Source organism: Xyrauchen texanus, chromosome 34 (assembly GCF_025860055.1).
Source record: "Xyrauchen texanus isolate HMW12.3.18 chromosome 34, RBS_HiC_50CHRs, whole genome shotgun sequence".
NCBI classification, from domain to species: domain Eukaryota; kingdom Metazoa; phylum Chordata; class Actinopteri; order Cypriniformes; family Catostomidae; genus Xyrauchen; species Xyrauchen texanus.
The window spans coordinates 15,326,600-15,398,688 of NC_068309.1; the positions used below are offsets into that span (position 1 = coordinate 15,326,600).

The 72,089-nt window shown below is 38.2% G+C and overlaps 2 protein-coding genes across 2 annotated transcripts; one reads left to right on the forward strand and one right to left on the reverse strand.

Moving 5' to 3' along the window:
- The first annotated feature begins 14,403 nt into the window (after positions 1-14,403).
- Positions 14,404-41,798, forward strand: smpd4 (sphingomyelin phosphodiesterase 4). The gene is given in 21 exon segments (XM_052105039.1): positions 14,404-14,493; positions 14,860-14,955; positions 16,102-16,188; positions 22,081-22,217; positions 23,413-23,488; positions 23,576-23,672; positions 23,802-23,854; positions 24,003-24,154; positions 24,279-24,411; positions 24,811-24,882; positions 30,067-30,102; positions 30,105-30,155; positions 32,924-33,072; positions 33,266-33,356; positions 33,511-33,611; positions 33,735-33,898; positions 35,029-35,234; positions 35,660-35,890; positions 38,038-38,169; positions 38,286-38,414; positions 38,676-41,798. Coding segments are annotated over 20 exon segments (2,487 nt in total). The 5' UTR covers positions 14,404-14,493; positions 14,860-14,889; the 3' UTR covers positions 39,000-41,798.
- A 1,071-nt stretch (positions 41,799-42,869) lies between these two features.
- LOC127627704 (mediator of RNA polymerase II transcription subunit 15-like) lies at positions 42,870-57,063 on the reverse strand. Its single transcript, XM_052104207.1, has 18 exons — positions 56,829-57,063; positions 56,163-56,250; positions 55,972-56,023; positions 55,846-55,869; positions 55,173-55,340; positions 54,866-55,080; positions 53,815-53,994; positions 52,411-52,497; positions 47,815-47,922; positions 47,052-47,170; positions 46,707-46,840; positions 45,585-45,719; positions 45,430-45,493; positions 44,778-44,844; positions 44,527-44,687; positions 43,644-43,810; positions 43,345-43,443; positions 42,870-43,209 (listed from the first exon to the last, which is right to left on the reverse strand). The coding sequence occupies exons 1-18, from the start codon at positions 56,894-56,896 to the stop codon at positions 43,073-43,075; spliced, it is 2,073 nt and encodes a 690-aa protein (XP_051960167.1). The 5' UTR covers positions 56,897-57,063; the 3' UTR covers positions 42,870-43,072.
- Between the last annotated feature and the right edge of the window lie 15,026 nt (positions 57,064-72,089).

The window sequence follows — 72,089 nt, forward strand, 5'->3', positions numbered from 1 at the left end:
TTTAAAATAAATTAAAGACCCACTTATTTTTAAATGCTTTTTCTTAAAACATATCCTGTTTTGTTGTCACCAATTGTTCTTAATTTTGTTATTAAGTGTTTTAATCTATTTTTATTGTTTGTTTTTTACCTGTGCACCTGTAGCACTTTGAGATATGTTCCTTCATGTGTAAAGTGCATTACAAATAAAATGTATTATTATTATTATTAAGGGCCTTGCTCAAGGCCCCAACAGTGGCATCTTGGTGGTGCTAGGGCTTGAACCCCCGACCTTCTGGTCAGTAACCCTGAGCCTCAACCACTGAGCCACCACTGCCCACGAGAGTGACCTAGAATCAGCCAGTCATCGAGGTAGTTGAGTATGCAGACGCCCACTTCCCTTAACAGGGAAAAAGCTGCCTCTGCGACTTTCGTGAAGACGCGAAGGGACAGGGAGAGGCCGAAGGGGAGGCCGTCGAAAGCAACCCGTAGGAAGGGTCTGTGTCGAGGTAAAACAGAGACGTGAAAGTACGCATCCTTCAGGTCTACCGCCGTGAACCAATCTTGACGCCGGACACACGTCAAATGGAACGGTTGTCTGTGTAAGGCCCGGTTCAGAATATGCAGGTTCAAGATTGGCCGCAACCAACCGCCTTTCTTTGGTTCAATGAAGTAAGGGCTGTAGAACCCTTCCTCCATCTCAGCTGGAGGGACAGGCTCTATCTCACCCTTGTGAGGAAGTGAAGTGGACGCCGCTGAACCGGGGTGGGCACCTGGCGAACTGAATCATGTAGATGAGTCGGATGGTCCTGGCCAGCCACCGCGACGGGTTGAAAAGCATTAGCTACGCGTCCAAGCTCCGGGTTAGGGGCACTAAAGGGATGATCGTGTCTGACATACCTTGAGGTGGGGTCTCGTGGCGGGGAGAAGCAGGTGGCGCCACGTCGAGGAGCGTTGCTTTGTCCCGAGGTGGGTGCGCTGAGGGGAACTCCGAAGCACTTACATTGCTCTGCGTATCAGGCATAGGGCAGGTTAGCGACTGAGAAGGAAGACCTCTCAGGTCGTCCTCAAGACTCGTCACAACCGGTTAGCTGTAGGCATTGCGCAGCCGGGCACGTGAATGCAGGCTGCGAGTGCTCTGTGTCTGGTCACCGTGACAACGGCGGCTGTGAACACCAATTATGTGATCCAAGGAGTGAGGAAAACGTGCCGGGGCAAGATATGCTGGACGGCCTCCATCTGCTTCTTCACCGCCGAGAACTGCCTGGCCGATGTCCTCAACAGTGTCGCCGAAAAGTCCAATCTGGGAGATGGGCGCATTGAGAAAGCGTGCTTTGTCAGCATCCCTCATCTCGACAAGATTCAGCCACAGGTGGCACTCCTGGACCACCAAGGTGGACATTGCCTGCCAGAGTCCTCCAGCCATGGCATTCGTCGCCTGGAGGGCGAGGTTGGTCGCCAAGTGCAGCTCCAGCAGCACATCAGGATCAGGACTACACCCGTGCAGTTCTTTTAGTGCTTTGGCCTGGTGTACCTGCAGGAAGGCCATGGCATGCAGGGAATAGGCGGCCTGTCCAGTGGCACTGTAGGATTTGGTCTCCAGAGATGAAGTAGTCCTACAGGCTCTGGAGGGGAGCGCCGGACGATCCCGCCAGGTGGTGGCATTTTCAGCGCGACAACCTTATCCACCTGAGGGACCTCTGTGTACCCATGGACCGTCCCGCCATCGAGGGTAGCGGACTAACCGCAAAGTCTGTTTTGGGCAGCCAATGGTTCTCTCCACGACCTCGTCAGTTCGTCGTGCACCTCCAGTAAGACAGGAACCGGGGTGGGGGGGGCGGTGCCCCAAACCCAGGAACCAATCATCAAGCCACAAGTCATATCAATGTCATCCTTTACTTTTAAATTCTTTAATTCAGTTAATTAAAAAATAAATCTCAAACCGAATAATTAGACCATTATCTAAATATTTAAATCAACATCAGCTTATATTTTATGTCATAACATGTATAACTAGGAATAGAACCTAACAAAATGTCATGACATTTTGCCCAAAGCCCTCAAATTATGACCATGTGATACACCACGAGAAAAGAAAAATAGTTTTTCTTGAAAATGCTTCGGGAGAACTCAGGGTCATTTTTTAGGCCCTGTCCACATTATTTCACCAGAATCCCATTTGCTCTGATAAGAGATAAAAAGATATATATTTTGGTCCATGTTTTCATTTATAAGCTGTCCTTCAGATTCCAATTCTTAACAGGCAATCAATGCCAGTCAAAATCTGCCTCGTGCTTTTATGCTAGCTGCATTTAGACTGAACAGAGGAAAGGTAATTTTCCACTCCTAATTGGACTGATAACACAACACACAGAGTGAAGGCAATGGCACCAGCTGCACAGAATTGCTATTTTGTATTTATTTGGTCATTTTAGAGCTCTTTTTGCTTGATGTGTGAGCCATAAACTTGCTGTGCTCTGCCACTTTATACAAATTGCTGTTTGAATAGAGCCAGAATTCTGAAAATAGGGGTCTGAACAGTTTTTAAGCACACACTTTACAATACATTTTTACAGAACTACATGCCATAATGTCTTTAGTGATTAGCTTAATTTAAATCACACCTTAAAGGTGCACTCAGTAATTTATTCTTCATTAAATAAGTTTAACTCCTAAAGACATGAATTGTAATTTTGCAATATATGTAGGACATCATGAGCACTCACATTAAAATGAAGACTCCTGTAATATCTGTCACCTAATAAAAGCAGTTTTATGGAGGTCCCACGTGACGCAATGCGAAGGGCATGTGTGAGAGATTATTTAATTATTTTAATTGTTTTCATAATATAATCTGGTGAAATTTGATACACCCAGTTTCACATTTCCTGTTTGAGGTAATTCCTAATTTGAGGGACCTGTGTTATGATCGGTTACTTTGAGGGGTTGGAGGTCAGCTGGTGCGTCCCATATCACGGAGTGGTGCACAGAGATGGGGAGGGTAGTGGCTTATGAGGAGGTGTCATTGGGAAGACGGGGTGATTTAGATTTGTTTGTCCGGAAATGGGGCAGTTATTTGGAATTTTTGGGGGGCTCTCGGGTGGGGTGTTGAGAGAGTACTGTAGTATAGTTTTAAGTGAGTATGATTATTATGTGTGTATATGTATGTATGTATGTGTGTGTGTGTGTGTGTGTGTGTGTATATATATATATATATATATATATATATATATATACATACATATGTACAGTATATATATGTGTATACATATGTACAGTATATATATATATGTGTGTGTATGTATATTTTTACTTATGTGTGACCACATATATATATGTGTGTGTGTATTTTGCTTTTTTTTTTTTTGTTATTATATGATTTCATAAAAAAAATTTATTACAAAAAATAAAAGCTGATTTATTCTACATGGAGAGGGTCCACACATGGTGGCTACCATGTTAGATTCACATGACCAGCTGAATACTACTCGCTTAATACCAGTAACCATCCAGTTATTTGATACTTTCACTCATTTATTAAAATTATCATGGCAAACTAAATTTGCACAATCATGATTTGTTTGTCTTCTTTTCAGACTAAAATGAACACCGCAATATTTATGGAAAAGGCAAGAAGAGTTCACTGTACTCACAATAGTGAGCTGTAGGCTTTAGTGACAATGAAAACAATCAACAATATTGAAGAATGTATGATAATGATTAACTTAATTTCCATTTGTAAGAGCTTAAGAGTGTAAACACATCAATTAATTACAAATTATTTAATTAAAAAAGATATGGATACATGGATTTTTAACATTTGGTACAGAGTTGCCATATGGCTATGCTTCCTAAATTTTGAAACAAACATTTGAAACAAACAATCAAAACATTTTGCTCCACAATGTAGTTTTTAGATTTTGTTATAAGAGCCATTTTATGTCAGGAAATCAAATGGTAAAAATATTCTATTGTTAGAACATAATTTGTACCATACAGGGATATATTATTTTCTTTACTTAAATCATACAGGTTAAAGTTCAGTATAAATAAGGTTGTCTGAGGTGATAAAATGAGAAATATAAAACAAATCACAAGTGACAAATTCACAGAAATGTAATCTTATAAAGTTTTGAAAAACATTTAAAGCATTTTCTACAAAAGCATGGATTTACTGACATTAAAAATGTCATGTGGTGTAACCAAACATAAAAGTTATTTAATACTTTCCTTTCACCTTGAAGACATTACACAACTTAATCATTAATTAATTAATTTCAAGAAGTAAAAAAACACATTTTTCGAGTGAAGAATACCTAGAATTTTTTCAGGGTTACACCACATGACCTAAACAAAATGTGCCATTTTTAAAAATGTCAAAACATCTAATATATTTTTTAAACTTAACACTGTCTTGAGTGTCTAAAGGTGTACTCTCTGTTTTTTGGCTTTTGTCAACATAAAAACAAAAAGGCTACCTTTATGTTGGTTACTCTACATGACTTTGATTTGTAGGACAAAAGATAATTAATTATTAATCATATTTTAAAACAGTTTTTATTCACTACTTATTTTTTAAGAAATGTTAATAAAAGATCATTCTGTTATATGCCAAGAATTTCAGCTGTTTATTAGTTGTTTTTTCTGTATCTGGATGGTTACACCACATTACATTTTTTACTTTAAGCCCTAAAAAATATAAAAATGTCTTTGAGCTCAAAACTTTTAAACATCTGCAAAAAATTAAAGATCTGGTCAATCAAAGATGTTTTATTTATATCCTTTTTTAGATCATGGTGTCAAATCTCCATCAGAAGAAATAATTTTGGTAGTATTTAATCTGATTAAAACAGTAGTTCTCACTTTCCTGCATTGATTTTATCTGACTATTTTCTGCTCTCCATTCTGGATGGCTTTCTTGATCTTTTTGCATTGACCTGCAGAAGACAAATTTGAAGGCGAACAACCCTGATTACTAGTTCTTGATGTGACTTCACACCAGGTGATCTGGCCATTCAAGGGTCAAGAGGGGTCACATCCATCAGCCCAGCTATGAAAAAGGTCCTCATGCCAGGTTCTTCATCTCTTTCCAGCTGGAGAGTGATGACGGCCTTGTTCCAGATAAGGGGCCTGATCCATTGGCCTGATTTGTGGCAAGCAGAGCAATTTCAATGCCCATCTTTGCACTGATAGATGAGGCCTGCCTTTGATAAAGGGCCAATTTAGCTTAGGGGCAATGGGGATGAAACTGCAGCAGTTGCCTTTATTTGACTCCTCCACAATTCAGAGTGAGTAAAAAAGAGGGAAAAGAGAGAACAGTTAAATGGCAGGGGTTTTATTGCTATCCAAGACAAAGATGTCAAGGGTTTTCTTGGATGAGAATTTTTCACATACATTTTTTACACAAAGAAAAAGTTTAAATAGATAAAAGTTACTGTAAATAATTTTTCTATCCAATTAAATCCAATTAAGTTTTTCACTGGTAAATTAATTTACTTTCAACCAATTAACAGGGTTTTACTGTAGCATTTGTACATTTTTAAATGTTAAAATTATGAAGTGTTTTTCAGAAAGTGAAGTCTAAAACAGAGTAAAGGAAGTCTAAAGTAATTTCTTGCTAATGACACCTTGAGGGAAAAGAAGATGATCATTATATCTATCCGTCATACAATTCAGGGTTTGAATCCTCATAAAAATGCTGAGAGAAGTGAGATCAAAAAAACGTTTCTCTTATTTTTTAATACACAACAGTTTGAATAGTTTTTTCTTTTGCTACTCCAAAGGCAATCCTCACTTGAAATGATTAACGGATTCAGCTCAAACAATAATAGATGAAAAAAGAGGGAGATACAGCTAACATATTCCTCCCATTAGTGACATTGTTTCAATATAGACCTCATTACTTTGTTTTATTTAAAATGTGAGAAGAGCCTTATATAAAGCAATTACTAACCACACTTGGTAAGTACAGACATCGCTGTTTTCTATATTAGAGATGAGAGGAGGGTCATGGCTCTTTGTTATGTTTTGAGTTTTTCAGTCCAAATCTGGAATATATTTGGGAGCTCATACAATACAATATTTGCAGATCAAAGAAAATGACTGTTTACTGCTTTTTGTATATCGCTCTAACTTGCAGATTGCCATTATATGTTACCTTTTAAGCGACCAAATTCTTATCCAAACTGAATAAATGCAGTCATTTAGCCGAGAGGTGCTTAGGAAATATCTTTTTGAAGTCTATCCATGGTGACAAATGTTTTCCATAGATATACCTTTATTTCTCCCTGAATTTCATATCATCCCTTAGGCTAATATAGCGGACTCATGCTCCCACCCTGGGCTTGTTGTCCCTTATTCACCACATTTTACACAGATAAACCTAATAATAGGTTTTACAAATTCAGTTATGCCAAATGTATAATTCAAATTCCAAACTTGTATCTTCACTAGCAGGGAGTTTTCTAAAGTGTGGAAACAGTTCTAGGGGCCCACAGAACCAGTTTATCGAAAAAATACAGATATAACAGACAATATATTTTCACTCTACTGAATATGAATGCAAATATATTATTTTATATTGTTACATTATAGTATGCTGTATATGGTTGATACAGTGTATACACTGCAGTTAATTACAAAAGTACTTTTAATTAAATTTACATGTTTTTCAATGGCTTGGCTACCGTTATGATTGGTGTCTTCAAGATTACAGTAGTAGCCAAAAAGACATTATAAATAATGTAATATGCAGCCATCTAGCATCACAAAATAATTTATACGATGAAAGTTTTATAGTATAGTTTCAGTCGTGTAGTCTAGGGCATACGCAGGCATACACCGTATGCCCACCTATCTTTCAAAGGATTTTGCGTATACCCTCCTAAAATAAGTTATGATATGTATGGCTGCCAGAAGAGCAAGGAGGCTTTTGACCAGTGGCATAGCCAAGGGTGGGCATGGGCTCACCCAAATTAGACCCAGTCCCACCCAGAGTATTAGAGGTTATACTTTTTGCCCATCCATTTTTATTGAGGCCCACCCAAAAGTAATTTCTTGGCTACGCCCTTTGACCTGTAACTTTTAATTATACTAAGGTGATGCAGCAGCACCGTTGAGTGAATTGTGATTATTATCATTATTACTATGATTTTTTTATTTTATTTTTATTAGTGAAAAGAGATTTTCTCTAACTGCGCACATAGCAGCGGGACGCGGGAGCGCTGAATTTAATCCACGGGCAGAATTGACATGATATTTATTCATCTTAATTTATATTTCTTAATAGGAAAGCTATTTCACAATAAATGATTATGCCTCTTCAGTCACTATTATACCACTGGATAGGTTTTATAAACTAGTGTGGCCAGCGATGTAAACAGACCTTAGCAGGGACTGGGTCGAAAGGATAAAAGAATGCACTAATTTTACATTTTGGGGAACAAGTAGAAATAGTTTTTCTAATTTCATTTGCTTTTTTAGTATTTAACCATTTTCTTGTATGTGTCTATACAGGGTTGGGAGGGTAACTTTTGAAATGTATTCCACTACAGATTACGGAATAAATGCTGTAAGATTTAATTTGTAACATATTCCGTAAGATTACTCAAGGTCAGTAACGTAATCTAAAAACTTTGGATTACTTCTTCAGCACTGGTAAATTTTTTCACTTGTTTTGACTATAAAAACTCTTATAACAAAGAATACACAAAAAAAGAAAAATACATTCTCTGAAAAACCTAAATATTTTATGCAGTGTTGCTTCCAAAACTAGATAAAGCAAATTGATCATGTTTTAAGGATTCTCATCAAGAATAAGATTTCTGTCCTAATGTGAAAGGTCTTACTACAGAGAACAAAATATAATCTAACATTTATTTTCTTGATAAAAATCACATGACCGTGCTTGGTAACAAGTGCATGTAGATTGGCTAGAAAGAGCATTTAGCATGTTCACATGACAATTTACATAAGGTTTATTTCTATTTCTACTGCTCCAAACTTACTTCTCTGTCACACATCATAAGAAAGTGTTTCACCACTGTTCAAATGCACTTTGGATCACATAATTTATATGGATAAAATGTTTCCAATTGAATAGACTAAATATTAAATTAAACAAATGACAATAAAATGCTAAGTAATCTATTCAGTAATTAAAACACTTTTTGAATGTAACTGTAGTCTGATTACCAACAATTTAAATTGTAACTGTTATGGAATACAGTTACTAATATTTTTCATTTTAAATACGTAATCCTAATTCCGTTACTCCCCAACCATACATATACTGTGTATATATATATATATATATATATATATATATATATATATATATATATATATATATATATATGACAGTATCATGAAATATGAACATGATCAGTCATTCAGTTCCATGGCATTACCCTGGTAACATGGTTCACGGTGCGAAGGCACGATGAGGAAGTGTGAGCGCAAGGTGATTGACTGTGTTCCGCAAATGAGACAGGGTCCTTGAATAAATTATAACAGGCAAGTAAGCCTTACTTTTAAATCCACTTATGTAAGGGCAGCCGGTGGAGTTTCTGGTACACCCCTAGGGTATGAGGGTGCCCCTAGGGAGTTGGTGCCCTACGCATACTGCCTAATATACGTATAGGGAGCTGCGATAATGGGGAAGCATAATGTTATTTTTCTGAAAGTTATTAGTTTAATGGCTTATTAGTTTCACAAATCCAAACTGGCTTTGGCTGAACCTGACAGCTCCTTCAGTTTAAGTCAATATTCTATAAAAGACTCACTTAATTTATATCACTGAAAATGACGTGATACTCCCTTTATAATTAATAAATCTGTCTATACTAGTGGTACGCAATGTTGGAAATGTGGTAGCAATTGAGTAGTATTCTTTTGATGAACTTACAACACAATACATGGTGTGGACCTTTAATCTGACCTGTTACTCATCTGAGGTAACAACACTTTGATGTTCCGGGGCAAATTCAAAACTGCATTTTTTGCTTCCTTGAACGGCACTCCTGTGGGAGGGGATGCTAATGAAAGCTTGTTCAAAACTAAAGTGAGAAAAATTAATCTTTTCTCGGAGGGTCCTTCAACAAGACTGTTAGTGCTAGGTACATTCATACAGTAAAACCATGTTGAAGTATAGGGCATAGGGAGCATCACTTGCGATTGGAATCCGACCCTGATCTGCTGTAGCACACTCTTAAAGGCACCTCTGCTTAATTTTCTTTGACACGCCCGCGTTTTACAAAGAAATCTCATACAAACACATTATTACTGTTATTGTGAGATTATGACGAGATTTCGCCTGGAGTCCACTATCATCTTCACTGTTTTGAGCATGTTTAGCTCAAGATTGTTGTGACCACACCAGAATAATGGTGGAGCGTTTGAAGCAACAGGGAACTTCACACTGCTCCAATGATCTATTGAAGGTCTGTGTGAAGATGGGGGGGCCAGTTGGTCAGCACAGACTTTCAGAAAGGCAGGTGAAACACCATCTGGGCCTGATGCTTTCCTAGTCTTTTGTTTCCGAAACACCTGGCACACATCCTCCTCAAAGATCATAAGTGCAGATTGAGTAGCAGGAGGGGGGAGGAGAGGAGTTCCAGGAGGTATTGGTGTGTGTGTAAAGTCAAGATCAGAGTGGGGGAGGGGTTGTGAGACTGGGCTTTTCAAACCTGAAGACACATTCAGTTCATCATTAGTTGACTCTCTACAGAGTGAGGGGGAGGTGTACTGTACAGTACTTGGTGATGCTTTTTAGACCTTTCCACACATATGCAGGATAGTTGGCTGACCTTTTTCAGCTTTTCAGAGTAGCTTCTTTTAGCAACTCTGATTTCCTCAGTAAGTGTGTTCCTGGCCTGATTGTACAATGTAAGTAAGCTTCTGTAAATATCGTCTTTGGCATGACAAAGCTGTCTGAGTTTTCCTGTAAACCATGGTTTATCATTATTGAATGATAAATATTTCCTAGTAGGGATGCATATACAGTGTATCCGGAAAGTTTTCACAGCGCTTCACTTTTTCCACATTTTGTTATGTTACAGCCTTATTACAAAATGGATTAAATTCATTCTTTTCCTCAAAATTCTACAAACAATACCCAGTAATGACAACGTGAAAGAAGTTTGTTTGAAATTTTTCCAAATGTAATAAAAATAATGTACATAAGTATTCACGGCCTTTGCCATGGCACTCAAAATTGAGCTCAGGTGCATCCTGTTTCCACTGATCATCTTTGAGATGGTTCTACAACTTGATTGGAGTCCACCTGGGGTAAATTCAGTTGATTGGACATGATGTGAAAGGCACACACCTGTCTATATAAGGTCCCACAGTTAACAGTGCATGTCAGAGCACAAACCAAGCCATGAAGTCCAAGGAATTGTCTGTAGACCTCCGAGACAGGATTGTATCGAGGCACAGATTTGGGGAAGGGTACAGAAATATTTCTGCAGCATTGAAGGTTCAAATGAGCACAGTGGCCTCCATCATCCGTAAATGGAAGAAGTTTGGAACCACCAGGACTCTTGCTAGAGCTGGCCGCCTGGCTAAACTGAGCAATCGGGTGAGAAGGGCCTTAGTCAGGGAGGTAACCATGAACCCGATGGTCACTCTGACAGAGGTCCAGCATTTCTGTGAGAGGAGAACCTTCCAGAAGAACTCTGCAGCACTCCACCAATCAGGCCTGTATGGTAGAGTGGCCAGACAGAAGATACTACTCATGAAAAGGCACATGACAGCCCATCTGGAGTTTGTCAAAAGGCATCTGAAGGACTCCAAACTATGAGAAACAAAAATCTCTGGTCTGATGAAACAAAAATTGAACTCTTGCCCTGAATGGCAAGCGTCATGTCTGGAGGAATCCAGGCACCGCTCATCACCTGGCCAATACCATCACTACAGTGAAGCATGGTGGTGGCAGCATCATGCTGTGGGGAGGTTTTTCAGCGGCAGGAACTGGAAGACAAGTCAGGATCAAGGGAAAGATGAATTCAGCAATGTACGGAGACATCCTTGATAAAAACCTGCTCCAGAGCACTCTGGACCTCAGACTGGGGCAAAGGTTCATCTTCCAACAGGACAACGACCTGAAGCACACAGCCAAGATAACAAAGGGGTGGCTATGGGACAACTCTGTGAATGTCCTTGAGTGGCCCAGTCAGAGCCCAGACTTGAACCCTATCGAACATCTCTGGAGAGATCTGAAAATGGCTGTGCACCGACACTCCCGATCCAACCTGATGAAGCTTGAGAGCTTGTAGCATCATACTCAAAAAGTCTTGAGGCTGTAATTGGTGCCAAAGGTGCTTCAACAAAGTATTGAGCAAAGGCTGTGAATACATTTGCAAAGATTTCAAACAAACTTCTTTCACATTGTCATTATGGGGTATTGTTCGTAGAATTTTGAGGAAAATAATGAATTTAATCCATTTTGGAATAAGGCTGTAACATAATAAAATGTGGAAAAAGGGAAGCGCTGTGAATACTTTCCGGATACACTGTATCCTCAAAGAAACTAATCTATGATGTCACAGTATCTATGAGCTCGTCCAGGTCTGTGGCTGCAGCCTCAAAATCAGTCCAATCAGTGCAGTCAAAGCAGGCTTGTAAATCAGTCTCTGCTTCACTGGTCCATCTCTTTACAGTCCTTTCTACAGGCTTTTAGTTTTTGCTTGTAGGTCGGGAGAAGATGAACCAGACAGTGATTAGAGAGTCCTAAAGATGCACGTGGGACAGAGCGATATTAATCCTTAACAGTGGTGGAATATAAACACTCACCAGAATAATATCTCCAACTAAGATGTCTAATAAAATGGCCAAATAATCAAGCACTGGTAAAAAAGTATCAGGTATGCTCGCAGGACTGTAGCAAGTTATTCTGGCCCCGCTGACTTATTGCTCTGGGCCCCAAAAAAATACAGTTTAGGCCCTTCAGAACCTGTGGGCCCCTATAATCATTACCACACTTTCACCTTTTACCATCATCAGGAAAGAGAGATAAAAAAAACCTGACAAACAAACAAAAGTAACGAAAAATGTTTACACCGAAGCAGCCATCTGTGGTGCCATCTTTTATTTTTCTTATTTGTTATGTGTAGCTCAATTTGTGTTTGAAAATCAGTTGAGTCTCATGAAATTTCAGTGTGAATGTAATGAATTCTGTTCTAGATTTTTCCTGATTTGTTGCATTGTCTCTATGATATATGAAAATAAAACATCAAAATATATAAAAATATATTTATTTTAAAAACCGTACACTACCTGGGCATTTTGTAGATACATTCTGGATATATACGCGTGCCGGGTCTCTATAGACCTGAATATGTAAGTGTATTTGGTGAAATTCCCATACATTTAAGGATTAAAAAATATAATTTTGTGTAAAAAGTCTCTTCATGATGTCATCCTGGGCTCTCAGCCTTTAGACAGCGCTGTTACATTGGTGAGTGGAAATTAGATCGTAACAATAGGTGTTTTTGACTCTTGTTGGGAACTCCTCAAGGTAATGTTTGCAGTCCCATTTCTTTTCAACATAATGATCAATTATATATTTGCCAATGTTGATATAGTAATAGGAAAATCATTATATGCTGATGATAGTGCCTTATGGAAAAGTGGATGAAATACTGTATAACATGTGGTGAAAAGGATGCAGACAGCAATTAAAGAAGTAGAGGACTGGGCAAATAATTGGAGTTTTAAGCTGTCAGAGGAAAACACCAAAGTAGTGTGTTTCTCAAAAAAGAAAACTCCCTCTGTTAAATTTAAACTGTATGATCAAGAGTTAGAGCAAACATCAGTTATCAGATTTCTAGGGATTTGGATGGATTCCAAATTAACATTTGCCACACACATCCAAAGAATAATAAACAAAAGCAAGAAAGGTATAAGTGTGTTAAGATGTTTGGCAGGGATAGACTGGAGTGCACATCGAAGGTCTCTAAAAAGAGTGCATTACGTAAGGTCTACAATGCATAATGGAAGTATGGTGTATGGCTCAGCATGCAAATCATTGATTAATAAGGTAAATGTTATACAATCCCAAGCATTGAGAATTTGCTGTGGTGTATTTAAAACATCCCCAATATCAGCAATACAAGTGGAAATGGGTGAGATGCCATTGAAAATTTGAAGAATCAAGCTGGAAATGACATATAGAATTTCTAAAAAAGGACAGTTAGAATCACATCCAGTCAAAAGAGTTCTTGAGAACAGTTGGGAATATGAGTATATGAACCTGAATAGCTTTGGATGGAATGCAAATAAGGAGGCAGAACAAACAGGAATAAGTGATATCAAAGTTAGCCCAACTGTTGTCATGTCAGTAATGGCATGTACCATTGAGTGTACCTCAATGGCTTTTCCTAATGCCAACAATTGACTTTCAGGTGCTAGACAGAATAAATGACAAAAATAGAAGAGTTTCAAAAGATACAATAGTGTGTCAGTATTTGGACCATACATTTTTCTCAACAATTCAAATATACACAGATGGATCTAAAGATCTTGATTATGGCAATACAGCTGCAGAAGTGTAAATACCATATTTCAAGTACAAAATAGCTAAAAGGACATCAAATCATCTATCAATTTACACTACGGAAATGCTTGCTATCATAATGGCTCTTCATTGAGTTGAAGAGGTCCATCCAGCTGAAGTGGTGGTATGTTCTAACTTCTCAGCTCTATCAAGTTTAAAAAGTGAAAAATCATCTTCAAGGCAGGATAGTTTATTAGATATACTTCAAAGTCTGTGTAGGATACATCAGTTAAGAACAGTCATTTCCTTTTTATGGGTACCTGCTCACATGGTGTTAGAAGGAAATTAGGAAGTTGATCAGATAGCTAAACAAGCTGTAAGACATCATGATATAGGCTTTAGTGTATCATTGAGTAAAATCAAAACAGCTGCAATAAGGATGTGGCAAGGTTAATGGGATCGAGAGATAAAGGGGCATCATTTATATCCTGTGATATCCAAAGAGCTGAGAGGAATGGTTATGGAAACAGAAGAGAAGATACCATAATATCTTGACTTGGGCATTCCTCATTAAATCAATCACTTTTCAGTATTGGCAAACATGAATGCGGTCGTTGTGTAAAATTTTGTCTTCCTGAAACAGTTGAACATCTCCTAATAAAATGTTTGTCATATAAGAATGAAAGATCACAGCTTATAAGCAATGAAATCTATAAATATTACTCCGTTTTCACTGAAAAATAAGGATGAAGAGTATATATATTTTACTAATATATTTGAAGGACACAAATTTGAAAAAAGGTATTTAAGAATAGTTTTATTATTATTATTTATTTTATTTTATTTTATAATTTTTTTGTTTTCCATAACGTCAATGTTCCACACTCCATTCCTGTAGGTGGCGGAAAATGCTCCAATTGCTGGTTTGCCAACCGCCATAAAACAGTAAAGAAGAAGACTCTTGTTGGATGTGAGCGCGGAATTTATTCTATGAACAAATATATACATATCACGTGTGAGGTATTGTTGTCTAAAACTTACTTTTATTTGGTCTTATGTAAACAATATGCCAACTCGGCCGTTAAATCTATTGCAGAGCAAACGTAATGTACTGTTCTGGCTAAACAGTTAGCTGACAGTAGAGCTAGTTGGGTAACCTCAAACCTGTGTTTAAACAGCAATTTTAGAGAGAGAGAGAGAGAGAGAGAGAGAGAGAGAGAGAGAATATTTTAGATCAATTAAAATATTGTGTTTACGGATAGACGAACAGTGATTTGTAAAGTGGGCGTAAAATACACTTCTTTCATTGGTTTCATTAGCACTTTTTTTAATGCAATAAAATGTGATTTGAATTATTTTTTCTGACATTTATCTAAACATTTTTAGGTTTGCTGTTGATCTGTGGACCGATAAGATATGCATTTTGAGAGCAGAGGAGTTTTCATGGCTGCGCCTGCTCTACAACAGCCCAGTTTCCTTCTGGTAAGAGCAATAATGATAAATCGCTGATTCTTGAGATAAGGGACAAAACATGTCTTGCATACAAAATTCATCTTTATTTAAAAAATCAAGAAATTCATAACAATAAAAATACTGCAAAAGTTACATCTAAAGGAAATGTGTATACTCGGGGCATTTTATTTTATAATCATTTCATGAGAATTTTTAAAAATGCATGCTCTATACTTGGAAGCACATGTAACTTATCCTCTCCTCAGCAAGAGGTCACAATGTTAAACTGCTAAACAAAGTGTTTAAAAATGCAACAAATTCAAATGAAAGGTAGGGATCTGTAAGATATCAAACAATACATTAAGAAAAAAAAATGTGCCTATCAAAGTTGTGTCCTCACTTTACATCAAAGCCATCAGGTTTTTTTAAATCCTGAATAAATCAGAAATGTCTTGGTCAGTTTTAATTCCGAGTACCCCTTTCCCCTCTTCCTGCTCATGGTGGATGCAACAGTAGGACACGTGGTCTGGTACGTTTGACTTTTTGCATATTTTAAACGAACAATGTATAAGTCTCTGCAGTCACAGCTTCAACTTGTCAACTCCATCATTCTCATTATTATAATTTCTGGTAAAATTGTGGGATACATTTTGACATTTTTGTTTAGATTATAGAGCCATCTTCAACTTGGGGGGAAAAAATGGCTCCAGTGTACAACACATGGTTAAGATGGAAAAATATTATAATTTGTCAGCTCAGAATAATATGAAAACAGAAGAAAAAAAAATATTGAATGTATTTTATCACTTAACTCCTTTACTGAACAATATTATTCGATAATTTAAAGACTTTTCACATGTTGGATGAATCAAATTAAATTAGCATGCTTTTTGGTGTGTCTGATGGAGTTGACACAAATGACAGTAAGATGCAGGTTATGAAGTGAATTAATGTACATTTTCAGAAAAAAATACCTGTTCCCTTACATTGTTCACTAGCTGAGACCTTTGTCTACAAATATATCCATTTCAATTTAATTTAGTATTAAAAAATAAAAAACTCTGTTCTGTTTTAAACCTGTTTTGTCCTTTATCTCAAGAATCAGTTAAATGTTTACATATTATATCTGCTAATGCTTATGGGCTTTTGCTAATCTGTATGTCTTGATGGCTGCAGGCCAATTTAAAAGCAGACTGGACCAATAAACCTCTTCTTCAAAGGTGTCACGAGTTGGTCAAAATAATAGATGATTACCCTGCTAAGGTACAGTTTTCTTATTTCATACATGTGAAAATACTGAAATGCTACTTCAACCTTCTATAATCATGTTGGAGAAAGAATCACCATTGGCTAGTAAATTTTTGTTTTTACTTGCCAGACCTTTTGCGACATGTAAGTATAATGTAACTAAAAATATATTAAGCAAACTGAGAGATGGGGCCTCTTCCTACAGTGCATCTGGAAAGTATTCACAGCGCTTCACTTTTTCCACATTTTGTTATGTTACAGCCTTATTCCAAAATGGATTAAATTCATCATTTTCCTCAAAATTCTACAAACAATACCCAGTAATGACAACGTGAAAGAAGTTTGTTTGAAACTTTTGCAACTTTATTTAAAAACAAAATCACATTCTCAGCCTTTGCTCAATACTTTGTTGAAGCACTTTGGCACCTATTACAGCCTCAAGTCTTTTTGTGTATGATGCTACAAGCTTGGCACACCTATTTTTGGGCAGTTTCTCCCATTCTTCTTTGCAGGACCTCTCAAGCTCCATCAGGTTGGATTGGGACAGCCAGTGTGTCGGTGCACAGCCATTTTCAGATCTCTCCAGAGATGTTCAGTCAGGTTCAAGTCTGGGCTCTGGCTGGGCCACTCAAGGACATTCACAGAGTTGTCCCGTAGCCACTCCTTTGTTATCTTGGCTGTGTGCTTTGGGTCGTTGTCCTGTTGGAAGATGAAACTTCACCCCAGTCTGAGGTCCAGAGCGCTCTGGAGCAGGTTTTCATCAAGGATGTCTCTGTACATTGCTGCATTCATCTTTCCCTTGATCCTGACTAGTCTCCCAGCTCCTGCCCTGGAAAAACCTCCCCACAGCATGATGCTGCCACCACCATGCTTCACTGTAGTGATGGTTTTGGCCAGGTGATGAGGGGTGCCTGGATTCCTCCAGACATGACGCTTGCCATTCAGGCCAAGCATTCAATCTTTGTTTCATCAGACCAGAGAATTTTGTTTCTCATGGTTTTGGAGTCCTTCAGATGCCTTTTAGCAAACTCCAGATGGGCTGTCATGTGCCTTTTCATGAGTAGTATCTTCCGTCTGGCCACTCTACCTTACAGGCCTGATTGGTGGAGTGCTGCAGAGTTCTTTTGGAAGGTGGTTCTCTCTCCACAGAGAAATGCTGGACCTCTGTCAGAGTGACCATCAGGTTCTTGGTCACCTCCCTGACTAAGGCCCTTCTCCCCCGATCGCTCAGTTTGGCCGGGCAGCCAGCTCTAGGAAGAGTCTGTTGGTTCCAAACTTCCATTTACTGATGATGGAGGCGACTGGGCTCATTGGGACCTTCAATGCTGCAGAAATGTTTCTGTATCCTTCCCCAGATCTGTGCCTCGATACAATCCTGTCTCGGAGGTGTATAGACAATTCCTTGGACTTCATGGCTTGGTTTGTGCTCTGACATGCACTGTTAACTGTGGGACCTTATATAGACAGGTGTGTGCCCCACCTGAATTTACCCCAGGTGGACTCCAATCAAGTTGTAGAAACATCTCATGGATGATCAGTGGAAACAGGATGCACCTGAGCTCAATTTTGAGTGTCATGGCAAAGGCTGTGAGTACATGTGATATTTATTTTTTATTTTTTTTAATAATACTTTGCAAAGATTTCAAACAAACTTCTTTCACGTTGTCATTATGGGGTATTGTTTGTAGAATTTTGAGGAAAATAATGAATTTAATTTAAAGAAAAAAATTGAAGCACTGTGAATACTTTCCGGATGCACTGTATATATTAATGCAATATAGTATATTGTAATAATTTTGATATATATTTTGCTTTAAAATCATAATCACATTTTAGCTTTTTAAAAATGTACAAAGTTCACATTCTATCAATTTATATGATGTCATGAAGTTGCATTTTTAATAATGAGACAAGCTGTTGTCACTGTTTGAAATTTCATACACATTTTTAACAAAACGATTCGCAAGGTAGGAACCTAATCGTGACCCCAAATTTTCATTATTGTGAAATGTGCGATTTATGACAATTTTTGCCTGTTTTAGGGCTATGATGAATAATTGTCTGTTTTAGGTGTTTCACAAATATGATGATTAATTACCATATAAACCCACGGAGTGCTTCATGCACACAAAAAAGTCATTTATACAAATTTAGTTTGGGTCATATAATAAAATAGGGTATATGATTTCCTTTTCAGGCTTCGAAAACGTATGAATGACAGTCAAATATAAAAGTATCAAATTTAAAATAATTCAAATAACATTTTGTCTAAACTAAAATATATCTCTCTTATTTGTCCGATTTACTTTTGATCCTTTGGACTTTTTCAATGTTTTGGTTTCTTTTGCTTCTTTTGTAACCCAGCCAACCTGTATAGCTATTATATTATATTATACAATAGTAAAATATTTCTGCATTGAAGTCTTCACTTTCACTACACTTCACTTTAAATGTTATTATTTACTTGCCATTGACTAATAACAGATGCTTTTAGTTTGCATAGTGCGAAATTTACTCGCAAATGCGAGTGATTTACTCGCAATGTAGATGGCTTTACTTATGCGCTTAACTAACACAATTATTATTGATATATAGAGTATCATGTTAGACTGTTTTAGAGCCGTAAAAGGAAGCACACGTATTCCCATGGTCACGGAAAATCTGGAAATATGTGTGAATTTTGTGTGTGTGTGTGTATATATATATATATATATATATATATATATATATATATATATATATATATATGTGTAATATATATATATATATATATATATATATATATATATATATTACACATATATTACACATATATATATATATATATATATATACAGTGAGGAAAATAAGTATTTGAACACCCTGCTCTTTTGCAAGTTCTCCCACTTGGAAATCATGGAGGGTCTGAAATTGTCATCAGTAGGTGCATGTCCACTGTGAGAGACATAATCTAAAAAAAAATCCAGAAATCACAATGTATGATTTTTTAACTATTTATTTGTATGATACAGCTGCAAATAAGTATTTGAACACCTGAGAAAATCAATGTTAATATTTGGTACAGTAGCCTTTGTTTGCAATTACAGAGGTCAAGCGTTTCCTGTAGTTTTTCACCAGGTTTGCACACACTGCAGGAGGGATTTTGGCCCACTCCTCCACACAGATCTTCTCTAGATCAGTCAGGTTTCTGGGCTGTCAGCTGACAAACACGGAGTTTGAGCTCCCTCAAAGATTCTCTATTGGGTTTAGGTCTGGAGACTGGCTAGGCCATGCCAGAACCTTGATATGCTTCTTACAGAGCCACTCCTTGGTTATCCTGGCTGTGTGCTTGGTCATTGTCATGTTGGAAGACCCAGCCTCGACCCATCTTCAATGCTCTAACTGAGGGAAGGAGGTTGTTCCCCAAAATCTGCATAATACATGGCCCGGTCATCCTCTCCTTAATACAGTGCAGTAAGCCCTGTCCCATGTGCAGAAAAACACCCCCAAAGCATGATGCTACCACCCCCATGCTTCACAGTAGGGATGGTGTTCTTGGGATGGTACTCATCATTCTTCTTCCTTCAAACACGGTTAGTGGAATTATGACCAAAAAGTTCTATTTTGGTCTCATCTGACCACATGACTTTCTCCCATGACTCCTCTGGATCATCCAAATGGTCATTGGCAAACTTAAGGCGGGCCTTGACATGTGCTGGTTTAAGCAGGGGAACCTTCCGTGCCATGCATGATTTCAAACCATGGCGTCTTAGTGTATTACCAACAGTAACCTTGAAGCGGTGGTCCCAGCTCTTTTCAGGTCATTGACCAGCTCCTCCCGTGTAGTTCTGGGCTGATTTCTCACCTTTCTTAGGATCATTGAGACCCCACGAGGTGAGATCTTGCATGGAGCCCCAGTCCGAGGGAGATTGACAGTCATGTTTAGCTTCTTCCATTTTCTAATGATTGCTCCAACAGTGGACCTTTTTTCACCAAGCTGCTTGGCAATTTCCCGTAGCCCTTTCCAGCCTTGTGGAGGTGTACAATTTTGTCTCTAGTGTCTTTGGACAGCTCTTTGGTCTTGGCCATGTTAGTAGTTGGATTCTTACTGATTGTATGGGGTGGACAGGTGTCTTTATGCAGCTAACGACCTCAAACAGGTGCATCTAATTTAGGATAATAAATGGAGTGGAGGTGGACATTTTAAAGGCAGACTAACAGGTCTTTGAGGGTCAGAATTCTAGCTGATAGACAGGTGTTCAAATACTTATTTGCAGCTGTATCATACAAATAAATAGTTAAAAAATCATACATTGTGATTTCTGGATTTTTTTTTAGATTATGTCTCTCACAGTGGACATGCACCTCTGATGACAATTTCAGACCCCTCCATGATTTCCAAGTGGGAGAACTTGCAAAATAGCAGGGTGTTCAAATACTTATTTTCCTCACTGTATATATATATATATATACACGTTAGTATGTATTAATCAAATATGTTCAGAACAATTCAGAAAAATTTGGAAATATAATTTAAGTTTGTGTGTACGTGTGTGTGTGTGTGTATATATTACGTACGTATCTATTAATGAAATATGTTCAGCCCATAAAAATTTTATTTTCTTGAAATGGCTCTTTGTGAGTGCTATCGAAGACAAAATGATTAAAAATCCTATTCATTAATCACAAGTGACTGGAAAAGTCATGAATCAGTTGCAAATCTCTCAAACCTTTACTTTTACACCCAGAACAGTGCAGGAGTTTTTTTTTTTGCTAGGTTGGTCAGAGAGTTGAAGCGTAATCAATTGAGGTAGCTGCAATGTTTTCAATGAATTTAAAGATTTAAGGTAGTGTCATCCACTTGGCACTTAGACCAGCTGCTGTCCTGCTGGCACCGCTTTACCCTCTTCCTGACTGAACTCTGTCTGAATGGATGATGTTTATTCTGTCCTGAACTTGGCTGTGACCTGGTTTGTTTGTGCTTCATTTGTCCAATAAGTTGCTTATCTAAGTTTGTCTGCTAAGTTACTTCTTCCCCCAAGCAATCAGAATTTTGAAATCTTGATCTCTCACGATACTTACACTCCCGGTCAAAAGTTTTGAATCACTTGACTGAAATGATTCTCATGATCTTAAAATCTTTTGATCTGAAGGCATATGCTTAAATGTTTGAAATTAGTTTTTTAGACAAAAATATAATTGTGCCACCATATTAATTTATTTTATTATAAAACTAAAATTTAATAAAAAAATACGTTTTTGAAATCGATGACCAAATAATAAAGAAAAACAGCCAATAAGTGCCCAACATAGATGGGAACTCCTTCAATACTGTTTAAAAAGCAAGGGTGACTACTTTGAAGAAGCTAAAATATAACAGTTTTAATTTGGATTTTGTTTAGTCACAACATAATTCCCATAGTTCCATTTATGTTATTCCATAGTTTTGATGACTTTACTAATATTCTAAAATGTGAAGAAAAAAATATATAATAAAGTATATCAGGTAGTGTATATCAGTATACAAGAACCTTTTGACCGGTAGTGTATATCAGCACCACACTTTATTAGCCTCAGACTGGACCCACATTTTATACTTTAATTAATATACATGTTTATTTTTATTGTATCAGTCTTCTTATTTTGTGTATATTGTATACTATTGGGTGTATATTGTGTTGTGTAAATCAGATGCTTATTATAATTGTCATACTGCTAAGTTGCTTGGAACTGCACCCAAGATTTTCACCCACTGTTGCACTTGTGTATATGGTTGAGTGACAATAAAGGGATTTGATTTGAACTCCATAGTTTACTTGGATTAGTTGGTTTGAGGCTGACATATGTGCCCCAGCTTTTTGTATCAAAAAAAGTTATGAAGGAACTACATTGTTTTTGGTGTTTATGTTCATTCAAATGTTTGATTAGGAGCTGCATGGAATTTTTCCCTGGTTGGTGGAGAGTGTGTTTGGAAGTCTGGATGGAATCCTTACTGGCTGGAATCTTAGATTTTTGCATGCCCGCTCAACTGAGTACAACATCGTCATGGACTTCCTGGATCCAAGGTTGACAGTCCTTTTGTTTATAAATGTGATATCCTTTGTGCGTTTTTACATGTCATTTGACCATAGAGTCAGGTTTGCGAATCAGTGTGTTTCAGAATCCGCTTCATTCATTAAAATGTGGGGAAATAAATGCATGAAGGCGTGCAAAAAACAAATGTGGAGATCCACAGTTTCATGTAAAATTTTAGGGAAAATAAAATGTTGTATTGATTGTATTGGCACAGCCCAATCATTTGTAGGGCTGGGTATTGATATAGATTTTTCGATTCTGATTGTATATCGATTCATATGGGTTAATTTCAGTTATAATGTCCCTTTTGCTTACATATGAAAGAAATTCGCTCCCAGCTAATGCTGTTAATTATACAGGGGACCTTCTAACTAGGTAAATTTTTAAGAAAATTTAAATTTTTACTAATTGTTGTTTATCATTTTGTTCACATTTTGGCTTTTTAAAAATAAACAAATCCATGTATTCAATCAATAAATAAGATTTGTATTATATTTATAATATAAACAAGGTGTTATTTTTTTGTTACATGTTTATTGTTTAATTGCATAATTGATACTATTTACAAGTATTTACATCGATTTGTTGAGCGTGCTAAAACCGCTACTGTCTCTTTAAGAAAACCGGCATATCTGTTAAGAGCAGGACCCGAATGGCTTTATTTAATTGGTGCCATGGATGATTAGAATTATTAGTTTTTTGTTTTTGATTAACAACTGAACTATAAAGAACAGAAAGGGTATTAAAAGAGACATTATTCAATGACAAATGGGTTCATGTGGATCTCGTCTTTGGACACATTACACCGAACAACTTTTACTCTTAACACACAGTGAAAGGATCTCACGGCTGAATACTCCACCACTATACTACACAATAACTGATGAGTGAAATGTAAACATTTACCAGCCAGTTGCCAAATATATACATTTTAGTCATATAGTGCAAAATTTGGTTGCAAATGAGAGCGATTTCCTCTTATTTTAGTGGAGGGTTGCACACTGAGTAAAAGATAAATTTTGGGATTGAAGAAACGATATTGAGATTGTTCAAATGAAGATTGTGATGCATCGGAAAATTTATATTTTTACCCACCCCTAGTCATTTTTACCATGACCACAGTTCATCAGAGAAGAGCTACATCTGATAAAAATAAGAAAAGTTTCATTGCAACTTATTCAACAGTGGCCTGATGATGAAATTAGTGTACAAACTACAAGCTGAGGAGTACAAATATGAGTTTCCAGTCAGTTATCTGCCGGTAAGAACTTTATAATAGGCAATCAACTGTGAAACTACAAAGTTATTTCACTGAAATGTATCTTTAAATGTATTCTATCCTTCACAGGGTCCTATTAAGTCATCCATTCAGGCCGGAGTTCTTCCAGATTGCCCTCTGTTTCATAATAAAATTCAGTTCCCAATGTCAGGCCTTCTATTACTCAGTATGTCTTAGCTCCTCCATTCACCCTCAAAATAAGTGACTATTATATAACTTATTATTACTGTTACAAGACTATTTCATCACTTTGTATCTTTCTTTCACATAATTATCTGTTCTTAATCTTCCACAGATCCTTTTGAATATTATATGTTCAACTTTGCCTCCAGTCTCAATGCACCAAAGGTAAGAGCTCATCTGATATCAGAGGGGAATGTGTTTTTCAAGAACAAATATATCATGGGTGTTATTGGATATTTCAAACCCTGACGGTTATTTCAACATTACAGAACTTTATTGGTTCTTATTTGAAAATGTTTAATCATCTTTTCAGAACTACCCCCCAGGGCCACATAGCAGTTGCTCAGACAGTGCATACTTTGTGCTTGTTGACAACTACCTCAAGTACTTCCTCCCTACAGAGGGCAATGTGCCTCCATCGCCTTTCTCAGACACAAGGGGCACTGTAGCCTCTCCTGCTCCAAGGTATCAAACTGTAATGAAAGTACTTGAATAATTGAAAATACTTTTTTCTGTAATGATCAATTAATCTTAAAAACATGGTCATTCTCACTAGTATTCAAAGCAATTTCATATGCTGTTTTCCCAGGTCTTCCAATGTGCCTTATGTTGGATATGGTGGTCACAGCAGCAGTCTATTGAAGCGTCATATAACCCATCAGCCCTCAGTCAATGCAGACCCTGCCGCTCATGAGATCTGGAGGTCAGAGACACTTCTGCAGGTAGGAACTCATACAACTTGTTCATCGTTTGAGGTTCACTCCGTAATGCATTTGCTGATATGGTAGTTGTCTTGGACTTATACTGTGTATACAGCATCATGCAAAAGCAATAATTTTCGTTTACTGATATCGTTGTGGAAATGGGCTTCTCGCAGTAAGATATTCCATGATTAGAAGTTTCAGATTATATGAGACATACTGAGATAAAGATAAAGTTGTATTCGGCTGATCGTGTGATCTCAACATGGTGGCTTATTATTTATTAATTATTCATTTATTTAGGGGGAATACTTTAATTGAGGAACAAATTACTGAGTGTATCTTTAAAAGTAAAATGCATAAGACCAGCTTAGTTATTTGCTTTTTGTGTTAATACCCTACTTGTGTGTGCCTTTAAAGGTGTTTGTGGAAATGTGGCTCCATCACTATTCTCTGGAGATGTACCAGAAGCTGCAGTCTCCTCAGGTGAAGGTAAGAACCTGGCACTGGCCTTTAGAGCTTCACACTCCCTCCACCGCACGGCTGGCTGGCAGAAAACCAGCACTGCATAGGGACTGCTGCACGGCACCCAAGCTGACTCATGCACTCCCCATCCCTCTGTGAATGGCACACTCTCTGTTTACAAAGTTCCTCTTTGTGTTTCATATTTGCAGTGTCATTTATACAAAATGATGTGATTAAATATTTTCTTGTTTATTTCAACTGACCCAATATCGAGCTTTGAAACAAAAGGACGTTCACATTCAGACTTCTGGGTTAAATAAATTTTGCACTTCACCTCTGTCTTTCGGATCATGCACACAATGCCATGGGCGATTGTGTTATAATTGATGCTGGACAAAGCTGGGCTTCAAGATCGATATCTTGGTTTGTTAAGTCCAAAGTATACTTCAGTCAGATGTGAACTCTAGGAGTCTGCGTGACTCAAACTTTGACACCAGCAGAACGCTCGAGCACTGAACGCGTGCGGCCCGATTTTTCTAACCACACGTACTCTGAATGTGCTGTATGTGTATGCGCCTGGAATTATTTGCACTAATTAGTGGGTCCACAAGGTGGCAATACTCACAGTTCAGTCATTACTGTCATGAAGAAGTGCTTGAAGAAGATATAATCCCACTAAACAACTGGAGACGAATGTGGAAATGACAACAGTGGATGTGCACATCAAGATCATGTCTGTAAGAGGTCAGGAGATACTTGCATTTGTATAACTCAAGTCTGAAGGAATATAATATATTTTTGTATGATGAACTACTTTTAAATGACCAACTCAATAAGATCTACCAACTAAAAAAACACAGTTTCATTTAAAATAAAAAATGCTTGTTGGGACTTCTGCATGTATCCCTACATGGAATTCATCTTTTAATTAATAAAAAAAATATATAATTGTGGCAGCGGGGGCGTGGTCAAGCGCCCGTCCGGGAGAGAAAAGCGGTAAGGGCGCTCACACCTGAGCTAAAATGATGACTAACACCTGTCTCTAATTTCAGTAACATGAGGAGAGCGGCATAAAAGGGCAGCAGTGACGGAGCATGGGAGTGACAACCCGTCCAAGGAAAAAACCCAGAACCAGAGAGTGTGAGAGAAAAATAAAAGCTTACCCCTTAAGCAGAGACTTGTTTCCGTCCCTTCCTTTGTTTGAGCGTCCTGCGTCACTCTATATAACCTATCTTTAATAAGCGAAAAATACGGATATGAAATGGCGACACCCGGCCGGAGTTGTTGACCATCGATTACTCTCACTTGGTCAAAGGCGTGCTTAAGGGTTTCATCCCGCTGACTGCTCCAAGGGGAAGTCCCCTCAGGGAACTCCCTGAGAGGAGGGGTGACCCCTCAGCCTCTTCCTCGTCACTGGAGCAGCCGAGGACGGCCCCGCCCGCTTCCCTGCCAAAGCATCGCACATCACACACCTCTTCACTTTCATGCAGGACCCATCCGCGACAAACTCCCTCTAATACATTTCTAAAATTCGCCAATCAGTACCCAAGATTAGCGGATGGGTGAGGCGGAACTAACCGCTGCCTCCACACTATGTTTTTCTCCCCGAATTTGATTGCTAAAGTCACCATGGGGTACTTGTGAATATCCCCATGCACACACCTCACCCTCACCCGCTTAGCTGTGCCCAAAGCCTCGGTTGAACCAAGCGCTGATGGATGGTGGTCTGATTACAGCCTGTATCCATCAATGCTTGGTATGTACCCCCTGGATCCTTACCGGGACCCGCACGCACCAGCCCGACCGGGGCAGCCTGCGGGACATCGGAGACCAGCACCACCGCCCCCACCTCCATCAGCGGACACTGATCCCGAAGTGGTCCGGTCTCCGCGACTTCCAGCAGACCGCCCAGGCGCCACGGCCGCACCCGTGCTGGCGGGCGCTACCACCTGAGGAGGAGAGCGGCTGAAGGACGGAGAAGGGTTAGGTGGGTTCTCCCACGGCCGGGAAGCTGGCCTGGTGTATCCTCCACGCCTGCGGGGGCAGGAACGGGCCCTGGGGAGAGAGCAGAGCGAGAGGGAGCGGGGAGAGGCAGGGGAAGACACAGGGAAGGGAGAGAGAGAGAGAGGGGAGGGCTCATCCGCCTCGGCATCGCCGCCAAGTGGTCCTCCGCGAAGCTGGACAGCTGCCTCCAGCGACGCCGGGCGGTGGCACTGGACCCATTCCGCCGTTCTCCTGGGCAGTCGCTACGCAAATTGCTCCAGTACCACCTGATCGATGACTCCTCGACGTCGCGGTCCCCCGCGAAGCAGCCACCGCCGACAGGCGCCCCGAGCCGTTGAGCAAACGCAAACGGGCGGTCGGACTTCTCCAGCTTCATGCTCGGAAGAGCTGGCGATTCTCCTCCGGCTCCGACCAACCCGTTGCAGAATGGCCCTCTTTAGGTCAGAGTAAGCCAGGAGGTTAGTCGCCGGCAGTTGTTGTGCCGCGAGTTGTGCTTCCCGGACAGGAGAGGAATTAGACGGGCTGCCCACTGTTCGGGCGGCCAGCCCCAGATGTCAGCCGCCTTCTCAAACAGGTCGAGGAAGGCCTCAGGATCATCTGCTACCCCCATCTTCTGTAACGTGGGCGGGGCAGCGTGAGCGCGAATGTCCGGGTCGCGGCTGGGGCCGACGCAGCCTCCTGGCTGAGGAGGCTCCGGATAGCAAGTCGGTCCTCTGCCTGAGCCCGCGATGATCTCGAAGAACCGCCGATCTTGATCCTGGCGGAGCTCAAGCAGGGATTGTTGGTGGCCTTGATGGAGAGTGGCGAGGGACTGGAGGATTTCCGCTAGCTGGGAGGACTCTATGGGGCGACCTTGTTCCATAACCAAAAAAAAAAATGTCCCGGGTTTTCGGCACCAATGTGACACGCGCCCAAAGGAAGGGACGGAAACAAGTCTCTGCTTAAGGGGTAAGCTTTTATTTTTCTCTCACACTCTCTGGTTCTGGGTTTTTTTCTTGGACGGGTTGTCACTCCCATGCTCAGTCACTGCTGCCCTTTTATGCCGCTCTCCTCATGTTACTGAAATTAGAGACAGGTGTTAGTCATCATTTTAGCTCAGGTGTGAGCGCCCTTACCGCTTTTCTCTCCCGGACGGGCGCTTGACCACGCCCCCGCTGCCACAGTAATAATGTCCAATGTTGATATCATTCAGTTTTTAAACTAAACCCAAAACACCTACAGCACAATAGATTACAACAGCCAGGGCATTTACCTTATTCTGATGACTTGCACTGAATGGAACAGTTTTGCCTAATCCGGGCAGTAGCATCGCAATTTCTCGCTCTGTTCTCAGAAGTCCTTGGAAGGCGCGTATGCGCAAACCTGGTTGTCATGGCAACTGAATAAACAAAACCTTGCCTGGTCAATATTTACTCGTCAAGTGCAAGTCAGACAGAAACTAAAAGAAGGAAAGACATTATATTTATTTTTATTAAAAATTTACGAAATTACATTTAAATTTTGTGCGATCTACCAGCATTGCCTTTGCGATCGACTGGTAGATTGCGATCGATGTATTGGGCACCCCTGGTATAGCATATGCAAGCAGATGTGTAATTTTTTGATTGTCTCATTGGTTTTATACGCTATTATACCTATATTTGTCTTTACTTCTAAAAAATTGATTTCACAAGTTTTTTTTTAATCATGATTAGTCTTGTTCTTCAATTTATTTATTGAGTTTATAAAAATCGATCTAGTTACCATCTTCATTTCAGATATTGCAACACTTCTGTAATTCTGATTAACAATGCGATGATGCGTTTTAAGCATATTGTTTATTGTAGTTCACATTCTTTCCATCATCTTGTGCAACCCTCTGGAAGATTTCTTTGGCCCTCTAGTGGTCTGTGGCTCCATTGTTTGAGATCTACTGGCTTACCTGTTCAGTGAGACTAAATCAAGCCAAAGTCATACGATTGCTGGAAATAGCCTATATTGGGGAAAATACACCTTTTAATTTTTGTGTTGTTGTCAGTTTTTTGGTCGTGTTGGCAAAAGCAGAATAAGCACACTGCACCAATTTGACATGTGATTCAAGTAGTAGTGCTTTTGCTTCCTTCATATTTGTGTCTGCATGATGCAGCCTGCTGGCTCTTTGATTTGTCTTTTGTATTTGTTCTTCAGCTTTGGGGTGTATGTATCTTTTGGCGTCTCTGGCTTACAAGTCTACTTTGTCCGTTTAACACATCTCTGTCCATGTTACTGTTATATTGTAACAGTCAGTATATCAGTGCAAGTCTCCCTCCAGTCAGCCCTGAGCACCTGTGTGGCACCATTTAATATGCATCTTTTTATTGTGGGGGATTGTGATGTGGAAGTCACCAGTTTACTGAGAATTACTCTGTATTGTAGTAATGAAAATCCACCTTGTAAATATAGAATTGCACATGTATAGACTGAATTTATTTTGCAAAAAGGATCAATACTTGAATAATAATAGTAAATTGTTGACTCCATTAAGTATATTTCATAGTGAAGACTTTGATGTGTCTTTTCTTTCATAAGCTCTTGGATCATTTTGGTTTCATTTAAAATGCATAGATTTGATAGCATGCCAAAGGTAGTTTACCTACTTTCTTAAAGACCTTTCTTTGAAAATCAAGTCCAACAGTATAAATAATATTGCTCAGTAGGCTTGACTCAATTCCCCAGACAATTCCACTAATTACCATACTTATAGTAGTTAGCATCGTCAGTCCCAAAGTTCACTGGAAGTAGGCAGTTAGTAATCCAAAACACTTAGATACCCTTTTCTCTGTAACTTTATTTAGAGTGAACCTTAATAGTGGAGACATTTAGGCATGAATATAATTAGATAATCAAAGTCATACACTGTTTTAAATGTCACTCTTAGTGGCATTACTAGAGATTTGCCTTTGGTGGTGAAAAGGACTACTGCATCATCTCCATGTTCATTGCATTTATGTCTTTTGTGGTCAATATCGATTTTTCTCTTTCTTTCCCTTTGTACACCCCCATTTTGGTCCTATCTATTTCCAACAATTTTTCTTGGATTGCACTCTGTCCTTTTTCCTTTCTATTCTCATGTTCACTGCCCTGCTCCTCTCCCCTTTTTTCTTCCTTTCCTCCCCCCACCCCACTGTGCCCTTCTCCTCCCTCTCTTCCCCACCCTCCCCCTCCACCTGTTTGTGATGGGTCCTTCAGCTGGCGTTGTTGCAGTACCACCTCAGTATGTCCAGCATGCTGTGCCAACCCCCACCCCACCAGGCTCTGGGACCCTCCACACATACCAAGTACTTTTACCTTTTCATTCAGTTCCAAGGGCTTCCTGGAGGTAACGTTAGATTAGGGGTTAGACTAGAGGTTGGTTTTAACAGTAATCTTTTAAGTAGGCCTATAGGTCATTGTCTGTCATTCATGGTTGGGATATTTGGCCTGATTATAATATGTGATTTTAATTCATATGACTTATAATTTGTCTTTGGGATCACCATAATTTGTCTTTTGATCAAGTATTGTGATGCCAAGAACTTGTAAATGTGAGAAGCTTTTTTTTGTTGTTATGGTTGTTGTTTTAAAAAGCATGTATATTAATCAAATGGTGATTTTAACACAGTTTTGTGTTGATTTAAAAAAAAAAAATAAGAATAATAATAATAATTTTCTGTTTTTGGAGTGTGGTTGTTCTTGTGCCTTCAACAATGCAAACACTAAAACACTACGCAGAATATCCAGACCAAATTGCCCATAAATCTTTTTGTGGTGTTGTATGGGAAAAGACCAAAGTTTTCAATGCCACATGTATGATTGCTTTATTTAAAAGCTTTACACTGTTGGTGCTGTATAAGGAGTTGTTTGCATCATATCTGATAGGATTGGGGCTGGGGGGGGGTAGATTTTCCAGTTAATCAGGATTTTCATTTAAATGTTTGCCAATATCGAATTTTTAAATAACAAGATTGATCTTTTACTTGTGCTAATGTGGATTTGTGCCTAAGCGGTAAAGGTGAGGTAGAAATGTAAACACAGTCATTTATGTCTAAAGTTACGTAAACAGAAACATAAAGCGGATATTGATCAAAATATCCACATCGAAGTGTAATAGACCTGTAATAGAGAAGAGTGTTATATCGTTAATATTAAATAAACAATAATAACAAGAAAACTACTTGCTGCTCTTGACTGGATAACTTCAGTAGCTTTAAAAAGTATTAATGTATTATAATCATACAATGAAGACCAGTAATTTAAGTTAGCAATGCACCGAAATAAATTCCAGGCTGAAACCAAAAATACTAAATACTGGGCTGAAAACCGAAAATTATTACACTTTGTTTGAAAAAAAAAAAAAAAAGATTTAAAATGTTATTGTGCATCGAAAACCACTTTTTCTATAGCTAGACATTTTATTATATAATAGAGTTGACCGAAAAGAATGTGTAGCCTATTAAAAAAACCTTTATTGTTAACTGCTCATACTAAAAACATTCCAGGAAGAACTTTGAGCTCTGCTAAATATAGTAATGCTTCACCAGCCGTGCATGAACGCGCTATATGTGTGTGTCAACAACAGATCAGCGCTCGTTCACTGAAGCATGCTGTGCATGCAGAGGATAAATTTACTTATTAAACGCATCCTTTGCGATTCACAAAACTATTGTATGTCTTCCACAGACTTTGAATATAATGCACAAGTCATATGGACTACTTTAATGGTACTTTTATGTGTCTTTTAAAGTCATACTGGATCTTGACAGTAATGACCATGACACAATACCGGAGTACTGGAAAACGCTCATCATTATTACATTAATAACTAAGAGGTCTTCACTTCTGGGAATCTGGTCTTTAATGTGCAACATAAACAATGCTTTTTCTCCATGTGAGTGTTTCTGTTACCGGATTTTGAAGTAAAAATTTCTGTTAAATATTCGCCGTTGTTGTCTCTTTCTAATGAAAACCAAAAATATAATTTTTCGTCTTTTTCTGTGGCCAAAATTTCGGTGCATCCCTAATTTAATTAGTTTGTTACATTTTTATTACTTTTTTAGTCTCTGAATGTTTACTTCAATACCTGATACTGCTTTTAAAATCTTAAGGCACTGTTTGTATTTGTATATTTGTATTTTTGTTCTATTGCATGTCATTTGTTATTACTGTTTACTTGTCTTGAATATTTATGTGAGAAATTGAAATGATGGTCACTCGAATTAGTGTTTTGTTGTATTGAAATTGGTATTGAGAATCGTCATTAGGGCTGGGTATTGTTCAAAAAACAAGAAGGCTAAACTGTTAATTCAGCCAACCCTAAGCATAAGTACGGTTTAACAAGATAACTAATTTAATGTGAGTTAAACTTGATAAGTTACTGTACAGAACAGAAACGTTAAGTACACAAGCATGTACCACTATAAGTTAGCCGATTTTGTTTGTTGGTTTGTTTGGACTGCTTCTTGCAGTCGAAGATGGAGCAACTTTCGGCTTTTATGTTTATTCCGTGCACTGTCAGGTTTGTCATGTTGCCGGTCTTGGCAGCAATTATCTTGTCGCAAATATTGCATTACGCTCTGTTGGCATAGAGCCTGGTGAAATGTAGATGTCACACTTTTGATCTTTTACATATCTTTTACATCTATGGGTGTTGATGCACACACTACAGCCTCACGTGTGAGCCGCGTCTCTGGGCGTAACCAACATAAACTAGTGTTTTTCCTTGATGCCTAAACACAGCCAATCACTGGCACTTTTAGATTTGGGCACATCTAGCATGCTACATGCTTATCACCGACGTTGACGAGATTAACCCCTTAGGTATCAAAATTTGGTACCAAACGACAAGAGGCAATTCGGTCGGTGCCTAAAATGTATCAAACTCGATACCCAGCCCTAATCGTCATATTGCTTTCATATGTAGGCTAAACAAAATGGACATTATAATGGAAATATACCCAAATTAATTGGAATCGAATTAAGTAATCTGTATTGGCACCCAGGCCTAACAGCATTAAATAATCAGAGCACTGTCTGACTTTGTTTTTGTGGTGTTGGGACAATGTCTCAGGAGCCCTTCATTCCTTCGGAAGAGCACGTCCTTGTTGTACGTCTCCTGATTAAGCATCTACATGCCTTCTCCAGCAGCCTGAAGCAGGAGCCAATCTCCACCTCACCCTCCGCCCACTCCCATGGCAGTCCCCTGGAGGAGCTCAAACGGTGGGTTTTAACAGCCTGAAAGCATCTGTCAACTTATCCAGCAGATCATCCTATATTGCAAAAAGACGTCTGTAAATCTAAGGTTGCAAGTCATAAAGAGAAGCATTTCACTCGTTCAGGCCCTGGTGGCTTGATTGAGCTGTCTTCTGTTTTACTACTCTGTCAATATGCCTCCACACTCTGTCTCCCACAGTGTGGTGGTGCAGAGGTTTGTTCAGCAGAAGCTGTATGTCTTCCTACAACACTGCTTCGGACACTGGCCTTTGGATGCCTCTTTCAGAGCGGTAAATGTCTTTTAATGTTAGTAAAGAACGTTAGCGCACTAACTATTGCATCCTACATCACACAAAGTTCTTGTAGAACAATTAAATATAAAATCTCTCAATTGAAAATGTCTAATTCATTCATTCTAACCTTTTGATTATTTTGTCTTTTTAGGTATTAGAGACATGGCTTAGTTACATTCAACCCTGGAGATACACTGGAGAAAAAAACAATCAACATGCAGATGGGCAGAACAAAACTGTTCCTGACAAATGGTATTTCACATTTTGGTTGTTTGCTTCAGTGTTAAAGAGTCAGTTGTGATTTCATGGAGATCATTTAATATACATTTTGACCATCATATCAAGATATACCAACAGGGTTTTTGTCATTCACAGGGCATCATTTGTCCAGGAGAATCTGCTTATGTACACAAAGCTTTTCCAGGGTTTTTTGAATCGAGCCATGCGGACAGACTTGGTCAATGCCAAAAATGCCCTGATGGTCTTTAGGGTAGCCAAAGTCTTTGTTCAACCAAACCTAGCAGAGATGATCCAGAAAGGTATGTGAGAAAAGCTTCTTGAGATACTTGACTATAACATGCCCAAAGGAACATACATCAGGTTTTTCTAAATGGTTTTCTTTTAAGGACTTCTGGAAGAATAAATCTTGAAAATCGCAATAACCTCGTTAAGACCCAGTTTTGGTTCATTGGGCCTCATTCAGGAAACACGAGTAGAATGCATTTTTGTGTAAATCGTTGATAGTTGTTCAAATGTACATTTTTGAAAAAAGAACAAATTAGTTAAAAAGAGGTTTGTTCTTTTATAGCCATGAGAGAGATATAAGAGAAAAGCCACGAAAGCACAGGACTGTCTAGCGTGTTTGAACTGAATAATTAAGCATCCCTATTCGAATCCCTACCAAAAATTCACAGAATAATTAGATATATTGATTTTCATTTATATTTAATGAGTTGTAAGATGTTAGCTCAGTAAAAGACTAAACGTTTTTTCATTTAAATAGTGGTCACCGTGGCCAAGATGCATAGTGTATGGTAGAGATGTAAATAAGACTTACGTTTTCAGGTTATGTGTCTTAATTGTTTTCTCTGTAATCACCATCGTTTATAAACATAGCTTGCTTATTTTAAAGATAGTGTGCCGCTCACGGGCACAGCATAATAAATGGACAAAGATATATCTCCAGATAGCATACATGTAATAACTTTACATCTGTTTTTATAGTTAGCTATAGTATGTAGTGTAAGATAAAGACCGGCAAAAATATGTGCATATTAACTGTGTTCATATTACTGTGGTTAATGGTTTAGTACCAAGATAAAAGATTATTTCATGTTTGTAATTTAGGTGTATGAACATTCAAAAACCAAAAACGTATTATATCTTACCCTATTTGTGAGGAGAGAAAAAAAGAGGTGTGATCACATCTTACAGTGTCACTCAGTAGCTGTCTGTAAGTTCCGTCAGAAATAGCGCATGGCGCACTTGGGTTTGTTAAGATTTTTCCAACGTAAAAACATTAATATGTCCATTGTCTGTCCCAGTTTTCATAAATAATCCAATGTCAATTTGTCACCACAATCATTTGGAAAAAAGTTTCTATTATTCTAGTTTTGATGAAACACCAGGAGACCCCCCCCAAGTTCCTTTTTTTTTTTTTTTGTTCTAGGAGAGCAGCTGTTCTTGGAGCCAGAGCATGCTATCCTGCAACGACAAAACCGTGTCTTTCTAACACCTTCACATGGTGGCAGCTTCCTTTCTTCCCGCCAGCCGATGGGAACAGACACCGTCTTCAAGGTCAAAAGTCATGTGTACAGCCTGGAGGGGCAGGACTGCCAATACAAGCTGATGTTTGGCCCTGATCTACGAAATACCGTAAACTATGATGACAACTTATGCCACATACGCCTTGAATTTAGACTGATTTTGCTATAAATACTATCTCTTGGGCTTTTGAATGTCGGAAGCATTGTTCACCCAAAAATGTCATAATTTACTCACCCTCATGTTATTCCAAACCTGTATGACTTATATCATGAACATGTCTTTCATGGAACACAAAATGAGATGAATTGTTAGCCTTAGTCACCATCCGCTTAGAATGTTTAAATCTTTTTCCATATAATAAAAGTGAATAATGACTGAGGATCTCACTCTGTGTAACATCTAATTTTTTGTTCCCGTCATGTGAGTTTGGAACAAAATGAGTAAATAATGACAGAATTTTCATTTTTGCGCGAACTGTCCCTTTAAAAAAGAGATTGTAAACGTATTACCATAATTCCTTTGATCAATTTCAGGTATTAAAACTGATCCAGATTATCGCCCAAGCCAGACAGACAGCTAAACGGATATCGGATCACTCCACAGAGATGGCTGCAAACAATTCTTTTCTCTCGTGGTTTGGAGGTGGCTCCACAGATCATAACAACACATTTACTGGAGGAGAGATGGATGATATGGGAGAGGTTGTAAAAAAAACTCACGAGTTCCTAGATAAAGCCCTGGACTACCTCTGTCAAATATTCCGGGTCAGTCTAGATCATTTCAGTTATATAAAGAATGCACAATGATATTCGTTTTTTGCATTTAAATGTACAGCCGTGGCCAAAAGTATTGGCAGTGACATACATTTTGTGTTTCGCAAAGTTTTCTGCTTCAGTTGTTGTGGTGTTGATTCACATTGTTTCTAGATTATTATGCAGAGTGATCAGATGCATTTTAAATAATTGCAAAAAACTTAATTGGCCATAAAAATGAACTTTATCACAAAAACCCAAATTTCAATGTTTTTTGGCCCTGGCACAAAATGACCAGCCAACATAATTTCACTAATCGTATCAGCAGCACCTGGGAAAGTGTGAACGAATACCAGTCAGGTGAAATCACTCTAACATTCTGATTGGATTATAAGAGCAGACTGAATGCTATAAAATGAGGGAAGAATTGCTTCCAATCATTGTGTTCTTGTTAGCAATGGTTACCTCAAAAGAAAGACGTGCAGCCATCATTGCTTTGCATCAAAATGGTCTCGCATGCAAGGAAATTGCTGCAAAGAATATTGCATCTGAAAGAGCCATTTACCGGATCATCACGAATTTCAAGGAGAGAGGTTCAACTGCAGTGAAAAAGGCTTCAGGACGTCCCAGAGTGTCCAGCAAGCGCCAGGACCATCTCCTCCTGAGGAGTCCGCTACGGAATCGTGTCATCACCAGTTCAGAGGTTGCTCAATGTTGGCAGCAGGTTGGGGTGAGTGCATCTGCATGCACAGTGAGGTGAAGACTTTTGGACAATGACCTGTTGTCAAGAAGGGCAGCAAAGAAGCCACTTTTCTCCAAGAAAAACATTAAGGACAGACTGAAATTCTGCTGGACGTACAAGGATTGGACAGTAGAAGACTGGTGCTAAGTTATTTTCTCTAATAAAGCCCCCTTCCGACTGTTTGGGACATCTGGAAAATCGATAGTCCGGAGAAGAAAAGGTGAACGCTACCATGAGTCCAGTGTAGTGCCAACAGTGAAGCATCCTGAGACCATCCATGTGTGGGGTTGCTTTTCATCCAAGGGAGTGGTTACTCTCACAATTCTGCCCAAAAACACTGCCATGAATAAATATTGGTATCAAAATGTCCTGCAAGAGCAACTTCTCCCAACGATCCAGGAGCAATTTGGTGATGATCCGTGCATTTTCCAGCATGATGGAGCACCATGTCACAAGGCAAGAGTGATAATGAAGTGGCTCGGAGATCATTACATTAAAATGTTGGATCCGTGGCCAGGCAACTCCCTGGATCTTAATCCCATAGAGAACCTGTGGTCAATCCTCAAAAGGTGAGTGGACGAGCAGAAGCCCACAAATTGTGATAAACTCCAAGCACTATTAAGGCAAGAATGGATCACCATCTGTCAGGATTTGGCCCAGAATCTGATATCCAGCATGCCAGAGCGAATTGCAGAGGTTATAAAGAACAAGGGTCAACACTGTAAATATTGACTCTGCATATATTGAATGTTTTTGCCAATAAAAGCCTTTAACATGTATGAAATGCTTATCATTAGTTTCCAGTGTACCATACAAACATGTGAAAAAATAATCTACAAATGCTGAATCAGCAAATTTGCAAACAAAAATTGTATGTCACTGCCAATACTATTGACCACGGCTGTATTGTCCTGGGAAATCCCATATACAGTACTGTGCAATTGTTTTAGGCACTTTCAAAAATAATGCCATTTTTGGCCATGTTTTTGTTTATCAATTAACGTCATAGAAAGTCCAGTAAACATAAAAAAACAAAAACTTGGACTCTGTTTTTCTTGGTTGGCAGATTGGATGTTCCAAGCTTCTTGGAGAATTCGCCACAGTTCTTCTATCTATTTAGGCTGTCTCAGTTGCTTCTCCATGTAATCTCAGACTGACACGATGTTCAGTGGGGGGCTCTGTGGGGGCCATGTCATGTGTTGCAGGACTCCCTGTACTTTTATTCTATTTGTAATGTTTGGGAGTCTAAAATATATATTTCCTATTGACACATTAAAGCTGAAGATAAAAAATAAACATCTAAAGACAAATGTTTTTGTGAAACATCGTATGTGCCTAAGACTTTTGCACAGTACTGTATATAAATTAACATTTAAAATACCTTTTTATCAAAAGGACTATTTTTTTTGTTATATAGTTGAATACAGGACAGTTGTCTCAGCTGATTGTTAATGTGGCATCAGAAGAAGATAATGGGGGGTTTAAACGACTTCCAGACTGCATTCCATGTGAAAATGGCCTTGTGTTAACAGACCTGGGCAGGTTGCAGGTGAGATTTAGCATGGCGATCTTCAGCATGGCGATCTTCAACATGTACATTTATTTCAAGTCAGAATGATATTCTACATGTATAATTTCCACTTGTTTTAATTTCATGTTTTGCAGATCATCAATGGTCTTCGCAGGTTTGAAATTGAATATCAAGGAGATCCAGAGCTTCAACCTATAAGGAGCTATGAAAATGCTTTCATGGTTCGACTGCTGTTCCAGATATCTTCTTTTATCAATGGAAGGGTATGCTAATTGTTTAAGCCTACAATACAATCCGTAAATAAAATGCATTAGGGAACGTTCAGACCAAACACATAAAGCAGCGAGACACTGCACAAAGGTCAAAGATGTCCATCTTGTTTACTTGGTAAAACAGCTTGGGCAAACACAAAAACATGCTCCGTGTGAATGCCTCTTAGTCTTTTTAATATGCAGTGATAATGCATGTGGGAGTCATTTCATCCAAATGTACAATTATTTTGTTGCATTCTGTGTTTTCTATAGTTGGGGGACCACATGGAGGCACTGTGCTCTCGACATGACATTCTGGGCCGTGTAGGAAGGCACTATTTGACCAGTTCCTCTGTTGTGGCTGAGCAACGGCGGAGGAGCCCAGTGACACGGCAGATGAGAGGAGGTCCACAGCGAGCCCGGCTCAGCCTGCGAGTGCTGGCCAGCTATCGCACCCTCCTCCTGCTCCTCCTACTCTACGTGCTGTTTGCACTACTCTCTTTTGGGGTTTTCTCCTGCACTGGGCTCATTCTCATTGTTAGCTTTCTATATGAGCTCCTGTTGAATTTCCTCAGTGAAAAACTAAAAACTCAGTAGTTGACATTGCCACAATTTTGGTTTATTTGCTCTCTTTTTTAAAAACAAATGTCAACACAAAAATCCCAATGTCCTTTTATTAAGATGCTGAATGGTTTGCTATTTAAGTTTTTGCATTGCAAGTGTGATTTTGTGTTTTAATGACAAAACAGAATAGGAAATTAATTTAGGGGAATAAAAGGAATATTCCGGATTTAATACAAGTTAAGCTCAATCGACAGCATTTGTGGCATAATATTGATTACCACAAATAAAAAAAATTAGACTTACCCCCTCCTTTTCTTAAAAGGAAAAAGTATTGGTTACTGTGAGCCACCTACAATGGAAGTGAATATATATTATTAATTGCATTTTTCTGGAACTGACTGCTTTTCATTAAACAGGCATAATGAAAGCCTCACGTGAAATTATTGGATTTGCATTATTATACAAACATGGATATCTATCAAATCTCGAGATAACGTCAAATAGTTTGAGTGTGTTAAATCAGTAGCGTCTGGTTTAGAGGAAGTAGTGCGGTTACCATAACAACCTCTGCAGGGTTAAAAGTTGCTGCGTGAAGGTGTGCAGTCTTTGTAAACACTTACGCCCTGTATGCACAGAAAGGCAGGTAATAAACGAGAGCCTGACTATCATTTATTTTGGCGGGAAGGGGGTTTTGCGCTAAACACAAATTATGGTAATTTGCAGACTGTTTAAATGAACACCAAAGCATGACGTATCGAACATTTAGTTTTAAGTCTTTGACAGGATCATTTATTTCCACAACGAAATGGATAATCGAGTCGTCTCGCAGCAGAGGAATATTTCCTATGAAAAGTAGCACGGAGAGACTGAAGAAGTTGCATGATGAAATAGAGCGTTTAAAACAGGTAAATAAAGGTAATTGGATATAAATTATACTGTCCATTTATTTCCTGTTATTTAGGTATTGTAATGTACAATAATTTTAATTGGTGGGTCATAATTGTGCATTATCTATTAAATGTGTTTTTATTTGATTAATTTCTTATGATTCAAGCTTTGTATATTCCACAACTAATTATAGTTCATGTTTGTTTGTTTTTTCTGAAAACATGTTAAGGTAATTGAAAATCATACGGTTCCTATGCTGCAATTACAATCTCTTCTTGCATATATAAATGCGTTAATGAGGATGTGGAGCCTGTTTACGGGTGTATCGGAGGTGATACTTTGGTTGCCCGGTGGCCGAGTGTTGCTGAATTAGGAAAATGAAAGACTGGCATCGGTATAACCTCTGTGGGTGGCATAGTATCAAAGTGACTATGAAAAGGAGATTTTTTTTTTTTTTTTTTTAAATCAAGTTAAAAGCGTTTTTGGTAGCACCTTACAAGGTTCCATTTGACAATGAACAATACTTTAACAGCATGTATTAAACTTGGTTAATGTTGACATTACTGCACTATGAAATAATAATGAACAATTGTATTTTTATTTACTAATAAATGCTGTAAAAAGTATATTGCTCATTGTTAGTTAATGATACCTAATGTAGGCTATTAACTAATGTTAACGAATGGAACTGTAATGTAAAGTGTTATTGTATGTCTTATGATCGAAGTTTTCAGTAACCAAGTTCGGTTACCGAGTCCAAAATATATATACACTGATCTGCCACATCATTAAAACCACCTGCTTAAGAATAGCATTCTGAGATGCTGTTCTTCTCACCACAGTTGTACAGAGCGGTTATCTGAGTTACTGTAGACTTTGTCAGTTTAAACCAGTCTGGCCATTCTTCATTGACCTCTCTCATCACAAGGCATTTCCATCCACAGAACTGACTCTCACTGGACATTTTTGTGTTTGTTTTTGGCACCATTCTGAGTAAATTCTAGAGACTGTTGTGAGTGAAAATCACAGGAGATCAGCAGTTACAGAAATACTCAAACCAGCTCATCTGGTACCAACAATCAAGCCCCGGTCCAAATCTGCATGATTTTATCTGCTGCTACACCACTGACTGATTAGATAATATATCTGTGTGTGCGAGTTCTATTCTCTACATATTACCAATATCATCATAATTGTGTAATAGCTGTCAAATGTTTTGTAAATTCTAATATCTACAGTGAATTCATACAATAAATTTTTTGTTAACCAAGACAATGGTTTCATTGAATTGTTTTACATCTGTTGTACTAAATTGTTAACAGTTTAAATTTAGCTGAAAACCCACTAAATTATCAAATATGTAGTGGAAGATAACTTTTTTAAATTTAAATTCCGTATTTCAATCAATGCCAAAAACAGCAACATCCCTCATATAGTGTGACAGTATGCCCCATCGTGTCACGAATGGTCACCATTTTAAATTAACTGAAGCTTATATATTTTTCTCTGCTCTTCAATAGCTTATTTTTTTTTATTTTTTTTTGTAGTCGAGACTTCTATGTATCTATTCAATAATTGATCAATCAAACCTGAGAAATAGTCACTGGTGTACAATGTCTAACAACTACCCCTAATCTCCCCTTCCTAAGACAAAGATAACATTTTGACACGCATCACAAGTTTAACATCATGATCCTTTTTTTTTTTTTCTTCCTGATAATGTGTTTACAGATTTGCAGTTCAAACTGATCACAGAGCATCCAAAATCAAGCAGTAAAGGTTGAGTCATAACTGTGTTCAGCCTCATGTTTTCTTCATCAAAACAATAGGTATAGTCTCATCATTTTAAGTGCAGTGAAACCACATCAAATTATCCAGGGATGTCCACAGCAGACAGGATAGGTGTTCCTTTGGAAGCCAAAGCAGGGTTCCTCATTTCTCTACAGCCTCTAATGGCCCAGTGCAGGACCCCAGCTGACATCAATTGTACTGGGTTTGATAACTTCAGTATAAAACCGGCTGTTCCATGAGAATTCCTTTACTAGTAATGAGTTCACAAAATCACCATGGTTGGAAAGGTCCGTTCAAAAGGGATCCGGGATAAAACTGGGCTATTGGTAAGGATTGAAGGGAAATGTATGCTGTCATGTGCACCCAAATTCTTCAGGAATATCTGTAAACCTCTGCTCGACAACTGAAAATGGAAAGGTGAATCACCTTTCAGCAATTCAATGACCCTAAACCACAGCCAAAAAAAACAATGCAGTGCCTTAAGTATAGGAATGTCAAAGTCCTTTAGTGGCCGAGTCAGAGCCCTGACCAAAATCCAATAGAAACCCTGTGGATGGACCTGAAGAGAACAGTTCATCACCACTCACCCTGAAAATTTGACTGAACTCAAAAAATTCTGCAAGGAAGTCTGTGCAAATATTCCCCAATCTATGTGTGAAGCTAGTACAGACACATCCAAACAGACTGATGGCTGTCATAAAGCAAAAGGTAGCTCTATGAAGTATTAAATCCAGGGGTATGATCACTTTTCAACCCAGTTTTTCATCTTTAAATTTTTGCCCTTTCTGTTACTTGTAAAGAAAGCTGGAAAAATTATATATATATTTTTTATGGGTTTTGATTTCAGGCTGCAAGACAAACAAAAAAAAACGTGACCATTCCAAAGGGGTATGATGATTTTTCTATTGGCACATAAGTATATATGTAACCTACATGCCAAGAACAGGTCAGTTATGGAGATATCAACCATTCCTCTGATACTGTTGGAACGGTCCTGTGTCACAGGAGTGTAAAGCCAAAGGTGATTTTCCCTGCCCTCAAACAGACCTTGAACAGCAACATAGCAGAAAGACACAGGAGAACTCAGGCTGTGTAGAGACGATGTATACAGAGGACTCTGCACGGAAGGGCGAGGCTGTATAAATTTGTACACATATACTGTAGACTTATAATAAAAGGCCTGATTATAAAATATGCCACTTTGTGAAACAGTTTAGAATGGAACAGCATTCAAAAAGACTTTATTAATAAAGCAATGCACAAACTTTTAAGGCTTTAGTGTATTGGACTAAACAAAATTGTAATATATTTATGTAAATAAAAAAGACAAAGTAACACAGAACAAATCATTAATTTACCATTGGCCATTGTGCCATGGAGTGCATGGATTATAATGAGCTACTGCTGAAGATAGGGAGCCGTATCTCTTAAGCAGCTGAAAGGCAAGCCTGCCTCACGCTTTGAGCCCAGGTGTTCAGCAGGGCCGTCACAGAGTGCTTATCTGGAAGCTGGAGCAGCTTAGAGGTCATGTTCTTATGCACAGTCTGCAAGAACTGGTTGGCCTCTGGAAACACAGAGAGAGGAAGGTAATACACATTTTATAATCTATAGATTTTCATTTCAATTGAGGGTTTGCATTTTAAAACACAGTCTTAAATTACATGCTGACATGTAATGGACAAATTAGGCTTAGACTCACCATACTGCTGACCAACATCTTCCCAGTGTGGGCTCTGATCAGGGTAGTCTGCTGGAATGCTCAACTGGAGAGGTGGAACACTGGGAAGATTTGTATCATCTAGATGGAGAAAATACCAAAAGTGAATTATTATATACATATACATTGAAATAAAAGCTGCAAACAATTGCCCAGCAAACATAGATACTCCTTTAAAACAGTTTAGAAAGCATTCCATATCATGAAGTTGGTAGAGAGAGATGCCCAAAGTGCAAAGAGCTTTTATCTATGCAAAGACTTTTCACAGTTTCTGAACTCACCTAGTTTGCATATGAGATGTACAGTTCCATTGTTGCTGCAGCAGGATGGGTCCAGATTGACCAGGAATTTGGAATTAAGCCGAGCCACCTCCCCTTGAAGTAGGTTAGGGATGGTCTGGCATTCATCATCATCAAACTTCCGTTTGCGGGAAGGAATTGAAGGACCCCTGTAATAAGAAAATATCAAATTTTTAATATATACACATTTAAGAGTTTGATACCTACATACCATAGAGGCAATGTATTAAGGATTCAAAGAGTATAATTGCAACGCACCTTGTTGATCGGTGCCTGCATCACTTTTGTCTATTGATGGACTACACTCTTAAAATGGAATACATAGACTACCATTTATTTGCCAACAAAACCCTTCATCAGCCAACTAACAAAGGACAATGCATCAATGTGAACTTCTGCAGTTAATCCAGAATAGACATCAAAGACATTAGACATTAATCTTAACGTTTTTAAACACTGACTGAAACTTAATGCTTACTTAATGTACAAATTTAAAACCATGACTTGCACTGCACACAAATAACTAATATTGGCATTATATTCGGGATGTTAGCCAGAGGGGAACTGGCCCCACAGTGAGTCTGGATTCTCCAAAGGTTATTTTTTCTTATTGAGTATTGTGTTCCTTGTCACAGCGGTTCTAAATACAATTATTATTTAATTATTCATTTTTTATACACAATTGAATCAAACTAAACAATGATCACTAAGACTTTATAAATATTACAGTTTAATTTTTTTGTTAATGCATGATTTTCTGCAAAGATTCTTTGAAATGATGAGTGTTGTGAAAAGCACAATAAAAATGACGACTTTGTTTTCTGGATTAAATAAGAAACAAAATCATCTTTGTAGTTGGACTCACGTGATTGGTGGCCCGGGAATTGTTGTCATGGTAGGAGCAAAGGTGCGGTAAAGTGAATGGTTGAAAACCGGGGAGCGGATGTTTGCCATGGCAGCATCCAGCAAGGGCTGGCACAGGTACTGCTTTTTGGCACACTGTACTGGAGGAGGGGGAGGAGTGGGCTGGAAACCAAACAGTGAGATGTTATTGCAACAAAATGAACACAATAATTATGACTCCCCAGTTTTATGCATGCAACATTTGTAACTCACAATGGCCATGTCATTCTTCAGTTTCTCCAATGCTATTTCACACTTCTGTAGAGTCCCAAGAGTACACCTAGTGGAAAAAAGCGATAAAGAAAAATTAAGTATAAGCCAAAAATTGACACCAGAGACCATTTTAAAGAATGGTTCACCCAAAAAAGAAAATCCTCATCATTTATACTAAAACTTTGAAGCTCCAAAAACACATAAAAGGCAGCATAAAAGTAATCCATATGACTCCAATAGGTAAATCCATATCTTCAAAAGTGATATGATTATAGAGTGGTTGAGAAATAGATCAATATTCAAGTCCTTTTTTACTATCAAGCTCCACTTTCACTTTGTTCATGTGTTTTGGGCGATTGATATTGTTCGTGCATATCGCCACTGCTGGGCAGGGAGGAAAATTTTAATAGCAAAAAGGAATTCAATATTTATTGGTTTCTCACCCATGTAATATCACTTCTGAAGACAGATTTAACCACTGGAGTTTTATGGATTACTTTTATGCTGCCTTTATATGCCTTTTTGGACCTTCAGATTTCTGGCCACTATTCACTTGCATTGTAAGGACCTACAGAGCTGAAATATTCTTCAAAATAATCTTTGTTTGTGTTCAGCAGAAGAAATAGTCATATACATCTGCTTTTTTGCCTACCTTGTGTTTGGGTCTGTCAAAATATTAAGCAATATCTTCATTTTGCTCAGATATTTATTCCTATCTGTAAAAACAAAATACAAAACTTAAGTACTATGGTCAAGTTCAAGCAAGTAAATCAGCACTAAGAGGGGGAGAAAAACAATCTTCAGTACCTTCACTTTTGTCTATTTTGTTAATCATCCTGCGCAGGGGCTCAATATATTTAGACAGCTGCTTTAGTTTGTCCATGTATTGCTGGTCCTCAGACTGCAAGGCTCCTGCTGGGCTCATCACAGAATTTGGATTCTCTGCAGTACACAAACACTTACTAGTAATTCTAAATGTTACAAATGTATTACTTCTGATATGACTATTACATACTTAATTCCTTCTTTAGAATTCCCTATTCTCTGCAGATCGTCTATGACTTTCAATCATTAAGTAAATTAGTATTTGATAATTTGTAAATGATTCCTTAATAACAATTGTTATAGTAAAAAAGATATTCCTAAAGGGATATTTCATCTAAAATTTAAAATTCTGGTCATCATTTAACCACTTTCATATTGTTCCAAACCCATATGATTTTCTTCTTCTGAGAAACAAAAAAGGAGATGTTAGACAAAATGATAGCCACAATCACCATTCACTTTTATTGTATGGTCAAAGTTGCATGAAAGGGGGCCTGGGTAGCTCAGCGAGTAAAGACGCTGACTACCACCCCTGGAGTCGCGAGTTCGAATCCAGGGCATGCTGAGTGACTCCAGCCAGGTCTCCTAAGCAACCAAATTTGCCCGGTTGCTAGGGAGGGTAGAGTCACATGGGGTAACCTCCTCGTGGTCACTATGTGTGGTTCTCTATTTCAGTGGGGCACATAGTGAGTTGGTGCATGGATGCCGTGGAGAATAGCGTGAAGCCTCCACACGCGCTGTCTCCGCAGTAACGCGCTCAACAAGGCAACTGAGATTCGTCCTCCATCACCCGGATTGAGGCGTCACTACGCCACCACGAGGACTTAAGAGCACATTTGGCATTCCAAATTGGGGAGAAAAATAAACAAATAAATAAATAAAGTTGCAATGAAAGTGAATGTAGACTGAGGCTGTCATTCTGCCTAACAAATGTTCTGTTCCACAAAAGAAGAAAGGATTAAAATTCCTTTAAGTAACATAACAATACAGACATAAGTGGCTAGGTCATTTCCCAATACCCCCCCCTTTCCTGTTACTTCCCGTCCTCTCAAACTCAAGGCAAAAATACCAAACAAATAATAATAATAAAAAGTTGCTCTGTACCCTGGGTGTTGAGAGGTCCAGGTGAGGGTACTTGGAGGGGGTAACTATGGGGGGTGCATGAAGATGCGGGACTATGGGAAGGCTGCGGAGAGGTACAGGGTTGGAAACCTCCTTGTGAAGGAGTTGGACCAGAACTAGAGAAAGAAAAATAAGTTTAATTCACCTCCTGCGAATATTATAGTTAACCTTGACCTAAACTGAACTACAGCATATCTATTTTAGCCTGCGTATTCATATTTATATCAGCACACATGCATATTTGTATTGAATTTAGAATAGTTTATAGATGTAACATAAGAAAGACATAAAATCAGGAATAACAAAGGCCTTTGCAGGTATTTTTACCTGACAGAGTTCTGTTGAGAGGAGGGGGGCTGGGGGGATGGCTGAGGCTGTGGGGGAAGAGGCATTGTCTGGGGCATCTGCACCTGAACTGGAGAGGGTGATGACATCATTTGCTGACCCTTTGACAAAGCATGAAGAAAGGGAAAATCTAAACAGGTTCAAAGCCACCACATCAGTGGAGGAGAGTTAACACTGCACTGATGAAGCAAGTAGCCTTGATATAACAGACATTCAGTCAAGACCAGCTTATTTTGACTTTACAACACCAGTAGATGGCACTGCATAACCAGTTGATGGTTGCTTTATAGTGTGCGTCATTTTTACTGCAACATTCATTAAAACATCTCCCTTTGTGTTCTGCATAAGAATATTTTAATGGTGTGTAAAGACATGAGGGTGAGTAAACGTATGACTGAACTATTCCTTTAAGTCACTGACTCAATGGGCAGTGAGGCAGCTGCTTTCAGAATGCAACCAACGCCTTGATCCTAGTCTATTTAAGAGATCGACAAAACACAGTTCACGTACCTGTGCCACACACTTTTTAATTCAGAGTAAATGCTAGACGTCTCACAATTTACAATGCCCAAATGCTTCTGAGTTATTTCTGACTGAATGTTAGACATTATGAAAATATCTGGAGTGGAGTAAAGCGAGGCAGATGAGTGTAAAACAGAGGGTGTATTATGGACAGCCTTTGTGTCAGAGAGCGCTACTGTAAAGCCACAGATGTTGGCACCGAGGGCACTCAGCACTCAAATACCTGTGGCATTTGTTGTCCTCCCATGGCAAGTGAGTTTTTAGGAATGGCAGAGTTCAGGGTGGCACGGGGCAACCGGGGTGGAATTTGAATCCCAGGACGGGGCATCATCTTTGAGGAGGACAGAGGGGACAACAGACATGTTACAAGCAAAACAATAAATGCAGCGCATCAGCAGACATGAGAGAAAGCACATTTGAGTAAGCAAACAGAAATAGATTCAACAGGTTTTACAAGCACAGATGCACAACGCATGCATTCACATTTGAAATGAAGAGCCAGCAAAGCAGTATAGTGAGCCTCCTCTGTCATTTCAAAATCACCTACAGGAACAGTTCACCCAAAAATAAAATTCTATCATATACTCACCCTCTTGTTGCTGCAAATAACTTACTTTCTTCCTTGTGATAGTCTTATTCGGGTTGAGAAAACAATGTGGGTGAGTGGATGACAGAATTTTTGAGTTTTGTGTGACTATCACTTTAGCAAAACTGGTTGTCAAGACAAGGTCCATAAGACAAAGGCCAGTGAATTTCATGCTCCCTTTTTCATGTACCAGAACAAAGCAAGGCAAGGAGAGATACACACTCTCAAGTAAATATGTGGTTTGACATCTAATCAATTTCTGATGAGTGGATGCAAAAAAACTATAAAATCCTACCTCGAAACGTTTTCAGAAAAACATCTAAATGCTCAAAGAAAAGGAAATAACACTAAATGTGTTATCACTTTATGAGCTTTGTGAGGACTAACTAAACAGGAAAGCAAGAAAGGGCTTGTGGGATTAAAACAGCAAGCATGCAGTCTCACTGTTAACTACAAAAACATGCAGAATGCAAATGAGATTAAAACTAATGCTTCTCAAACTTAAACTGGCTGCTCTATTGGACTTTATAGCTATGCAACAGAACAGAGATTTATCTGGATAACACCATTCCATCTCTGGGCTCAGTATAAACTAGGGCAGTGTTTCCAAACTAGTGTGCCGTGAAAGACTGTCAGGTGTGCCATGGAAAATTATCAGATTCTACAAAATAAATCACAATTTTTCCTAACAGTGCGATTAAACTTTGCAAGAGGTCGCATTGATGCGACTACAAATTTGGCTGACTCTCTGATTGTGCGCTGACAATTTTTGTTTCGTATGAGAAATATCAAAATGGCAAATGTTCCAAACGCAAAAGGAAACAGCTTTACCCACATCAGTCAGCACTGCTCAATGGACAGATCGGCGCAGGGACATGCATTTACAAGTGGACCGGTCTCGAGCTCTCAGCCGCACAGATCATCATAAACAGCTGCGAGAAGCACGGGCTGGGTCACGAATTTGGCATTGATTATTTGTTTAAAACCTCTATGAAAGCTCATAATGTGTCGATGATTAAACCAGTTTACAATTGTAATAAACAGCCCCAACATTATAAACCGCATTGAAAAGGAATATAGGAGAAATCTGCACAATGAAAAGACAGAAATTGTAAGGTATCAATCCACACATCACAGATATTTTTTTTATATTTGAACCATGAAATTATATCAATATAATAGTGAGAGAATACAATTTAATTTCTGTCTGTTTTTCTAATGAAAAATGCGATAATTAGTTTTTTGGTTACTGCTAATCGTGGTTCTACTTTTACTTGTGGTTACTATTATCTTACTGCAAATCTCACAGTTAAAACTATGGATAAAATGGAACTTTCCTTCTGTGTAATCATCAAGATCCTGATATAAAGAAACCGTAAAAGAAAACAAATTTTCTTTCAGTTGGACCAGTGCGATCAACTCAAGTGCTGGTGCAACCGTATGTAGAATTTTAACATTGGTGCTTCCACTCTTAAATGTTAGTCTGGATCCATGTAAATAAATAGATAAGTAAAAAATGATTTGCTGTGGCATTGCAAGAACAAATCTAAAAATAAGAAAAGATGCAAATTTGTTGTATTATTCATTATCCAATTAGCACTCTTGCCACCTGTAATCTCATTATACACCGTACCTATGTGATTTGTTTGCATAGCAGAATTTCAAACATTACGAGTAAACACAACTGAAACGGATAGAAAACATGGAAGTTCTTGAAAAGGAAAACTAACAACAATGGTTATGTGGGACAGTGGGATACAGGTATGCCATGGGATTTGTTTAATTTTAAAAAGTGTGCCGTAGCAGAAAAATGGTTGGGAAACACTGAACTAGGGCCACATGTATGGCATAAGGTGAATGGAAGCAACATGAAGCAAAATGTTATCTGTCAAATGCTCACAGATGGGAGGATTATCGTTGAGGGACAGATTTGGCTAAGACTGAATATGTGGGACAATCTAATAGAACATCTACTCTGAGCTCATCTTTACCAATTATCCAACAAAAAAACAGGATGTACTAAATATATACCTGCTGATGGAATGTGCTGCAAAAATAGTCTTCAAAATGCATTTGTAGCGAACAAGTTTGTGAGTCTTTTTGAATGATTTATTAAAAGAACCACTTCATAAGAATAATTTTCAACTACACTGGATGCGCTGTCTGTTTTGATTCGCTAAAATGAATCAGTTCACAAGTAATGTGTGTGAGAATCGGAATACACGCAATGGATGTTGTTGCGTTTCGCCAGTGAGCACAAACTCAATTTTAAGATGTTATTTTGTGCGTATGGTCTTTTTAATCTCCCCAATATTCAATTCAGACTGCAAACGGACATTCACAACTCGGGAAAACATGTTTTAATTTGCTGTGGAGCACCACTGCTGGAAAACGGTGCATAGAACTGCAGTTTTACATGAAGCCGAAAATTAAGTGCAGCTTCTTTTTCGCAATGTTTTTGAACCTGTGCTTGAGTGGAACATGATCCGTCTGCAGCACTGGTGCAGGGGCACTTTGGTCAGAGTGTGGAAGAAATGCGATTAGAGTGTTTACACGCCAGTATAAATTGATTAAAATAGGAGTACTCCACATATCTTACTGCGATTATCATTACTCTATTAGCATAATCGTAATATTCTTTTTACATGAGCTACCGTTTAATCGCAGTATTGCCTTAATTGCATTATAATGGCATTATGAGAGTGCATGTAAACGTGGCCAATGACACATGCGCACACCGATGTAAACAAAACCAACGTGGACAAAAAGCATGGCTGAAGGAGGAACACAGTGGGCTATTTATCTGCCTTCAAAAAGGGTTAAGTCGGCAGTGTGGAAGTATTTTGGGTTCCATAAAAATGCAGAGGGATTGTTGGTTGAAGATTGTTTCCCTTTGTGTGAAACATGTGGCAGAAAATTGGCAGCGAAACATGGGAACACCTCCAACATGTTTGCTCATCTGTGGGACAATCATCCAGAGCAATTCAGTGAGTTGAATTGGCAGATTGTGACAGTTCTGCTCATTTTTTCAAAACTGTTTTTGAAAACTGAGACAACAAGCTAAGTGACAACTAAGACGAAAGTGAAAGTGAACTGTTTTAGCCATTTTCAAATAATATGTAGCTTGCTCTCAAGTGGCCGAAGTGTAGTTGGCAAAAACGTCGCTGGCTAATGCACTTTGTAGTAATAACTAAAATGCAGTCGTATTCAGATTATACTAAGTTCTGGAACTAATAACGGCAATGTGGCTGTTGTTCATAAGGGACACAGCTTTGCACTTTAAGACAGTGACTATTTTACTTGATACTTATTTTCAAATATTTGTTTATTTGATACATTTGCAATATTTGATTGTATATAATTTTTTTGTTGTTGTAATTATTTAAATGTACAATTTGTTTTTAAAATGTTCAGGGTACTTTTCAATGGTCTTTGTTTTCTGTTCATTTAAAAGGATGGTTTGGTATTGAAAAAAGTAATTAAGCTTGTTATTAGGAGAACAACAATAAAGTAGGTTTATCTTTTTACTTGTTTCTGAAATTCAATACCATGATAATACCATGGTAAAAGCTTCAGCAATTATCGTGACGTGAACATAAAGCCCCCTTAAACAGCCTGACTGACTGTAGTTTGGGTAACTATAAGTAAATGTTTAGTAGAATTTAGTATATTTGAGTGAAGCCATGCAAAACTCATCACCACAATGCACAATGTATTTGGGGTGGTTTCTAAGGCGTTCTAGATGTTGTTAGGTAGTTGTAAAAGTGATCTGGTTGCAGAGTGATTATTTGCTTGACCAATTCAAAAGAGTACATGCCAAAGATATTCTCATTTCTAGATATGTCCTTAGCAAGCACCACCAATTATGACAAGCCTGTAGTTTGGCATGCTACATTCTCAAAATAGTTTCCATGTAACCCAAACACTGAACACTGTCAGCAGTTTAGAAAGTTTGGTTGAAACACTCAGTTATCTGTCTAGATAATAAGGCCTATAACTGTGGCACACAACTAAACCTCAATTTACAAACCAAGATGTAAATAGAATGTTTGATGTATTATCCATTTGTTGCTTCTTGGTCAGCATGCATTACACTACGGTTCTCCACCAGGTAAGGAATAAATAGTTATGACATCCAAAAAAATTCACATTACGTGTTGATTTTAGTAGCATACATTCACTCCACACTCGGTTTCTTTTCTCAATCCTCACCACAGCTTGAAAGGTGCTTACCTGTCCAGGGACTCCTGAAAGCTGGGCCGCTTGATGGACCTGCTGAACTTGCTGCTGTTGTTGTTGTTGCTGCAAAGCTCTTGCTTGCTTGAATACACAAACACAAGCAAACATGAAGACATTGAAAGCATGTTTACTTGAAACAATGCTTGAAAATAATCATTATTGCTAAATATTTCTTTCTTTCTGGTAATCAAAAATAAAATAAAAAAAATCCCCATACATTATGAAATGTTATAAATGTCAAAATGAATGACTGAATTAACACTGTTAAAAAAAAGTGCATCTTAGGGTGTTTTCACACTAGAGTCCTTTTTAGAAGAACCAAACTCAGACCCCTTTTGCGTTCACACTGTCTGAGACCATCTGTGTGGTCTCAAATCTATTTTTGGTCCACTTTACCAGTTAAGGGATCTCCGTTCTTTTTGCGTTCACACTCAAGTGTCATTTGTGGGACTGAGCCCACTTTTAAAAATATAGTATATATTATAATTTAATTTTACTATATTTAATGTTAAGTACAAATTGCTCTTTATATTAATTATAAGATAATATAAACACGTTTAATGCTCTCAAAACGATTAAGCAGCATAAGAACAAGTGTCTATGTTCAATAAAACTTCCTTTATTAAACTTTGGCATCAATATTTTTTAATTCTGTATTATTACATATTGTTTATTAGTAAAAAAGAGAAAAATAATGCAACAGAACATTTTATATAAACAATATTATTCACTAAAATTCAACATTCAATCATGGTAGACTAGTCTTATTAACGACAAAACAATACGATTAATCACAATTTATGCTTAATCTACTGACAGCCTTGGTTACTTAAATTCATATATTCAATAAATATTCCTGTCGTAATTTCCATGCAGATTTCAAGGCACCCAGTTAACCTCTTGAATCTTAATTTCTACAGCAAACACCAAAGAGGTTTAAGAGTTTGTTTCGTGTGCAGTTCACAATAGTTTATTATACTTCTCATGCTGTCATACCCATAGAAACAGAGCAAGCAGTTTGTTGCATCTCTCCCATGCTTGCATTTTCATTTCGGGAGTATGGGAACCTGTCAGGACCAAACATGTTTGGCATTAGGCGAATGAGAAATCAAGTGAGCCCGGAGCGCTTTTTATTCAGTGCATGTTATTAACGAACCGAACCAAAGGCTGCAAACGAACAGTATTCAGACCATCTCTCGATATGGTCTCGGCTCGGTTCGCTTTAAAGTGGTCTGAGATTGTTTGGAGTGTTACAATATGGGCCAAAAATCCTGCAAACGGTGCTTAGACCCCTGAAAAGAACCAAGTGTGATAAAACCCTTAATCAACGCATGGGTTAACGCATTAAATTCCACAGCTCTAGTTATATATTTCAGTGTTCAGGTAGCTGATCTTCACCTGCATCGCCTGGATCTTTAGCTGTTGCTGCTGTTGGCTGAGGGAGTTAATTTGTTGATGCTGTCCTTGAGTCATTTGTGCTAAAGACTGGGTCAAGGCTTGCTGCTGTTGCTGCTGCTGTTGCTGCAGTTGCTGTTGGAGTTGTGCTAACTGCTGCTGCTGGAGTCTGTTTTGGTGCAACTTGAGAGAAAGCCATCAAAACAATAAGTGTGCATTATAAATGAAACGGCAATTTTCTCTCTCCATTATTATTATTTTTTTTTTTTCATTTCTTCATGTAAAGGGTTAGTTATGCAGAGGATCTGAACTTCATGATTTGTGAATCAGACATTTTTGTGTCTGATCCTAAAGTTTTGATTCTGGCTGACAGAACACACGCTTCAGAGGATATATTAGATGAACGATCGATGGGAAGGCAATGGATTTTCACGGGTTTCGTGAATTACATCCGTTTAAACAAGACATCCACATATTTGCAGATGGTACATGATAGAAGTATGATATTTACCTTTTTATCATCAGACAAAAAAAGTAAAAAGTTACAAGGAAGTACTGATGAGAGGCTAAGTGAACTAATAGAATAAGTGCTTTAGGAGGAAGAAATATAAGAGCTGCAATGGTCGTGGGATTTGCTCAAGTTTTGTGAGGTTTATTATATCTGTTTAAACTAGGTATCTTATTTTCAGATCATATATGACATTAGTTTTATTGATATTTGCCTCATCGTTAGACAAGAAAAAGTTACAGGGAACTGTTGAGGAGAAAAAGGGAGAATGAAACAGGTAAGCACTTTAACATTATGAGCTCAGACATGTCTACTGCGACCCTCATATACAATCTGTTTAAATGAGACGGTGTTGCACACATCTATTATTGTAGTAAAACTAAGGCACGTAACAAAGGAACAAACTGTGATTGGTCGTTTACATGTCTCAGACACTTCACACAAAAAAGCAGTCGATTCTCTTTGCCCTTGCAGCCTTAAATAACAAATCAGCCAAATGGGAACATTTCTAGAGCCGGTGCAAGTTAATCATTTAATTATCTTTACCGGATTCTGTTGTTGCTGGTGCTGATTCTGGGTGTGCTGCTGTTGAAGATTTTGTTGCTGCAGCTGTTGATACTGATGGTGCTGCTGTTGGAGTTGCTGGTTGAACTGCTGCTGAGGCTGCATTAATGCCTGCTGCTGCGTCTGGAACTGCTGAAACTGTATGGACTGCTGCTGCTGCTGCTGCTGCATCATTTGCATCTGCCCAGCAGTTCCTACTATTGTCAATATTACATTTGGAATCATTTCTCTATCTTTCCTATATCTGAATCTCCAACTTTTCACATCAGCTAACAGCTAATAGACTTACCAGCCTGCTGGCCTCCTGCTACCCCCTGCATGGAAATTTGACCCATCTGCATTTGCCCCATGGTTCCCATACCACTCATAGGTGCACCAGGTGGGCGTGCTCCAATGCCAATGACACCAGGACCACCTCCACCCACTCCTGTTAAATTCTGCAGGGCATTCATGGGGTCTAAAAACAGAAAACATGACCTTAAAATTCAGAAGAAAATGTATTTTGATAATGTTGATACTTGCTTAATGAGTGCAGATTTCTTTCCTGTGGTGACGTATTTCCTATTGAAACAGGAGGTAAATAAATAGCCACTAGCCCTTTAATAAATTGCCAACAGACTTCTGTTTGCATCACAAGTGTGAACCATTTGCCTTGCTATTCCTCAGAAGTGATATTTGGGGCAGGGGACATTCTCATTCTAGAGAGAATTTTATTGTATGTCTTACCCATGAGTGCAAGATGCATTATAAATATTTTTCCAGAAGAAAAAAACCTGTATATTTTAAATGTGTCAACTTTTAGGTATACACTAGCATATAGAAGGCCTCAAAGCTAACAGACATAGGACTTAAAGCCACAAAACTCCTATTATGTTTTCAAGGAGTCTTTAAATTGTAGATTTAAGTAGTTCTTAAATAGTTATTTGAACTACTCTACCATCAATGAGTTTGATTTAATTTACCTGGTCCCCCTTGTGCCTTTTTATCTGCAATGGGAAAAACATTTTCAATACACAGTCCACATCCAAGCATTGTTATGCTAATAGAAATTGTTTTTACATTGAAAACATGGTGAACAGACTACTTACGAATGTCTCTAAAATGAATTATCAGCCTTGCAACCAAAGACAAATACTCCTCCTGTAAAAAACAATTTAATTATTCATTTTAAATGAGTTTATCCATTGATGTCAATGATTTTAATGACCGCACACCAACATGACAGTACTTTTGGTGTGTAACGTGTAAACCTGTAGTGTGATATAAAACAAACTCTTACTCTGGTATTTGCCTTGACAAATACATAGTTCTCCATGTCAGTGCTTGACATTGTGTGAGCAGTTCCTGCTTTTCTCATAGCATCCTCTCTGTGATAAAGAAGTGCAAAGCAGAAGTACAAGTCTGATGAATAATGTTATCAAAACAAGGCATGACTGACAGCGTTGGCTAATATTTATTGACAGCCAATAAATCACAGTTTCTTAAATCTAAAAGATGCTAAGAACATGAGCAGAATAAGAGATGCTAATGAGCTTAAAGTGAGAGATCACAAGTTATATGTTCTCTTGAATATCGGTTTCTTTTAACCACAACATCTAAATACTGTTTTATATCAGCAGTTTGTTTCCTAGTACTTATTTTGCCTATCAACTGGGGCTAACTTCATCTTAGCTAGCAACATCAGCGAAATAGCACCACACACGAGATATATTTTACTTAATAAACTGAATTCAATTATAATTTGTATTAAATATCATATTACTTGTGCTACATACATACATTTTAAACCTATCACTGAAAGTTTTGGCTTTTTGCATACTATCTGTTGGTAACAAGACTGAGCATGAGCTAGTTAGCAGCTACTGAGTTAGCAAGACTCTGTTACTTTCATTACGCGTGACCAGAGTCATGGCGCAAACAGATAATATTTTTTGGAAATACTTACAGTTGAGCCACTACTTTCTGTCGTAAGGCTGGACTTTTCCAGTCACTTTCAGGACCTGGGACCTCCATAGCTGATAATACTGAATAAAAACGTTAAAACAAACTGCTTCAAGTCTGTGTAGGGCGAAAGAGGGACAGCAGGAAATGCCCTAGAACTCAAACGCCTAGAACTGCTGCTGAACAGAAAGCACTGCAGCTGTTCTCGATAGCTATGTGCTTTACATTTACACTATAGGTCTGATTTCATTCCTTGAAAAAAAAAGTAAGTTACGCCTACATTGGCACAAATATTGTCGACTTACCGAGATTAATTAATTATTCAAGTAAAAAACACCACTGTAGCTAATGTTAACAACTAGCGCCCTTATTCTGACCTTATTCAGAGTAGCGCCCAGTGTTGGGTAAGTCAAAAAAAAGTAATTCACAAAAAATTTCCACTCTAAATCTGTAATCATATTAATGACTTTACGAGTTACTTTACCCAAAAAATTTAATCACATTACTAATTACTTCTAACTTACTTTCTAAAACGCGTATCACAGAAAAGCTTGCTGGAATGAATGGATGAGTAGGCTAATATCTATTTTCTCTCCTTGTTCATAGAATGTTAGGGAGCGAATGCCCTTCAACTGTCACAAAATGCAAACCGATGTACATATTAACATTATTCATGTTTTAAATATATTCTGCATAAATAATATAATTTTAGAAAGTGTAACCCAAGTAAGGTGCTATATGTAATATTTTTACTGTACTAAATCATAAAATTACCATATGTCATTTGAGAATTAGGAAGCATTCTAAGTTGAAATACTTCTCCGATAACAATGCTACAGCCACTACTTTGAAGTTACCATTCCGGGGTGTATTCCAGGAAGCAGGTTATGCGACATACCTGGGTAAGTTTACAGACATGTAAACGGATAACCTCATCTTTCAGTTCCAAAAATGAAGATAACTTTTAGTGTATGTTAGTAGCCATAGCAACTTACTCTCTAAACATAACCTGCTCCGGAGTAGGTTATGTTCCAGAGTTAGTTTATTTCAGGTAGATGTTAGTACCAGAGGTGGGTAGTAACACATTGCATTTACTCCGTTACATTTACTTGAGTAACTTTTGGGGGGAAAATTTACTTTTAGAGTAGGTTTAAAAGTGGGTACTTTTTACTCTCACTCAAGTAAATTTCTAATGATTTTGTTTTTTACTTTTACTTCTTTACAATGTGTGGCGTTACTGTCATTACATTACTGGGTTTAATTTCAATTAATGTGTAATTTATTGAGAGATTATTAAATGGGACTTTTACGAGAGCAGAAGTTCACAGCTGCACGCGATGAGAAACTCCCACTTGAGTGATGAGACTGTCACTCAAGTCATCAGTGCAGCAGCATCAAACTCTTCAAAGTTAAACACTTTCTTCACTCCACACAGTAAAAACAAAAATAGATTTGTCATGCAATGCCTTCATTTAACACCAAGACAAGCTGATATTTCAAGATTAAAGTCACAGCTCCAACTTCAGGCAGTATGCTGAGGTACATTTTGGCTCTAATTCTAACGTGGGCTTTTCTGTGTAATGAGAAGGTCATTTTCAGGGTGATTCTGTAACTGGGCTCTTATGACATCAGTTTTTAAGTGTACATTTAGTGTACTGGAAACTATCACTGCTACTTCAGGCAGATTAACATTATAAATCCATGTAAACATCCAAACTGCCATTCGCGTGATGGACGACTGGAACACGAACAGACAGCATTTCTGTCTCACAGAACGCACACGTGTGACATGTGCGGGCACGAGGCGATCGTGGCGACGAGAGTGGCTGTGTCCGCTATCGTTCACTCATTCACTATTTCCTTTATAGTGAATGGCAGTTAGTGGACTATATCTCAGCAGTAAGTGAACGAAATGAGGGAATTTGGACGAGAGTGTCAGAGCTCTGGGGCTGGAGCAGAAATGTCACATATGAAATTTTTAAATACTTGGGCTGTATATGTTATTCTTATTAAATAATATATTAATACAATAAATCTTCATTCTGTTTGTCATTTGTAATATATGCTGTGTGTTAATATATAGAGTAAACACATTTGATCAAATAAAGAGTATATTTTAAAATGTATCTGTATGTTTTGTCTCTCTATCTGTTATTATGTTATTTTAATAAAGTAATGATTTGAAAATGAATATAATATATTCAGTATGGAATAAAACATTGCAGGAGTGAAGGAAGCAGTAAACTCCTAGCTCGCACGTCTTCCCCGTGGTGGATTGTGGAAAATTAACTGTCATCAAGTGTAATTGAAATGTACACTCGAAATTAGAGTGCATTGTGGGTAAGAATGAGTGAACAAAAGTAGGGAATGAGTGCTCACTCAGAATTCAGACACTCCTACAAAATAGCAAAAACTCGAGATGGTGTACTTTATAGTGGATAGGGGCGGTTATAGACAGTGAGTGTTCCACGACCGGAGTTGGTGCCCTACATAGGCTGCATTAGAGAGCGGCAGAACTACTGTACAGAACTAATGATCAAAATACTTACGACACTGAAAACTGTAACTACACTGAAATAAGAATCTACACAGGACTTTAAAAGCTATGAAATAGCAAAAGAAGGCATTATATTTCAGCATTATATGTAATGTCCTTGTGGGACATTTTCACGTTTCACTGTAATAATTACTAGAAATGTTTCCAAACCTTTCTTCTTATTGACAAATTCATCCAGATCTGACAAGAGCCCTTAAAGGGTTAGTTCACCCAAAAAAATTACAATTCTCATTATTTACTCACCCTCATGCAACCCCAGATGTATATAACTTTCTTTCTTCTGCTGAACTTAAATGAAGATTTTTAGAAGAATTTCTCAGCTCTGTAGGTCCATACAATGCAAGTGAATGTGGTTAAATCAGTATCTTCAGAAGCGAATTGATAGGTGTGGATGAGAAACATTCAGATTCTTCTTCTTGTGTTTTTGGTGATTCACATTCTTCTCTGCATATCGCCACTGCTGTCTAGCAATAAATGACAACTATTGACCTGTTTCTCACCCACATCTATCATATCACTTCTGAAGACATGGATTAAACCACTGGTGTCTTATGGATTACTTTTATACTGCCTTTATGTGCTTTTTGGAGCATCAAAATTGCTGAAATATTCTTTTAAAAATCTGAATTTGTGTTCTGCAGAAGAAAGGAAGTCATAAAAATCTGGGATGGAATGAGGGTGAGTAAATGACGAGAATTTTCATTTTGGGGTAAACTATCTCTTTAAAATGATAGCTCAGCCAAAATGTAATATTCTGTCATAATTTCTCCACACTTCTTCCAAACCAGTGTGAGGCTTTGTATGATGTGGAACACAACATTTTTTAGACAGAATGTTAGAGACTGACAGTCTCGGTCACCATTCACTTTCAATATATATATATATATATATATATATATATATATATATATATATATATATATATATAAACATTCACTGAATGTAAATAGTGCCTCAGTCAAACATTCTGTCTAATATCTCCTTATTGTTTTGCATGGAAGAAAGAAAGTCATACAGTTCAGGAGAGAGAAAGAGCCACACGCAGCTGCCGTGTGTGTGTTTATGTCTTTTTGTTTTAATTGTATATTAAATACTACTTTGACTGTTCAGCTAGTTCCTGCCTCCTCCTTTCCCATTTTAACGACGGAAGGGCTTGAGGGACGGAGAGGCTTGCTACCGGCCTCCAGAATGCAGAGGGGCATTCCATCCACCAGGGGTCGGATTACACAATCCTTCCTGGGGAGGCGTGACTGTCGTCTGCCAGAGGGTGGAGGAGTGGTCGAAAACTGGGCGACGGCATGTCTGGGAACGGGCAAGCAATTTTTTTTAATTCAAAAGGGGTACCGTTTTAAAATTCAGAGTCGTATTACTGTTCAGACTTTTATTTTCATTTTCAGACATGTGCTGTGTAGGCCCAGCCAGGGTGTGATTATTTGGCAAAAGTGCTTTTCAAAATGATTTTGCCTTTTACTTATAGTAACTTTAAATGTAGTTAGAATAACTGCCCTGGGCTGCATTTCCCAAAAGCATAATAAGACTTTAAGTAAATTGTAGAAACCATTGGTGCCAATGGCCTCTACGATCAACTTAAGCATACGATGCTTTTGGAAAATGCAGCCCTGGATTGATCTTGTTGAAATAACTCAATTATCCAAATTTGTTTTAGCTGAACTTGTGCTGAATTATTGAATTTGAAAAACTATTCAGCTTAAATAAAAAATATAAGTCAAGAAAACTACGCAACTAACGCTCATATATTCGGATTCCCAGCATGACTCACAGCAGCATGAATAACTATGCAAATTGCAGTATTAATGTCTTACTGTGTGCTGCTTTTATTTATTCTGTTGGTTGTTGTGTTTGCTGTCAATTTCAGTCATTTGCCATGTAGCAATAATTCAAAGCTCATCTTTTTACTCCGTGATGTGTTTGATGATTGTCACATCATTGTGATTTGCATGTTAAGTGTTGGGGGCCATGCATGTCACCTTAACCAACCTCAATCTTAGTATGAAAGAGGGATCAGACATCCGTCTCAGACCACCTCAGGCCATTTTCTTTCAACTGGTAGTTTGTTCTACCTCTGGAGATGGTGTATTCCTTTTTACTCCTGAATTAACATAAATAATATTCAATAATAAAAAAAGAAAAATAACTTAAAAAAATGCAAATTTACTTAAAAAGACATTAAGTCCATTTAACATTTTATATTGATTTAAGTCAAATTTATGTTGTGTTTAAACAAGTTTCACTATTAAGTTGACAGACACAACTTAACATTACAAGGCAGCACAAACACTTGTTTAAATTGAAACAAAACAATTATGTTTTAAAGTGAGCCAGATGCAGAAAAGCCAAGAGTGACGTGACATGTCAAAGAAAAATATTTAGCCTTTTTCACACACTGGTTATGCAGAATAAAAGCTGGCCTCCTGCCCAAACAATCAATATATATAGTTCACTGTAATGTGAGGTTTATGTGGTTTGGTGGCCATGGTCATTAATGCTATATGTTGATGATAAGTAATTGGATTGGTAATCTGGCATTCCGGGCATTTTCCTGGTGGGTCGACACACTTTGGGGCAGATCAGGGGCAGACTGGCCATCAGGAGAACCGAGCGGGCTGGTGGGTTGGCCGTGAAAATTGCTGAATGGGGCGTGATAAGCTAAAAAGTGCCGCCGCAAAACGTGCCACGATATGCAGAAAAGGACACTTGCTTTTTACTTGCTATTCCTCACAATTAAGTGATATTTGGGGCAGGGGACATTCTCATTCTAGAAATAATTGTATTGAATATCTTACCTATGAGTGCAAGATGCGTTATCAATATTTCCTCGGAAGAAAAACACTGTAAATTTTAAATGTGTATATTTGTTACAACATAATTTTTTCAACCTTTAGGAATACACTAACTTATAGATGGCCTAAAAGCTAACAGACATAGGATTAAAAGCAGCAAAAATCTAATTCTGATTTCTTGGGAGTCTTGGGATCCAGGTCTCCTAAGCAACCAAATTGGCCCGGTTGCTATGGAGGGTAGAGTCACATTGGGTAACTTCCTCGTGGTCACCATAATGTGTGGTTCTCACTCTCAGTGGGGCATGTGGTGAGTTGTGCGTTTATGTCATGGAGAATAGCGTGAAGCCTCCACACACACTAGGTCTCCGTGGTAACATGCTCAACATGCCAAGTGATAAGATGTGCTGATTGACGCTGAGGCAACTGAGATTTGTCCTCCACCACCTGGATTTAGGCGAGTCACTACGCCACCACGAGGACTTTCGAGGAATTGGGCATTCCCAATTGTGGAGAAAATAAACAAAATAATAAAAAAAGTAGATGTAAATAGTTCTTCGAACTATTTTAACATCAATGAGTGTGATTTTATTTACCCAACCACCCCTGTTTTTCAAACCAACATTTTCTCAGGTCTTTGCCTTGACAAATACATGTTTCGCCATGTCAATGCTGGTCTTTGTGTAAGAAGCTGCTTTTCTCATAGCGTCCTCTCTGTGATACAGTAAGGCAGAAGTGCCGATATGATGAATATTGAAACAAGGCTATTATATATTTACACTGTCAATTACAGTGTCTTATATCTAAAAGATGCTGAGAACATGAGAATAAAAAGAGAAGCTTATAATTAGCTTAAAGTGGGAATATTTTTCTCTTGAATACCAATTTCTTCTTTTGTTGGTTTCTTATTGCATATTTGGCCTATTAAATGGGGCTAACTTAATTTTAGCTTGCAAAATATTTCACTACACACTAAATATTTAATATTTCACATCCTAAACTCATTTCAATGATATTTGTATTAAATATCATACAGCTTTGGCTAAAAACATACACTTTAAACCTATCACAGACCATTTTGGCTCTTTTAGATAATATCTGCTGGTAACTACAAGAGGTAGTTAGAAGCTACTACTGAAATAACAACCTCAGCATTTTTACCATAGGAGAGAAGGTCAATTAGCGTGTTACGACAGTAAGTCACGGTTTGTGGATACCATACAAATTAATGTGGAGATCAATAAACTGACACCTACCTTTTGCTAAATTGTCCGTGACCTCTCTTATAAAACAACAATTTTATCATCGTAAACTCCACACATAGTTCATTCTAAAAGGATTGTTTAGTGTAAAACATATTAAAGATTAGCCGACAGGTGGTCACTTCATTGAGTAATGAGCTGTTTATTCACGAAAGCAGTTCATTCAGCACACTGAAGAAAGTTTTACTGATGTTATTTTCTTGTCCCAAAGAAAGATGGTAGGCTTCGGCCGATCCTGGATCTGAGACTTTTGAATTGCGTGCTCACAAAGCACCCATTCAAAATTATTACTCAGAAACAGATCTTATTGCACGTACGCCCACACGATTGGTTTGCATCAATAGATCTGAAGGATGCGTACTTTCATATCCAAATTGTATTACATCACAGGATGTTTTTGAGATCTGCGTTCGAGAGAACAGCATATCAATTCAAAGAACTGCCCTTCGGACTGTCTCTGCCTCCTCGTACATTCACAAAGTGCATCAATGTGATTTTCGCCCCTCTGAAACTGTGAGGCGTGCGCATCTTGAACTACTTCGACGATTGGCTGTTACTGGCACAATCAGAGGCTCTGTTATGCCAGCACAGAGACTTAATGCTTCAACATCTAAAGAGCTTGAGCCTCAATGTGAACTGGGCGAAGAGCACGCTTTCCCCCAGTCAACAAATATACTTTTTAGGAGTCTGCCTTGACTCCACGAGTGGGCACGTGCACCTCACGAGCGAGAGTGTTCAGGCCATTTGACAGTGTCTGTCTCAGTTCAAACTGGGGAGAACACTTCCACTGAAGCTGTTTCAAAAAGCATTGGGATTTTGGCAGCGGCAGTCTGTTCCCCCATGTTTCCCCTTAGGTTAGTGTCGAAGTCTGTTACCCCCTATGTTAAATGAGAATAAGGGGAACACTAACCAGGGAACAGTGTGGAGATCCAGATGAGTGAGCATGCTCTTTCATAAAACTGTAGTTGTTGCTGATAACATTGTGTGTGCATATCATTGCAATCACTACATACAAGGAATGAATCCAAAAGATAAAAAAACTGGAATTGGATGAAAAATAATTACAGAGTCAGCTAGTTCATCAATTTGGTAATCCATGGATCGGTTCAGTCTGCCACCCCAACAAGTCTGGAAACATTGGAGAAAATTGGAGGAGATGGACACAACACCTTAACATACATGACTGCAACAGGTGTCACGAACCCCGCTCCTCTGCCCCATCCCCGCTTCGTCGCACACACACTCACTCCCTCGACCTCACTCCCTCGCTCCGCCCCCTCGAGCTTTTCACGCTCTTTTTGCTCGCTCGAGCCCTCACACCCACTTTGCTCCTACTCGCTCACATGCTCGTAGGTTATCTCCCTTCCTCGAGTTTCTCACGCGCTTCCAATCCTCCTGCACATTAGTTTCACCTGCACTCGTCTCATCACCTTTCATTGTTTACACCTGCACCTTCCCCTATAAATACCACAGCACATCCATTTCTCACTTGTTGGTTATTGTATTTAGATTCCCGTGTCTTTGCCCCCCGCTAGTCTCGTCTAGTTTTGACCCCCCTGTGATTCGTTACCCCTTAGCTTGCCAGCTCTCTTGTTCCCCTAGCTCCCCTGTTTAGTCCTTCCCGCTACTCTATTCTGATTACCCCGGCTTTGACCCTCGCTTCCCTCGACCATTCTCATTGGATTTGCCCCTTGTTTATACTTTGATTCCCCGGCTTTTGACCCTACGCTTCCCTCGACGATTCTCCCTCTGGATTTACCCTGTTATGTACTTTTGCCTGCTTTATTTTTATTAAAGCAGTTTTTCCTCCGACATTGTGACTGTCTCGTCTTGTGTGTGTGTGTGCGGGTTACAACAGGATCTGAAATGAAAAGGTAAAAACAGACATGTTGCTGCATGCATTATGTGCATAATTGTGAGCCTTAGAAGTGTACAACACACTGTCTATTGAGTCTGAGGAGGAAGATGAGATGATGAAGGGCATAATAGTCATATTTGAGAAGTACTGTAAGCCGGAAAATATTTTTTTTATTTGAAAGACACCCGTTCTGTGCACACCCCATGGTCGATGCAGTAAGCATCGACAAATAAGTGACTGAACTTAAACATAAAGCAAAGACTGAATTTGGTTCAGTAGTGCCAGACAAGATAAGGGACAAGATGATCTTCAGCATCAATGATCAGAGTCTAAAAGAGAGACTTTTGAGAGAGGTGGATCTCACTCTTGATAAAGCTCTGGATATTTGCAGAGCAACAGAAGTTGCAAAGACACAGATTCAAGCCATATCTGAGCAAAACAAAGTAGTGCACGCCATACAGAAGAAATTCAAAGATGCAAAGCAATTCAAGAAATATGAAAAGTCAGCCACTCATCAAAAAACAAATACAAAAATACATTCAAAATGAGGAAAATCCCATCAGCCATGACAATGTCTAGCTTTTGGGGCTTCATGTCACACTTGTGGAAAACGCAACCATTTTGTCAAAAGGTGCAGTTCAGACAATTCAAATCCAAGACAATGGCAAAAGAAATATGCCACTGTGGACTCACAGCTCATAGGGTCTACTAGATATCAAGTAGATCAAGCACGGCTGACAAAGCTTGGTACACGGACATTGATGTTAAAAATGTGAGATTTAAGTTGGACACTGGGGCCTAGGAAAACATCATTCCATTGGACATATTTAACACTCTTAAAGGACCTGCATAGTCGGAGGGACAAAGCTGAAGCCACAGAGTATAATCAAACTCCAGTGCATCACTCCTAAAGCACGAGCATGCCTACACTCACGGCTGGACTGGGAAGTGAAATCGGCCCAGGATTTTACATGGCAACTGGACCAAAAGTTTGCTGTCCTTTCTGCATATCGCAGTGCCGTTTTGTGGTCCGTTCTGCATAATGCGGTGGGAAATTTTTGCTTATCGTGGCCCATTCGGTACGTTTCGCGGCCGACCCACCGGCCCGCTAGGTTCTCCCGCTGGCCAGTGCGTCGGCCCACTGGGAAAATACCCGGTATGCCACATTGCCAGTCCAGCCCTGTCTACCCTTCAATGTCAGTAAACATTCATCCACAGAAATGCTAGGAAAAGCAGCATGCGAATTGATGCAGCTAGTGAGGAGAGTTGAGACTGTTGTGATCAAATGTCCTGCCTGTAAAGGAGGTGCTGCTAACTTAGTACCATTTTTTGAAGTTTTTGAAGGAGTGGGGCAGTTTCCTGGAGAGCACCGTATACATGTGGACCCAAAGGGTCCCTCTATCATTCATGGCTGCAGAAAGATTCCTTTAACTGTAATGAGCAGACTGAATAGTATTCTTGACCAGTTACTACAGGCAGATGTCAGCTCCTGTCACTCAGCCCACTCCATGGGTCATCAACCTCATTTTGACTGAAAAGAGGGCTGGGTCATTATGGGTTTGCCTGGATCCCCATGACCTGAACAAAGCTGTCCTATAACTGCATTTCTTCCCAATATTACACAAATATCTAGGCTTAGGTGCTTGGAAAAAAGAAGATATTGATATTTTATTTTGTGTCGTACAAAAGTACTGACCTAGAAATGTAAAGTTTGTCGAGACAAACCATAATTTTGCATTAATGTTAATGTTACATTCTTGTTTTGTTGTATGCATAATTTTTAGTATTTACAAGTATTGAGTTTACAGTTTACAACAGGGGTATTCAATTCAAGTTCCAAGAGGTCCGGACTCTACATTTCCTTCCCAGCAAATGTCCGGACAATAACTTACATGGTGTCAGTAGTCAGTATACTGTAGCTATGAAATGACATAAGGAATGCTTAATCCATTTTATGAAATAGTTTTTATAAATTTAAAAGTACTATACAATAGTACTTTGTAAAAGAAAAAAATTATGAATGTCAAAACAGTCTCTTCAAAATTAGGCAATGATTATGACATTGTGGCCCCAGAGACAAAACCAAAATAGTGGTGTTTGGGGAAAATTCTACCAAAAGGTACCAACAAGTGCACATAAATATTAAAGGGCACCTATTATGGAATTTTGAAAATTACCTTTCATGTAGTGTGTAACGATTTAAGTGAACAAAAACATCCTGCAAAGTTTTATATATGAAAGTTCACCGTAAAAAAAGTTATTGCCTCTCAAAAATAGGAGTAAACTCTGAGTCAATGTAATGAATCGTTTTTCCAATAAGTCATTTTCCTTTTCGTTGTGACGTCAAGACGAAAAATTATCAAACTGGCCGCGCCCACTCATTGCGCGTGCAGACACCAGGGAAAACTTGAAAACATCTTGTCGACAACAAGACGCTGTGTTCTGAAGTGCATATCAAAAGCGACCTTTTTTTCACTGCCCAGGGACGAGCATGTGAAGAATCAGTGGCTAGAGTTTATATTTACAACTATACCACACAAGTATAGCCCGAACCTTGTGCTGTGTTCGCGTCATTTTAATGACGATTGCTTTACGAACATGAATGCTTTCAAGTGTGGATTCGCGAGCCGGTTGATACTGAAGGAAGGTTCAGTACCAAGTTTATTTGGATCAGCTTCCTCCTCCGAATCACAACCTGTAAGTATTATTAGTAATTGTTGCTTTTATGTGTTTTTTAGCATGCTTAATAAGTATTTGTGTGTGTAAGTTACGCTAAGCACAGATTGTAGGTCTCCAATGTCAATTTTTTTTTAAATATGTGAAATGTTTGTCGATGTTATTGGAGTTGTCATAAAGAATAGAGCAATAACTTGTAGTAATGCAGTGCTTTATCAATATGTTTATGCGTTGGGCTAACACAAACAATAACTGATTGGGTGAACTTTGGGCTATGATCACTAACATAAATCAACTCAAATTCCTTCTCTGATTTTGATTTTTTACTACAAAGCGGTGATGGGCGTTCCGTTTCCGACAATCTCTGCAGAGAGTACACCAATCACAACTGACTGGGTCATCTGACCAATCACCGCAGATTAGCGTCACGCAAAGGAGGGGTTTGGAAAAATTAGTCGTTGAACGAATCATTTGGGAGTCGGTGAGCAAATCAGGTAAACATAAAATGCATATTATAAGACAACAAAAGTGTTTTTTGTCATTGCATGCATGTAAAACTGTTGTTGGGGACTCCCAAAACAATATTAGGAACATTTTAAATGCCATAATAGGTGCCCTTTAATGTTTGTTTTGAAGCTGAATGACAAAAGTCCAGTATTTGTGTTTGAATATTTTTAGATACCTAAGGGGCATAGCAGGCCTTGTGACTAAAGAAAGATACAAAATGGGGGTTCAGGGGTGTCCCCCGAGAGAAAATGTGAAAATGTGGAAAAATTTAAAAGTCTGAATGGACCGTATTTATATTTTCCATAAAGTGAAAATCTACCAACAACAAACAATGTGCATCACAATAGTAAAGCTTAAAATACTGTAAGCTAAAGTTAAGTAGGACTATCAATGGCATATAGATATCAAAACATTCTCATGAGAACTACACTATAATACTAGAAATATAAAATTTCTGGTCATTTTCCTAGCCATCTATGCCACAGATGATGACATCTTTGATTAATTTAAACATGACTTTAAACATGCTGATCATAATACAGGCAATTTTAGATGGGGAAAAACCGTAATTGTTTTAATGCGCCCTGGAAGCACGTTGTCCTGTCACAATCCTGTTTAAGCAGAATAGTTGGACACATGCAGTTCACTTTGCTTCATTCGTGTTTTCTGCAATATGTTTAAGCGAAAGATGCCAGTATCTATATTGCTGCTCACTGTATTTTTCTGCTAAGACTTATTGTACGCGATTGGATAGGACGTGGACCGGTCCGAGCTGAGGTGAGTATGCCAACAAGCACTGCAGCGCGTTCTTGGCATGAAATGATACCTAACCCCATTCATCCCGGAAAGGCATCACTCACCGCTCCTCTGAGACAACTACTGTGTAAAAACATGTAAGCATGTGCATGAGCTTATGAAATTAAATCTGTACTAACAGTCAGATTTTATTCCTTAAAAACAGAAAGAAAAATACACCTTAAATTAGGCAACATAATTCGATTTTGAATAATACTATTATCACATATTTTCAAATCTTGAGTATAAATGGTATTCAAATTGTATTTTGCTTCTCAGGATTAATTAAACGACTCTTAATGTACTATAACAACAAATCATACTTGGATTTTACATCATTTTAAATATTTATTTTCTTCGCATACACAGTTCAATGAAGTTAGGCTCAATCAACAGCATTTGTGGCATAATGTTAATTATCACAAAATTTCAATTGGATGTATCCCTCCTTTTCTTTAAAAAAACATCAACACATTCTGGGTTACAGTAAGGCACTTACAATGGAAGTGAATGGGGCCATTTCCTAATCATTAAAATGCTCAAAAGTTTCAAAAGTATAGCCACAAGACATAAACAATTTTTAGTACCCTTTTCTGTATAAAGTTATATCAAATTTGTTTACTTTGTTGCCATGATGACATTTCACTATAAACCCTAAACCATACAATAACCATAAAAAAATGATTTTAACAACTTTACTGCTCACATAAGACACATGTTTTCACATAAGAATTAAAGTGCTTTTTAAAATTATAAGCTTCATATTTCTGCCTTTTAAACCCTTCAAAAATTGGTCCCATTCACTTCCATAGTAAGTGCCTTATTGGAACCTTGGTTTTCTCTCTCTTTCTCTTTTTTTTTTTTTTTGAAAAAATTTTTTTTTAACATTCTTTGTGATAATCAACATTATGCCACAAATGCTGTTGATTAAGCTTAATTGTTTTGTATTGAATATTCCTTTCACAGGGCTAAAAATACCTTATTCAGAGTAGCACCATATTTAATTTTTAACTATTGTTAATTTATATTTATCTCTCAGCTGAGGAACAACTGGGAAAAACATATTTAAAAAATTAAATAAAAATGAGTAGCTAATAAACACGAGTTGTGAAAGCTAGATGTGATCTAGGAACTACAGCTTTTTATAAAGTGCATGCCGGAGACTGTAAGTACATCCTCACAGCCTTGGTTTCTTCCCATCAAAATTTAAGTACAGCCCTGCTCTGAATAAGGTCTATAGCCCATATAACACGTATGAGTTTGGTAGTTTATTTAAAGGTGTATGTCATAAACCTAACTCTCTTAACAGAAATTAGCCTTTATTGCTTGTGGTTTAGGTGCCAGATTATTGCTTCTCTGTATTCCTGACTTGTTAATTAATATGTCCATGAATTCAATATGCATTACATTTAGAGAGTTAAAGTATCAATGCATTATATTGACTTTCATTTTCATTTTTCAGACATGTGCCATGTAGGCTGGTGTGTGGCTATTTGGTAACGGCCCAATGCAGAGAAGCCATGTGTGACATGTCTAAAGAAAACTTCCTTCCGTCTTTTTCACACATTGGTTAGGCCGAATAAATGCTGGCTTCCTGCCCAAACTCTAAGGAAGTTTATTGTACACTGTATTTTCGTTATTTATTGTTATTTAAAAAAAATATTTTTTACATGGTTTGGTGGGCATATTCAATAATGCATCAAGTTCATGGAAGGCAATTGAACAGTGAATTCCTTTTTAACACAGTTAAGTCTGTCTCATAATCTGTTTGATCCTTACACAGGGCAGGCCCTCGCTTGCATGGGGTTGGTGTTGAGATCTGTTCTTGAAGGTTGTAGATTTAAACCCATGATTATGTACCTATTAGGAGTCTGTCCTTAACTTTGGTAAACACTGTGTACTGTGAAAGGCAGGCTTAACAAACTCTACCCTTTCAGTTGAGTGTCAAATTAAGACTTTAATTCTTTTGGTCCAACACTCATTTGATTATCTGCTGCTACTTTAAATGAGCAGTTGTGGCCTAAAATTACAAGTGCATCAATGATGTCAGAATGGATTCTATGATAACAATATCACACTGTTTTTGCATTCATGTTTTTGTCTGAACAATGATCACATCTTTGTTAAGGATATGATTTAATAAAGTTGTGTAACAGTGTTAGAGTTTGATGTCCTCTGGTTTTCAAAGGAATTTAGGGGGATATGTTGTGCATGCAAAATTCATGAATTTAAATGTATTAATGTACCAATGTAGTGAAACGCGCACACACACACACACACACACACACGTTGGTGTGGCTATCCATAGACATAATGATTTTTATACTGTACAAACTATAGATTGTATCCCTTAACAGTTCCCCTAAACCTCACAAAAAACTTTCAGCATTTTTACATTTTCAAAACAACATTTGGTATTTTTTTTTTAAGCGATATGAATTATGGGGACATTAAAAATGTCCTCATAATCCAGATTCATAGCATATTACCCTTGTAATTACCAGTTTGTAACTGTAAAGAGTTCAACAGGAAGGAGGAGGCGAGAACCGGCTTGGCAATATAAATAATAATTTAATGAATAACTTAAACCAAAAGACAAACACACACGACGGACATGTCTGTAAACTATCTCTCTCTCGTCGAACCACCATCTGCCATCGGCCTTTATCCCTCTCAGAGGCTTAATTAGCCTGATAAGGGACCGGATGTGTATAATCACGACCCGGCCCCGCCCTCCGCCCTGCCACAGTAACCTAAAATAAATTCCTCGTAAATCACCAATGCATTAACAGAAAATGAAAACATAATATCT

Bases quoted from the DNA above. Each gene is read 5' to 3' on its own strand.
- LOC127627704 (XM_052104207.1), bottom strand. From the start codon at position 56,896: ATGGAGGTCCCAGGTCCTGAAAGTGACTGGAAAAGTCCAGCCTTACGA. The intron at 45,494-45,584 runs GTACTGAAGATT...TTGTTTTTACAG, and splicing joins CAAAATAGACAAAAGTGAAG to ATAGGAATAAATATCTGAGC. The intron at 44,845-45,429 runs GTAGGCAAAAAA...TTTTTCCACTAG, and splicing joins TTGACAGACCCAAACACAAG to GTGTACTCTTGGGACTCTAC.